Source organism: Cannabis sativa, chromosome 5 (genome assembly GCF_029168945.1).
Source record: "Cannabis sativa cultivar Pink pepper isolate KNU-18-1 chromosome 5, ASM2916894v1, whole genome shotgun sequence".
NCBI lineage: Eukaryota > Viridiplantae > Streptophyta > Magnoliopsida > Rosales > Cannabaceae > Cannabis > Cannabis sativa.
Window position 1 is genome coordinate 73,169,069 of NC_083605.1, and position 72,089 is coordinate 73,241,157.

Consider the following 72,089-nt stretch of genomic DNA (forward strand, 5'->3'; position numbering starts at 1 on the left):
TACTCAAGTTGGTCTTGAATTTTGGAGATTTTTCTTGCCATTAGAAGGAAGAAGAATAAAGGGTTTCTTCAATGTGTGGCTCAATGGTTTGGTTTAGTATCTTTCATAGGGTTCAATTTATGCCATTCTCGATTGATAATAAGTGTATAGAATGGTACTCAAGTCATGACAAAATACATGTGACATTTATATCCTTTCATGTAAATTAACCATATATGCATGGGACACAAGAAAAGACACCTGTAAATCGACCTATTCTTCAACATAAATTAAAGAAAATTAAAAATATCTATATATATTTACATATGATGCATCCTCTTAAAATGGATGTACTGATGCATCCTTAATTTATTTCGGTATCCAAAAAAAATTTTAATCTAATTTTTTTTCATATTCACGTACATTATAGCTATTTAAGATAACCTACAAAATTTGAAAAATTCTAAATAATTTATAATATAAAAAACAATGTTCAAACAATCTATTTTACACGCGTATAAAATAAAATAGTCACTCGTGTAACACACTGTTTGAACGTAGTTTTCGGCGTGTTAAACTTTTTCAAATTTTTTAAAATTTTACAGGATGTCTTAAATAACTATGACGTACATGATCATGAAAAAAAAATTTGACTAAAAAATTATTTCGAATGCTAAAACAGATAATAATGCATTAATGTATCCATTTTAAGGAGATACAGTGTAGAATTTTTCTAAATTATATTTTCATATAATGATTTACTGCATACCAAATACCTTTAGCCAAGGTGGTTGGGCTTGTGGTTTCAAGCCCAATTAGGGGTTTGAGTTATCGATCTAGCAAAATTTCTTTATACATTAGTTTCAATTCCCACATATCTAACTCAATTATCTTAACTAATAACCAATTATTGGTTAGTTAGTTTGTTATGTCTAGCAATTGGTGACTAACTACTTTGGCTGGGAGGAATGAAAATATAGGAATAGGAATAGGAATGGGAATAGGAATAGGAATGGAATGGAATAAAATTTAAAATGCATAAAAAAAATTGATAAAAAAGTAATTAATTTTTTTTTCTTGTTACATTGGAATGGTCATTCCTTCCTTTTTAAAATGGAATAGCCATTCCACCAAAATGGTGGAAAGAGCATTCCATTGGAATACCATTCCAATACTTTAAAATGCAACCAAACAAAGGAATTGAATGAAAATTGTTTCCTTTCCTTTCCATTCCATTCCATTTCATTACCTCCAACCAAACGCCACCTAAGTAGTAAGTCACCATATTTAACTAGAGCTTTTAAATTATTTTTGAGTTAAGGTTCAAAAAGGTTTTAGAACGTTTTGAAAGATTGATAGAGAGTTAGGATTGAACCGTTGATTTAGATGTTTCAACTTTGATCAATGTTCTTATTGTTCTTTGGGTTGAACCCTTGATTTAGATGTTTCAACTTAGATCAGTGTTCTTATTGTTTTGTATTATATATTTAATTTTTTGAATTTTTTTATTTTTACACTTTAAAATTGGTTATTTTTTTTTTTTTTGTATTTCTACAAAATTTTACATAAAAATCTTTATAATAACTAACGAAGCAACTTAAATCGTAATTAAAATCCACGTAAAAACTACCGGAAAAATTACTAATTTTTTTTTTTTTTAAAAAATAGAAGTTAAAAAAGAAGTAAGTTGAAAAATACCTCTTTTATTAATCAATTAATCAAATTTACCTCTAATTTTATATTTATTTAAAACATACCTCTTTTTATATGTATTGTACCCAAAATACCCTGACATAAGAGAGTTACATGGAGAGTATCTTGAAGTGACAGAGACAAAATTGGTACAATATTTAAAAAAAAAAAGTAAAAATGATAGATTTTAAAAAAGATGGTAAAAATAAAAGTGGACAATATAAAAAGGATATAGAGTGTAATTTTCTCGTTAAAAAATAGTATACGAGATAATTTCTCTTATTTTTTTTTTATTTTGTTTTTTAAATTTAAATTGTACACTTATATTGAAGAATGTAAATAAAATAAGATGAAAAACAAATTGGCTCTAAAATCGATCCTTTTTTTATTATTATTTATAACAACATTACATATGCATATATATCTCAATAAATAAATAATTTGAAAAATACAAAGGCATAATCAAACACAATTTATGATCCAAAAGCATAAAATGATAATTTCCAAACTTATATTTTTATGTGGTAGTTTTAGAAAGTATATCCATAGAAGAAAATAGTGTGATTATTATGTTGTAATGCACTCTTCACACGAGGTGCCTCGAATCGACACGATTAATTAAAATATTTATTAAATTTACAATAAAATTGAAATAAATCTATTTTTGTTTTACATGGAATTTAATAAAGAATTTTGGAAAAAAACAGAAAAATACAAAAAAGGAAAAAAAAATTACAAAAATACTATGGGCCGGCCCATTAAATATTTATACAGTCCACATACAAATATTTACAAAAATACCACATGTACTAAGCCTTCAGCTGTACAGAGCGAACGTTGAAGATGAAAACACCGCGATCGTTTCAAAACCGCAAAACAACCAAAATGAAACCAAAACGAGAAAAATACAACCATTAATTCTGGCGAAATCAACTGGAAAAGAAGACCTACAATGATCTAAACAGAAAATGACGAAAAAAAATCAGAAAAAGTGTGAAGAAACTGAAATTACACATTTGTTTTCTGTTTTATTCGATCAAAACAACTCCCCCTAATATCGAAATCTAAATTCATGAAATGTAGATCTGTAAAAAACAGATCTGGAGCTCCCATGCACTGAATCCAAAACAATATGCTGTGAATTTTTTTAAAAAAAAATCTCATGAATAATAGATCTACGTTATATACAGTTGTATTTTGATTGATTACTGGTTTCCAATATCAAATATATTTTTTTTAAAACACAATAAGAAGAGCAAATTCGAATTAAGGTACAACCAGTTACGTGTAAGTCTGTTTATTTTTTGTTTTGGTTGCCTTATAGTTGCATTATCGTTTTATGATAGTTTATATATTATTCAGGAATTTAATTTGACGGGGACTCAGAAATAGTAGTTATACATAGTAAGTTTTGTGCAAATAGTCGCATATTAGTTTTGTAATGGAATAACATATGCAAGTAGCAAAACTATAATAAAACTACAAAACAACTGTATACAAACTAAAATACAGGAAAAACTCTGTGAACATCAACATCCATGATAAATCTCATTGTTACCCATTGATAATATAAAAATGGACAGGAAACAACTAGACAAAAAACATAATAAAAAAAAATACATACAGAAGGTGTTTACACTATTAAAAAACTATGAAAAAACTATTACAAAATGAGAAATAATCAAATGAAGAAACTGAAATGAAAAACAATAAAACATCTCGAAAAACAAAAACAGAAAAAAAAAAACAACAAAATAAAACAGAAATTAAGACTAAACAAACAAAAATGAAAAACTCATAAAAAGAACAAATAAATTAAACTAAAAAAGTAGAAGCCCTAAAAAACCAAACAAAACTAAAAGAAATGTTAAAATAAAAAACCTAAAATAGTAAAATCGATAAATACAAAACACACTAATGTCAAATACGAAAAAAATTTCAAAAAGGGGGGAAACGAAAAAGAAATCGAAAACAAACTTGAGATCGAAGACCAGCTCCATCTTAATCATTTTTTGAGCATTATCTTGATGAATTTTTTCTTGGGCAGCAACCTTTGATTTTTTTTAGGAGGAGCTCGCTCACGTTTCGACAGTTGAGAAGCAAAATCGGAGTCATCGTCTTATTTCTATTAGCTACAGATTTCAACCCCATTTTAGAACTTTTCTTTGGCAAAGGGGGGGGGGGGGGAGAAGAGTTCAGCTATGGAGGTTTTGTTTAAAAAAAAAAACTGAAAATAAATTGAAAATAATAAAAAAAAAAAAGGAAGAAGAGAAAAAGATAAGTGAATGATGTAAGGTGTGATTGATATAAGTCATCAATCAATGACGTGGCTGCATGTATGGAATTGATGTGTAAGTGGTATAATTGTAATAAAAGAAAGAGAAAAGGTAAAAATGATGATGTAATCGTGTAGGGTTTTTTTTGTAATAAATTGAGTAAATTGAATTTTTGATGTAAAAATTTCAAGAATTTTTGATTTAATAATATTTTTTAATTTTTTTATATTAATTTTAACTGAATATACTATTATATAACAAAATATTTTTTATTAATTTTTTGTTCGAGAGACATCTATATATACATTCAATTATAAAATTTGGAATTCGATCATAGTACACACACGCTCATGGCCGGCCAGAGGGTGGGGCAGCCGGGGCCTTGGCCCCAGGCCCCACAATTTTGAAGGCCCCGAAAAAATTAAAATTAATATTATATATATAAAAAAATAAAAATATAATATATGTATATATAAATTTTGGTTCAATATTTACATAAAATGGCTTATAGCACAGTTGGTAATAGAGGGGTTTTATGTTAAGGTGTGGGTGCCGAGTTCGATTCCTACCTTCCTCACATTTTATTTGTTTTAAAAATTCAAAGGTATGGTTAAAATTTGTAAAAGATATGTATGTTTATTTATTTATTTGATAAGAATATAATATTTTAAAATATATTCAATGCATTACCTAAATATATATATATAACATAATGTTTAGAAATAAATTTATAGTAAATTGTTGGAGTTTTTTTTCTTAAAAAAATATTATTTAAAAAAAAAATATTATGTTATAAATATTTTTAGTAAGGAGCAAAGATTATGTTTAGTAAACAATTTTTTAAAAATTACTCTTGATGCAATGAAACAGATAAAATAATTTATTGTAATTCTAATAAATAAATCAAATATTTTTAAAAAATAACTAACAAGAATATTATAATTTAACTAAAAAATATATTTATTAATTATTATTTATTTTTTAAAATTTATAAAAACTTATTACATATATTAAAAAAAATTAACATAATTTTTGATATACCATTGATTTTTTTTTTTAAAAAAAAAAAGTCCTAAAATATATAACACTTCAATAAAGATGCTATTAATTATAATTAAATATTACGTTAAGTTACCTTATATGGTGAGAAAAATTATTTGTTATATGAAGATAAAAAGTTAAATTATATTGTGTCAAAATTTCAATAATAATCTCAAAGTAAAAATAAATAAAATTATATAATATTTATTTTATTTTTTTGTAAAAAAAGCCCCGTTTCAAATTTCGCCCTAGGCCTCTCAACACCTTGAGACGGGCCTGCACACGCTCCACCATACTCTCTAGGGTCATTTGAGCTAGCGTTAAATAATTATTTTTATAGTTTTTTAAAATCTAAATTTGTAAAACTATATTTTTTTTTTCAATGAGAATCAAAAAAATTAAAAGATATGGGGGAAATAATTTATGGTAATTGGTTACCTAAAGAAGTAACTTGTTACCTTTAATAATTTTTTTTTATTTAAACGTTTATATATTCATATACATAATTAGCACTCGAACTTAAAATTTTTAACACACGCGTTTTTCTATAGCCACAATTGGTTCAAACCTAAACAATGTTTCCCATATATACTTGAAAATTTCCTGTAAATTATATATATTTATATTTTTGAACAAAGCCATATTATATTAAATGGACTCATGGAGAGGAGACTAATATTTGCCACAAAATACCATATTTCCTTTTTTGAAACCAAAATACCATATTTAGATGAAAAGAAAATCACTAACGATATGTAGCCCACTGATTGACATGGATAACATATAATAAAAACCAAGTGACTTCGATAAAACATAATACATAAAGTAACATATATAAAATATTAATAATGCCTATTTGAAAAGTTAAGAGAGGGAATTGAAAGTAATTAATAATTTGATGATCATGTAATTATATTGTAATTTTATAATTTATATCTACATATAATATAAAAAAAAGTACACAAAAGTCTAAATATCATTTTATATTTTTTTTATTGTATTTTTTTTAATAATAATTAAATTTAATTAAACTAAATCATCCAAAACTAGGGATTCAAAAACAAAAGGTAAGGAGTCCCTACTAAAAGACCGGTCAGCCTCAAAAAGAGAAGATCGCGCCAAGGCATGCACAACCTTATTAGCAGACCGCTTAACAAAATTAAAAGAAACAAAATCAAAATCAGCAACCAAAGTCATACAATCATAAAGAATATGGTCATAAGGAGAAGCCATATGTTTGAATTTTTGCAAATCATTAATGACTCTTAAACAATCCGACTCAACAACAATCTGTGACCATCCATTCGCTTTACTCCAAGAGAGAGCTTCCTTGATACCAATGGCTTCGACAATATGAGGTTGCAAAGAGCCCTCTCTAGATAAACTTCTGGCCCCCAAGACCAACCCCGCAGCAGACCTTGCAATCAAGCCCAATCCATACTGCCCATGGGCAGAAGAAAGTGCACCATCCACATTAACTTTGACCAAAGAAAAATCGGGAGCTGTCCATCGCTCCACTGGTAATGTCGTCGTCCCGGTTAAGCATGCATCTGTGACATTAACTTTTTGAGCACTAAACCACTCAACATAATTTAACATTGCCATTGCCACTACCTCACTTGCATCAGGGTGCTTGAAGTTCCAAACCAACTCGTTCCAACGATTCCAAATCGACCAACAGACCATACCAGCCTCAAGAGCCTCGGCCGAGTTCCACAATACCAACCCCGCTTCTAACCAACTCGAGAACAACATTGCATCCGGCGCCACCCCAGTAATTGGAACCTTGCTCCAACAACTTCTAGCAAAAGAGCACCGCACCAACACATGCAGAATCGTCTCAGGAGCAGCAAGGCAGAATGGACACGTTGCAGCAATTGGAACCATGTTTTGTAATATATATATATTTTATTTTTTGAAAAAAACAACTACATATATAAACTAATGGGTGATTTTACAATGCACCCCCTTAAAAGGGATGTACTGATACACCCTTGATTTGTTTTGGCATCTAGAAGAATTTTTAAGTTTAATTTTTTTTTTATATTCATGTGTGTTATAGCTATTTAAGATAACCTATAAAATTTTGAGAAATTTCGAATAATTTACAATATAGAAAACAATGTTCAAACAGTCTATTTTACATGCGTATAAAATAAAATAGTCACGCGTGCAACACACTGTTTGAACGTAGTTTTCGACGTGTTTTTACAAATTTCTTAAAATTTTGCAAGATGTCTTACATAACTATAACGTACATGACTATGAGAAAAAATTTGATTAAAAAATTATTTCGGGTGCTAAAACAGACAATGGTGCATCAATGTATCCATTTTAAGGGGGTGCATTTTAGAATTTCCCTAAACTAAAAGTCCCGTTTAGAAACCATTAAGGTGTTATCCAAAATCGGCCCTAGGTATAAGTGGGCTAGGCTCGCGTCTAGGGCCTACTCATTTTGGGAGCCCAAATAAAAAAAAATACTTTTAAAAAAATATACATATTTTTTAATAATTTTTAAAAATACTATTTATCTTTATAGTAAGGGTCCAATTTTTTTTTTTTTTTTTTTTTTTTTTTTTGTCTATGGCTCATTCCAACTCAAGGTTGGCCCTAGTATTATCCATATAGATTATAAATAATACTTTTGTTCTGTTACCTTCTTAAGTCTATGAAACATATATATATATATATATATATATATATATATTTTATGGGTGATTGATTTGTGGAATAATTACATGACACACTATTTTTTATAAAAAAAAAAAATTACAGGAAAATAAAACTAACAGGAAAATAAAATCTAAACAACATCAAAATAATAATAAAAAAAATAACATACGTATAACAAAAAATCAACAACAAATTAACAAAAGTACAATATAAAAAGATCGTATTTTCTATAAATAAAATCATAAAAATCGTAAAAATATTTAAAATTCCATATAACTGTATTTTTGTAATTTTTTTTTTGTTAATTTTGTATTTGTGAAATAATCCCTTGATTTATTTCTTACTCAATAAAATCCATAATATTGTATTTGTAAAGCATATTAAAAATTTCCACAAAACTTTTAAATTAAACTTTAAAAATTATCGAACGAAACACACGGTTATTTGCAATTTCTTTTTCACTAGTAAAACAATGCAATCTAGACAAATATAATGGCTTAACAAAAAAAAGAAGAAAATACTAACACAAACAGAAAACCAACTAGGTAAAAAATAAATTAATTAATTAAAAACTTAAGTTTTTTTTCCAAACTAAAAATTCACATTGTCCCCAATAACTATAAGAATAAAGAGACAATACTTACCTGAGATACACGCCAAACCAAATTGTGCATTTTATTATTATTATTATTTATAACAACATTACAATAGAAGAAAACCAAATTGAAAGAGACGTAGCCTAGCTATATAGCTAATTGGATTTCTTACTTCTTAAAGCAAATGCCAAGTCCGAGAGTGCTCTCGTGGAAGAACCATCGTGACTAAGTGCTTTAGCAGCCGCATCTTTAAACTCATTCATACGCTCTCTAACTTTTTTACCCTCTTCACAACTTCGATCCATCACCACCTTCACAACTCTCGCAATTTCATCTCGTCCAACAATCCCATTTTCAGCTTCTATTGGTCGCAACGCTACTTCTAGCCCATCTACAAGCATAACTGCATTCATTTTTTGCTCTGCAAAAAGTGGCCACGCAATTAGTGGTACCCCTTCGACCATGCTCTCAAGGGTTGAGCTCCAACCACAGTGGCTTAAAAACCCTCCAGTCGAGCCATGGCTCAGCACCAGAGTTTGTGGAGCCCAAGATTGCATAACCAAACCTTGCCCTTTGGTTCTCTCCAAAAACCCTTTTGGTAAGACATCAGTAGCCTCAAATTGGCTTTGACCATCTTTGAGATATGCAGCGTTAGCATATTCATTGTTTGGCTTCCTCACTACCCATATAAACTTCTGCCCACTCATTTCCAATCCAAATGCCAACTCTGTCATCTGATCACTAGAAAGTGTCCCACCGCTACCGAAAGAAACGTACAGAACAGAGCGACTTGGTTGCTTATCCAACCAGCTCAAACAATACTCTGCCCCATTTGTATTAGTTGGGCCATTTTGCACGATTGGCCCCACTGGAAAGATAGGAACCATTCCTTCATTTGCTTGCAAAGCTTTTATTGCTTCGGATTCAATACCCGAAAAGCTATTGATGATGATACCATTCGCCAAGTAAAACTCTTTAGACATGTTAAGAAATGACTTGTAAGTCTCAGTTTGGCGATCTTGGATCGGTTCTAACACATCCTTACCATGAAGGGGTGCACAGCCAGGTAATTTGATCAAGTCGGGTAAGTCTCTTAGGAATCGAGAAGAGAATGACTTGTCCAACATGGGCAAGTGGAAGAGCAAAGACAATACAACAACATTTGTAGGGAAGAATACAAAAGTAGGAATGTTTAATCCTCTGGAGACTTCTAAGGCTTTTACACCAAAAGGATCAGCAAAGAAAGCAGTTAATGGGGTAGAATTAGTACTAATTAGTAAAGAGTTTAACTCGGTTTGAAGAGAAGAGAGTGAGTGAGTTATAATGTGTGAAAGTTTCAATTCAGGATTGGAGTCTTTAGGAAGGTCATCAAAGCTAACTGGAGGAAGATAGATGATGTCTATGGCAGCCGGTAGAGAGTTAAGAATTGCCTTTTTGGCTGGAGATGGAGCACTGTAATCATCAGTAGTGGTGAGAATGAAGCATGTAATGTGAAAGTTGTGGAGAAGAAGAAGACGTTTGGTGAACTCAATGAAGGGAATTAGGTGACTAACACCAGGGCTAGGGAAAATGGCTATGTGGGTTTTGTTATTCATGGTTATTTAGCTTTTTGAGGTTGTTATGGTTCTCATTACTTTTTCACATATTTATATATAATCAAAGACTGTTGGTTGACTTGGCTAGCTATAGCTTGATCATTTTTAAGATTGTGAAATCTAATTAATGAAAAGAAAGCAACGTGATTCCTAGTCCATGAAAAGTTTTGGTAGTTTAACTCATTAAATAAAAAAAAAAAATTGGTGGTTTAGCTTTTTCAAATCATTATCTTCATAAATTACAGAATGTTGTGACGTATGTAGTGACTACATTTTGAGAAATGCTAACGTGTCACTGATGTGACTCACTGTTGGTGTATACCTACCTTAATAATTGGTCTCAGGTTAATTTAACAAATAATGTATAAAAAAAAAAATAGGAAATTAATTTATATATTTTTTTTAAATTTACGGTTTGGGTCTCTAAACTAGTTGCAGTAAGGGTTTTTATACGATTTTTTGTTGTAAATTAAGTTGCAGCGTTAATTGTAATAGGAATTTTTATATAGAATTTTGTAAAAATACAAAAAAAAAAAAAAAAAAAAAGCTGCTTTCAAGTATAAAAATAAAAAAGCCCTAAAAAAATATTATTGTTACCTAGTATTTTTTTTTTAAAAGAGTGTTAAGGAAACTCTTTTTTTGTCATCATCTAAGTTAGACTTATTTTTACTTAATAATTAGTGATTATATTATAATTATATTACAACTATGTCATTAACTTATTAATTCCTTATTGAATCCACTCTTAGAACTTGGAATTGAACTCTCAGTCATATAGAACGCTCTATATGTTCCACGATATAGATACGTCATTATTTATCCATTGCTATAATCCTAATGTGATCAATGATCCTCTATATAGATGATTTACACTGTAAAAGGATTAAATTACCGTAACACTCTACAATGTATGTTATCCTTAGAACACTTAACCATGTATAAATGATACTTCAGCTAAGTGAAATGAGTACTCCACCATTTATTTTCGTTTGGTTAAGCTCGAAGGAAATCATCCTTTACTTTCTATTCGCCGGATAGAAGCTATAGATTCCATATTTATGTTAGCGCTCCCACTCAATTGCACTACCGTGTTCCCAAAATGTACGTATCACCCTGACCCAAAAGTAGGCTTAACTAACAAATCAAAGAACACGAATAACACTCTTGAGATTGAACCTAATCATATCAGGATTAAGATCATTTGATATAGGATCAACATGTGATATTGAACTGAATAGATATTACGGTAAATTCTAATATATCTAATCAAAGTTCAATATCGGTCCCTTTCGATGTATACTCCATACATCCGATACTGGTAAACTTTGCCAATATCCTGGAAAGGACATAACACTTTTCCAAGGTGTAAGAATACCTATCGCTGATTACACCATGTCAGTCTAAATCCAGTGTTCTGACAAATCAGGGAATAAACTTTCGAACATATATTTAAGATTATATTCCACTGTGCTGACAACACTATAATCATTAACAAATTCATATGTTTTGGATTTAAATAGAATTCATACATTATATATATATAATCATGAAATAAATCATGTGAACCATGCAACATAAAATGTTATTTCTGATCTTTATTGATAAGTAAATCTAATTATATTGAAATAAGTTTTATTTAGGGCACAAAACCCAACAGTTTGGGGGGAGTGTAAAGGAGAATAAGTTGTTAAAATACTGTAAACTCAGAATATAACCCTAATTAATTCATGAGAATCAAATAATAGAATATAGATTAGCGGAAGCGTACCGGAGTCCATAGAATCGATCTTTGATTGGTATGATCTTCCAATTTTGCATCAAAACCTTTTAAACCTTATTTTCTTGATGATGGGGATTCAAGAACTCTAGAAAAAAATACTGATACGATGCAAAATGGGATGCTCTGATACCACATGTTAAAATACTGTAAACTCAGAATATAACCCTAATTAATTCATGAGAATCAAATAATAGAATATAGATTAGCGGAAGCGTACCGGAGTCCATAGAATCGATCTTTGATTGGTATGATCTTCCAATTTTGCATCAAAACCTTTTAAACCTTATTTTCTTGATGATGGGGATTCAAGAACTCTAGAAAAAATACTGATACGATGCAAAATGGGGACCCATACCTGTTATATTACCAACTGTTATAACAGTTGGTAATATTTATTAATAATTTCTAATTTGGCCCCTCATCAAATCAGAAACTATCTAATTGGTATCCACATATTAAAATCATGACAATCATGCCCTTAAGTCATAAACTTTATTCCAAAATAGACCACATAAATTTGACTTATTTATTTGATGACCCAACACACATTTTATATATACAGTTGTGACCCCAATTATTTCTAACATAAGTTGGTTATGGTTGTTAGAGTTAGTTACAGTTCTTGTTACAGCTGTCCTCTGTTAGTTTGTTTCCTTCCTGTTGACCGAGATTTTCGGCAACTAGTAAAATATGATTATACTATTGAGCTGTAAGAAAGTGAGAGAAGGATTTTTACGTGGTTGGGGCGTTAATGAGCCTTAGTCCACGAGTCTTTGTTATTAATGGATGTATTTAATACAGATTCTACACTTGAGAGAATGTCACCCTTATAAATACAGAGAATGTTCTTCGTGAGTATTTACTCTTCTTGCTCATATGCAGTCCAAGATTCTCGATCCCATTTAATGAGCTTTGAGGGGGTATTTATAGTGTTTTGGTGGGGTAATCCCTAGAATTGTTCTTACAAGTGTATCTGTAAGTATCCATAAAGTTGGGTATTCCCAATGAATATACCATGGGTAATGCATGGTCAAATCCCTAGGTGCTGTAGGGCTTTTATGAAGAATGTCCTTTTTGCCTTGTGATTGATGTGACTCTTCGCAGTGTAGCCGTCGCTAGACTTAAATGATCATTACTGTGGCGCTGCTGATTGGAGGTTGTGCCGTCAGACTTTATTGCGTGTTGCAGTCCCAACACGCTTCCTCCCATGCAGCATTAAATGCGACTTGATTGCTCAGGAGAAGCCTGACACCTCACGGAGAGGCTTTATGCTATGCGAGCGTCCGGGAGCACCTTGCACTCCGGGTGCCTCCTCCGGAACTTATGCTTAGGGTATTTCCTTGTGGCATACAAAGACTTAGCAAATATTCATAAGTTATCTGATCCACGTGTCCCTGTTCGGTTGGTCCACGTATATTGGGTGAAATCAGGGGCAACACTTCCAACTGTTTTCGGTTATATTTGCTTGTATATAAAACTGTGTAACTCTTTTCAATCAATGATAAGCTACTCTTTCAACTCCGCCTTTCTCTCTCTTTCTTCTCTTTCTTCTCTTTCTCTTTCTTTCATTCATGGCAAGATACAACACTAGATCCAGGCCCGGCCCTGAAATGTAGTGGGCTATAGGGTAAAAATTATTTTTTGGGCCCTTATTTAGAAAAAAAATGGTATTTTTCAAAATCAGCAAAAAAATTGTGTAATTTTAAAAGGGCAAAATTTTTTTTTTGGGCCCTTGGACTAGGTGGGCCCTAGGCACAGGCCTAGCCCGCCTATACCCAGGGCCGGCCCTGACTAGATCCAATATCGATTGGTCCTATTGAACATAGGAGTCTCATGTTCATTGTTGGGCATCATGAGGGGGTTTCTCTTACAACTGCTGGCAACAAAGGTATCCCAATTCCCTAATGCATGGTTTAAAAATTTCTTCTTTTTAATTAAAGTTTCATTAGAAGAAAGAACATACTCTCTCTGTAGTGTACCATTATTATTGCTCTGCTTTAGCCTTTTACTTTCTCAATTCTCACAACTTTTTCTGTAACTAATTCTTGAAGATGGGTGCAAAGCCAATTACGATAACTGGTCTATCAGGAACAGGAGACATCATGCTTACTTACTTTGTGAATCTTTGTAGACACATAATTGTAGGAGTTCGTCTTGAATCTGGAGAGAGACTGGATGATATAGTGAGTTAAAAAGTATGATAAAAATTGTAAATTTTAACATAATGAGTAGCTGGCAACTGGAGCTGTGGTTTCACTAGCCCAAAAATATAATGTGAATTCACATTATATTTTGAATTATTGATAATGAATTGATACCAAAAAATCTGTTTTTGAATTCTTCAACCCCTTTGGTGATATACACTTTAATTTTGTTTATTTTGTCTATCTTTTTTTTTTTTTGAATTCTACCTGAATTGTTAGGATATCATATTTCATTGTAGGTTCAAGAAGTATAAACCACTAAAAATAAGATAAATAGGGTGGAAGCATTGAAGTCGTATACCAGTGTGTTACCAAACATTCTTCTTTTTTTTTGGCTCGATTTTGACGTTTCATTCTCTTATATTTTCAACAACTCTGTTCTTCACGAAAACCTTTGTTGTCAACTTAGAATGACTATTTTATCTCAATAACAAAATAATTCATGACATTGAAAAAGTCAGTTCTTTATCATTGCAGAGCCATTTTTGTCATTATCTGATACTTAACATGTCCTTTGATTTTTAGTTCTTATAATACTTTCAACATTGTACTTACTGAAGGTTAGCTGAGATCTTTTTTTGTTTAGATGGTTTAATAAACGGGTTTATTATTCTTCATTTTCATTTATATTGATATATTATGCTTTAAAATCATTTGATTCCACAATATAAAGTCTTATTAGATTTTCTTTTTAACTTTAATTTAGAATAGACCATTGGTTGCACAAAGGTTCTTCTTTTATTGATAATGGATTGCTGAATTCCCAATTTAATCATATCTGATCTCCATAAACATGTTGAAGAGATGGTATAACTTTTTTCTTGAATTTGACTATTGGCTTGTTGACTTCCTATATTAATAACTATCTTCAATACTTATATGTCATAATCAACCAAAAAAAAAAAATGGTGAATGCTTGCTTGTATTTTAGCATTTTTTCTTATCTGTCCTGTTCAATTAATTTCTCCAAATATATATGTCCAGTTCAGCAAATGTTTTCATAGTAAGTTATTCCCTAAATTTGTTGGAAGACCTCTAAAATGTGGCTTATTGCTCACGAAATAATTGTTTCTTTAATAATTTTTCTTTTATAATTATTAATTTGTTAGAACAATGTATAGTGTATTCTTCTTCAATATGAATAGTTTTTTTTTTTTTCTTTCTTTTGACATTTAGTTTAATTTTTTTTTTGTTAGAATAAAAAAGAACTAAATATTCTAAAATTTTGGTCATTTCTGTTTGATTTTTAGTTTCAATTCTGATTGTTTGTTTGTTTTTTATTTTTTAATTAAAAAAATATTAATTTTCTTTTTTCAATATTTGTAGTTGGTTTATTTTTTAAATTTGATTTCAAATTATATTAGAATATTTTATGACAATTTAAGAGTTATTAGTAACAAAATATAGTTATAAAACTATTCTTTATAATGGACTAAATGATAGCATACCACTTATTATTTCACTTATTTTTTTAAACCTCCCTTTAACGCTCTTCTCGTTCTTTATATGAAGCTAATTTTTGATTTCAATAATTTTACAATCTTATTTTATATGAGTAAATAATATATCACCTTAATATATAATACTCATTTTTGTTTTGTATAATTTTACAATCTTATTTCATAAGATAAGAGTATGCAATAAATCACCTTAAATATAATAAATTCAAAAAAAAAAAATAATAATGATATGGAAGATCATGTTTGGAAAATATTTAAACTTCTAGAGGAGTATATGAAAAAAATATCGAATTTTTATAGTTTCATATTAATTTTCATTTGTGGTGAACATAATATTTTGTACTGCATTATAACTAATGAAATACTCTGCATTATATGCCGATAAAAAAAAAAAAATGAAAAGTGTGAAATACAAACATTTTATCATTCTATCTTCTACGCCAATAAAAAAGTTAAAAGATTCTTCATAAATATTTCCTTTCAGATTTTCTTAAGTTATATTCTTAGTTTAATTGAACTTATCATATCCTTTCAATTTATATTTTTATACATCGTACAATCATTTATATTAACTTTCAAAATTTAAAAGAATAAATCTTTTATTTAATAATATTTAAAGTTTAAGCAATTATCAAAACTTTATACATTATGTTACTTTCAATATAATAACTTTATTATTGTTGCTTCTAATATATTTTACCAACATTAGTAAACATAATAATTTAATTTAAATTTATTTTTCAGAAAGTACTCTACATAAAACATCATTTATTTTGATTTTTTTAAAAAACTCATAATAAGAAACCTGAAATAAAACAATAACATGTATCGCATGTAATACTAATATATATACATAATTGGATGATACATTAAGCCAAAAACTCAAATTTAAACTTTTGTTTTTACCTTACAAAAAAAATGTTTTTTTTTTTTTTTTTTATATATATGTTTTCCTACCTAGTAAGATTTTATTTATTTATTTATTTTTGATAAGTATTTATTTATTTATTTGTTTATTTATTTTTAAGTAATGTTATTCCTACCTAGGAAGATGATTGATGAAGATAGCAACAAACCACCGACTTTTAACACCAAACAACAAAATTCAAAATTTAAAAAATAAATACAAATAATAAATACAAAAACCAGAGGAGGGTAATTCTGTAATTTCCGATCATCTTCCTCCCAAAATCCCAACTAATAAAAGCTTTGATTTTCAGAAAATAAAGTATGAGAAAATTAGCAAACTAAGAAAGAAAATCAAAGAAAATAAAAGAGAGAACCAAATATCAATCAAATCTACGGTTTCACTCAGATTTCTCTGTCCATCCATATATATAATAATAATTCTGAGGAGGTGTTCTTCTTAGCACCTCTTCGGATTTTTCTCTTACCTTCCTTAATTCTCTCTACCCAAAGTTTTTTCTCATGGCGTCCGATGCTTTTACTGATAAGAATGCTGTTTTCAAAAAGCTGAAATCAAAGTCTGATAACAAGGTAAGGTTCAATCTTTTTTGTAATTTTTTGGTGTGTTTTTGTGTTGCTTTTGGTTTATAGTCGTGAAGCTCGATTTGGGTTTCTGAGATCTGGTTCAGATCTGGTGATTATGAACGTGGTTATCGTAATTTTTGATTTTGTTTTTCTTGGGTTTTCCAGATTTGTTTCGATTGTAACGCAAAGAACCCAACTTGGGCATCGGTTACTTATGGTATATTCCTCTGCATTGATTGCTCCGCTGCTCATCGGAATCTCGGTGTTCATATCAGCTTCGTTAGGTGAGTTTCATATTTTGGGTGTTTGGAATTTTAATTTGAGTGGCTGATCAGAATCCTTGGGTGGCTTATAACAATAGATCTATTTTTCGTGTTTCTGTATGTAATTATCTATGTATACATTGGGTGTTACCTGTTTATGCATTTTCTTTACCATTTAACATACAAAAAGGTGGAAATGTGTAGCATTTTGAAATATTTTGGTGGAAATGTAATTAGTTTTGCATTCCATTAAGAAAGTTGTTGATTTTAAAGTGGTTGTTATGTAGTTGTTTATCAATGTATAACCTAGTTGAAGGTATGGAATGTGCATAGTTTTGCATTGTTCGAGGATTGTTAAACTGAATCTTTAGATTATTTTTAACCATTAAGGTATATTGACTAAGAAAAGAGATGCCAAAAGACAATGCCAGCAGAAAAGGCTAACCTGTGGTCTGTTTTCTTTTTTTAATTTCTATTATACAATTTTGGTTGAATTAGCTAGGGGTCTGCTAAAATTAGCGGTACGCTGCACGTGAACACAAAATGCAGGGACTATGATCTCATTTTTGGAATTTATTTAAAATTCACGTGGAAGTTTTCAATATTGAGCTGATTTTGTAAGGAAGGAGGTGTTTCTCCATTTTATTATTTATCCGGGAAATGTATTTTAAGATCCCATCTTATTTTTTATTACATGGAACTGATAGATTGATGGTTTTCTTTTTTGTGACTTTAATGAAGTTTATCATCTTTAGACTAAGACATCAGCATAATTAATCGGGTTCTTATTCTCTACATTGTTCTTGTTTGCTCATACCTTCGCAGTTCCCCTAATAATTTAATAGAGTATAAGGCATATGTATTTTATTTTGTGGTTTTGTTAGGAACTGAGTTGATTTTGAAAATATGAGGATTGACCTATTATTTGAATATTCATGTAAGATGTAGATTCACCATTTTCATTTGTTCAATATATGTAGGTCGACAAATTTAGACTCATGGACTCCCGAGCAGTTGAAAATGATGATGTTTGGAGGAAACAATCGGGCACATGTTTTCTTTAAGCAGCATGGGTGGACTGATGGTGGAAAAATTGAGGCAAAGTATACATCAAGAGCTGCTGATTTATACAGACAGCTACTTACAAAAGAAGTTGCTAAAAGTATGGCAGATGAGGCAGGCTTACCTTCATCGCCTGTTGCTTCTCAATCAGCACAAGTATCTAATGGACTTTCCAGCATTAAGACTAGTGAAGCTCCGAAAGTGAACTCCTTACCAAAGCAGGAGCCACCTGAGGTTTCTGTTTCACCAAAAGTTTCTCATACAGTTGTTAGCACTGTGAAGAAGCCTCTTGGTGCCAGAAAAACTGGGAAGACTGGGGGTCTTGGCGCTCGAAAACTTACTACAAAGGTTTAAGTTATTTCATTTTTTTTTCTAAAGATATTTTTTATATGCAGACTATTTTGAGATGATGTTTGGACTTTGGCCTGACAAGGTTTATATTACAATGCAGCCAAGTGAAAATCTTTATGATCAGAAGCCAGAAGAGCCAGTTGTTGCTCCTGTTTCCACTTCAAGTAACAGCACGCCTACCGCAGGTGCAGGATCATCTTTTGCGTCTCGGTTTGAGTATGTAGAAAGTGTTCCATCTGCTGAGACAAATTCTAGTGGTGCCCATGTCATTAGTCATGTTCTTCCACCAAAAGCATCAAGCTTTTTTGCAGATTTTGGTATGGATAGTGGCTTTTCAAAGAAAGCTAGTTCAAACCCTTCGAAAGTGCAAGTAAGTTGTATGTAGCTATACGAGTTCCTAAATTCTTATAGCTGATAGGAATTAGACAACCTGTTTTGTGAACAAGCATGTAGACAGTAGAATTCACTATGATAAATTTGTTATTTTGAAACATAGGATTATCGACTATGAAATCAATGTGTTTGGTTGTGACGTTACAATCTTCATCTTTGTGGATGTTATAGGATGTGGATAAAACTTGATTATCTCTCTGTAGGCCAGCTATGTTATTTGCATTCATTTTATGGACAGTTTTTTGTTAGTGTCTGTTATTTTAGTCAGTTATTGATAACGCTATATTTTAAATTACTTCTGGGCATTCAAATTATTAATGTATTACTAATGTCTGCAAATCTTACCTCTTCCTCATACTTGTCTTAGACAATTCTGCTTTAGAAAAAATCCTTTCTCTTGATTTTTTTAACATTTTGTTTTGATTTATCAACGTCAAAATACTAATTTATCTAGCATTTTGACAAGAACTGAATAGTATAGTGGAAAGGATGTTTATTAGCTCCTGTCCTGCACATATCATTTTCAATTTTTATTTTTTTAAGGAAATTTAATTCTAACATGAATGGTTCAAAGCCCAGCTATATTGAAAATTCTAGCGCAACACAAATCACATTTACTGGCAACCATATTAACACTGCTTGCATCCAGATTGTGCTAGAGTCTCTTCCTTCGATTAAGCTCAAACTTAGTTGAAGTGGGAAGTCTGGGGACTGGCATTTGCTGCTGGTTATTGATCTTTGACAGAAGCAACTGGAACTTTCAAAAAGTGTTTTTTAGTGTTCTGTTTTTGTTTGTGCTTATTCTTTGTGATACTGAATTGGATATGTGTGTGTAGAATTGGAGAATAATTTGGATTTAATGTGTGTCTTTATTTTATTGGATGGCTGAGCTGACACACTAATTTGGAAACATTGAAATTCAACAATGCTTAATGCCTTTTACTCATTTGTCATTTGAGATAACACAATCTAAATCATTCCCTCCATAACTCAGCTTCTTAGTTAATAGTATGGTTTAATCCCTCGTTTTAAATGTCTAGTGTAATTTAATCATACAACGGAAGAAATTCTAGCAATTAGTGTAGTGTGTGTGCATACTCAATATGCGACAACAGGTCCTTTCATACATCTCTTGTGCCAGCGAGACCTTACTATTCTAGTTCTTTATTGATATTGAAATCCTTAAATCTACTTGGCAAGCCTACGAGACCATGACTGTTTGGGTTACATTTGATAATGAACTAGTTTCTAGTGGGAATGGACTATAAATTATTGTTTATGGAGAACCTGAATTACCGGCCTTCTTACTTAAATCTGTATAAACAAGCATGTTGCTTTCTGCAGTTTCCTGTTTAATTGTTACATGTGGCAACACATTATTTCTAGTAGGGGTAGACTACTATAGTTGTTGATGGAGAATCTGAATGGTATGACCATCTTTCTCCAAGCTGTTTTTAGTACTTGGATCAGACATGATGTAGTTGATTGAGATAACTACAGAAGCAATTTATTTTCAAGACGTGTTTTTTAATAGATTTGTTGTTAGGATATGTTAGTGGCTGTTGAATAGATCAAATCACAATAAACTTGGTCATTTGCTAATTATGAACGTGGTATTTCTCTCTACATATTATTGTGCTTTATTGGATAGTCTTTGATGTTCATGTCATTCTCTCTTCTCGTGTGCATCAGGTTCAGGAAACTGATGAAGCAAGAAAGAAGTTTTCAAATGCAAAATCAATTTCATCTGCCCAATTTTTCGGAGATCAGGCCAAAGCTGACGCCGAAAGTCAAGTCTCCTTGCAGAAGTTTTCAGTATGTATCTTTGCCATAATCTTTTAATTTTGAAAATATAGCTTAATAGCATGATGATATTCTAGTGATCTTTGTTTGACAGAATCCTTTTGTTTTTGAAAAATGGGAAACGTCATTGATTTTTAAATTATTATTATGAAAATGCTTCTTACAATATATATATATATATATATATATTTATATATATAAATGAAAAACCATGTTATTAGATATCTCATTTGAAGTTGAACTAAACCTGGAACACATATATAAAGTTAAGAGTACAGTTTACTCTATGCTGGGATGCACAAAGATTAGTTTAAAATCTTTTGTAAAACTGATTTGTCATTTGAAAAACTCAAATGTTTTATCAAATTTAAATAATAATTCAGTTTTCCATTGCTTATCAATTTACTCAATTTAGTGTACATGAGGGTCAAATTTTGTTTTCAAGTTACAAGGGTTTTATTTATTGCTATTTTTTTCAAAAAAAAAAAAAAGTAAATTCCAACAGGCTCTTACCAGTTTCCCATTTCAACATGTGGAGTTTCACTCAAAACACACACAGACATGAAATATGTGTTGTATTTGCAAGTAGTATTTAAAGATTACAGTATTCAACATACGAATGAGACACACATTCAATACTCATATTTTGAATACCTAACACTCAACGCACACTGTCAAGGAATTTTTGCATGTTTGCATAAGTGAGAAGATATTAATTATCATCTCATAGTATGGCTATGTTTGGAAGTTAGATTTTAGTGGAAAAAGAAAAAGATTTAGAAAATGTAGGGGAAAAAATGGAAAAGAAAGTAAAATAAATTTTCATGTTTGGTATGGAAAGAAAAATTCTATGGAATAACATTTGATTCAACAAAATTTTTCATACCAAACATGAAAAATCAATTTTTTTTATAATTCTCTACACTTTTTTTTCCCTACTACCTTTTACTTTCTTCGCCAAAATCCAACTTCCAAACATAGCCTAATAGTTTAGGCCAGAAACCTAATTTAGCGCAAGTGCATTATTTCAATGTTCTATCAGATATTGTTTAGATAAAAACAATTAGTGAACTATTTTTCTCTAAGTTTCACTATTTCTAAGGATAGTTTCTAAAGAGCATAGAACCTATAATATAAATTATTTTGAGCTTTGATGTTACCAATACTATTTCTCTTTTTACATTATACATATAAAACACCTTTCCTATGGATTTCTGTAACTGTTGTTATGATTTGGGGACTCAAAAATTGCATATATTGTTTTTTTTTTTGAATCAGAAAATTGCATTACTTCAACTTCATTTGCATCCTACAGCCTGATAATTGTAATGTTTACAAAAATTGCACATATTGTTTACACACAATTATGTGTAATTAATTTTAAAGATGATACCGTAGTGTGTCTAGCATTATCGCTTATATATTAATTTATCTCTACTTCCAGGGATCGTCTTCCATATCTAGTGCTGATCTTTTCGGTAATGGCTCCGATAACTCTGCACTTGATATAACTACAGGTGATCTCATCAATCGTCTATCTTTCCAGGTAAAGCCCAATTGGAAGTTCATGCTTAATTTGTTATTATGTATACATATATGTATATACCATTGAATTGCATCGTTGCTTGTTACTCATCGAATTTGAATTTCGGTATTTATAACTTTACAGGCACAACAGGATATATCATCCCTTAAAAACATGGCTGGTGAGACCGGGAAGAAGCTTAGCTCGTTTGCCACCACTTTTATTACAGATTTCCAGGACAGAATCCTGTGATTTTAGTGTGGTTTTTTTTGTGCATTTGTTACAGTACCTACCTACCAACCAACCACTCTTATATTAGGGAATGTAAAGAAGATTTGTCATTACAAAAAAACAGGAAGAAAGAAAAAAGATTCTTTTGAAAAGACACCAAAATAATATACTTTTGTTTTGGTATTATCTCACCATGCTTTGAGAATGTTTTGTAGAAGAGATATTGTTTGTGTATGTGTTAAAGATTGATGTGTCTTTTTTAGTTTGTAAGCCAACCTAAGTAAAGTTTTACTGCTCTGTTTCCAGAAAAACTTTTTATGCTATATTTGACTTCTAATCATGGGGCAAACATGACAATGAAGTTTCATACTTTGCTGCTTGTTTTGGACTGGAAAATATTCTTTTATAAATTACATTTAAAATAAAAATCCTTTGTTTTCTCTTTGTATCATTGGATTATTTGGGTTCATAATGAGAAATCAAGTTCTTATAATACAATTTGGTCTATTGTAAATTTTTCTAATTAATTTTAGTTCTCCATCTAAAATTTTGAGAAAGGTCATTTGTGAGTGAGGATGTTTGCCTATCACTTTTAATATAATGGAATAAAAAAAAGACATTTTATATGTTTTTTTTCTTCTTCTTATTTTTTTCAATTTTTGGAGAGGTTTAAATTTATGTGTTTGGAACTAAAACAGTCTCCTTTCATGTCTTCTTTCTCTTCCACTTGCGAAATAGAAAAAGAAAGTGCCATAAAAAAACATAATAATAAAAAAAAAGTGGGTGAAGTAACATAATTGTGAAATAGGTTTTCCCACCAAAACTTGTGGTTGGATTTAGAGTTCCTGAATGAGGAAATATCTGTTTGGATCCACATTTCCAGAACAAAAAGTTTAATTTCTTTCCATATATATATATTATATTTGAAATAGAATTCTTTAATGAAAGAAACTAATACAAAGGAAATAACATGTCTTGCTCAGTAGCTTGACAAGCACAAGAGAAAGAAAACCCCAATATCTGCATACCACTAGTTAGTGTATAATTGTAATGTTTTAGTGTATCCTATGAATCTAATCTAATTTGTATAATAACTAAAAAAAATCACAGATACATAATCAGATTTTTGTCTTGGTGAAATTAATAATTTACATACTTATGACATTAATTAATAATTGTTTTGTTAAAAGAAAAGTGCCAAAATCGATAATAGTGGATTCCATCTCAATTAAGAACCGCATACAAATAAAGGAACAATAATAACATATTTAATGACTAATAATAATTGAGGAACAATACAGAGAAAGAAATATAAACAAATTATTACAAATCTCAATTATTTCTTTAAGGCAAAAATTAAACTCAGGAGGTTGTTTTGGTCATTTTCATTTTTTTTAAAACTTGCGAGCAAGACAAAATAGAATAAAAAAGAATATAGATTTTTTTTTGGTTATTTACATTTTTTTATTATAATTTTTTTTAACTAATCTCTAACTCTAATTTTATATATTATAATACTTTTTTCGTAGATGTATCTATCTGTATTTATTACAGCTACAATATTACTTATGTAAATTTTTAAAAAATTCTATATAATTTACAATAACAAAAATAAAATTGCTAAATAATATTTTAACGTGTATTGAAAAAACTTCATATTTATATTGGGATTGGACCTTGGCATGGTAAATTATTCGAAAATTTTCAAGATAATATTGTAACTATAACTAATGGTGCGTTGAAATTCTTTCTAATATATGATTTAATGATTAATATATATATTATGATATTAAAATTTTAATTAGATTTTTTTTTTGTATTATTAAAACTTTAATTGATTGATTTTTAAAATTTCATTATAATATTTGATAATAATGATAGTGTAAATCGCTCAAACCACATCGCACTATACCGTATTTTTACAGTTTTAAAATCTCATAGTGCGATTGTAATTTGAGGAATTACAAAAACCGTATATGCGATTTGATTTGAAGAAAAGCTATAACTTACACTAACCACACTGCGAGTCTACGAACACTCCCAATTCTAATATGATCAGCATTGCTATTAGGCACCAGTAGTGCTTAATATTTCTAGACATGTCGCGTTGCGATTAGTTAGCGATATACTCCCTAAAAATTATTATATTTAACTATATGAGACCCGATACTTAGTTAGATTCTAATATATATTTTGGGACACAAAAATTAATATTTTTTCTTTTGAGGTAAAATTTAGATTTGAGAAGTGAGAGAGGGAGAGTGGCCGAATTTTGGTTGAAAAAGAAGAAGAGCGCGAGTTTTCCCTCCCTTTTCAAAACCCCTTTCGTTTCTTCCCTCTCTTATTTTTCCATTCATTCATTCATTCAATCACAAAATTCTCAGTTTCAAAATCCTAACCTTATTCATGGATCTTCAACCTCCTAACCCTAACCCTAACCCTATCCCTTTCTTTTCCTACCGATCCCAGCCCTCTTCTCCTCAATCGGACCAAGCCATGCCTCATCAAGATTTACAACAACCTAGGTCTTCTTTCGATTCTCAATTGGCAGCAATTGACGATCTTTCTTTGGCTTCCGATTCCCCTCTCCAAACCCTACTTTCTTCTCCTCCACCTCATCAGCCCCAACCGATTTCTGTTGTGGATAGCAAGGGTTCGTGTTTGAATGGCGGCGATAACTTATCTTATGCTAGGTTTGAAGATAAAGAAGATCACGGAGATGGAAATTCCCCGGCTTCACCTTCTTATTGTGTTGATCCGAACCGGCATTGGTCCTCATTTGACGACAATTCATTTTATCTTCATAAGCCGAAACCCTCCATGGTGGTAAGAGCTTTTCTTTTTTCTCTTTATTAGTTTTTTCATTTTGTACTGAAATAAAATTCTTATTCAATTGTGTTCATCTTCTTGTTTTGTGCAGGGTGCAGGACTGGTCAATTTGGGTAACACGTGCTTTGTTAATGCAGTTCTGCAATGCTTTACGCATACTGTGCCACTGATAAAGGGGCTTCGTTCTTGTAAACATGAATTGCTCTGTAGAAGTAAGATTTGAATTCAATGAATTTTATATTTCTTCGATTTCTTTTATCAATTTACATATCTTATTTGGATACTGGATTTTATCAGGTGGGTATAGAGAGTTCTGTGTTGCTTGTTCTATGTACGATCACATTCAACTTTCTATAGATTCTTCGGGAGGCTGTATTTCTCCGTGGAAGTTTGTTGATAATTTGAACTGTATCCTTTGTATTAAGTATAAGAACTAATGACACACTGTTTTTTGCCATTTTTTTTCTCATAAATATTGTCTTTGCATTCGAAAAGCAAAGTATATCTGCTTTCTTGGATTTGAAAAGAAAAGTATATTTGCTTTCTTGGATTTGAAAAGAAAAGTATATTTGCTTTCTTGGATATGCATGATGAAAGAAATTGGAGTTCATATCTTGGTGACCTTGACTTATAATCAATTAGACTTCTCTGCTTCTTTCATGAGATATAACCAGGAAGATGCCCATGAGTTTTTGCAGTGCTTCTTAGATAAACTTGAGATGTGCTTTTTGACTCCCAAAACAGGGGAAATAAGTTTGAATCCTCCCGTTGATAACCTTGTGCAGAAGGTTTTTGGTGGCCGTCTTATAAGTAGAGTATGTTGCCTCCTTCATTTTTTTTTTTTGATTAAGAATATATTGTGAATTTATTCTTTTAATATATAAATGTCAATTTACTCACTGTTTTTCTTATGATGACTGGTTTTCAGCTTCAGTGCTGCAACTGTGGTCACTGTTCAAACAATTTTGAACCTCTGATTGATTTGAGTCTGGAGATTGAAAATGTGGATAGCCTTCCTAGTGCTTTGGAGTCTTTCACTAGTGAAGAAAAGATTGGAGATTCTGATAGTAAGTTCACTTGTGAACATTGCAAGGAAGAGGTTGCAGTGGTGAAACAGCTTATGTTAGATCAGGTCCCATCAGTTGCTGTGTTCCATTTGAAAAGATTTAAGAATGATGGGTCTTATGTTGAGAAGATTGATAAACATGTGAATTTCCCTTTGGAGTTGGACTTGCAGTCCTACACCACTGGTGCAAGTAGTGATGATGTGAGTATTCTTACTTTGTATTGGATTATTTGTGATGCTAGTTATGATTTGCTAGTGATTTAACATAATTGGTACATCACAGCATCAATTATACTTTACAACCACATTTTTTTTTATCAAATAATCTTATCATTTAATTGTTCATAGATAATGTACATCACTAATTTGCTTTGACACCGATGCTATTCATATGAGACAGTATTGATGTTTTTCTTATCACTTTTTTGCAATAGGATGAGTTGATGTATGATCTTTATGGAATCGTTGTCCATGTTGGGTTATCATCTATGTTTGGCCATTACTTCAGCTTTGTTCGGTCTGCTCCTGACACTTGGCACAGGTTGGATGACTCAAAGGTAATATTTGCAGGCTATACAATCATTTTGTTTACATTAACTTTATTATCATCATGGAGTAGTTTAGCATTTTTGCAGCAAAACAAATACCGGGATGATTTGTAAACCATTTATTTACCTGCTCAATATATACATATTTTGAATTACATGAGCTTTCAATTAACTGATTTTGACATCTATGCTATGTTGTCTGATATTTTGATCATTTACAATGGCATTGGTTATTCTACCTGTTTTGCTTTCTTAGTTTAACTGGTTAAAATGTGATTAGAACTTTTGATATATTTCTTACGATAATATAATGTACATGCATGTAGGTTACTAGGGTCGAAGAAGAATTTGTTCTATCTCAGGATGCATACATTCTTTTCTATGCAAGGCGTGGTACCCCCTGGTTTTCAAGTTTAATAGATGCAGAAATGAATTGCTTGGACCCGGCCATTTTATCTACATCACCTCAGTCGGTTCTAGATGCTGCTGAGAATACTTGTCCACTTCCAAATTCAGCGTATATCTATGATGCTTCGGTTGCACTTGATGCTGTTAGTCTCCTCCCAAATCTATCTTTTGTTGATGAAACTTGCGTTGGTAAGCCTATTGGAAAAAATGATTCTCAGGGTGTTGAATCCAGTGAAGTAAAAGTTAATGAACCTATTAGAGAAAATGATTGTGAGGGAGCTGGGATCAGTGAAGTTAAAGCTAGTGATGTGAATTGTAATGCTACAACTATTAGAGAAAATGGTTGCCAAGGAGTTGAATCTGGTGAGGTAAAAACTAGTGGACATGAAATTTTCCATCCTCTTACACCGCCAAGATCACCAAGTCCAGAATTGTTTGCTCTTAAGACTCCAGGTAACAAAATACATAAATTGTGATTTTATTCGCTTGTGATGTGAATTGTTTTTGAAGGAAACTAACTTAATGAGGTTTGTGGTGCGTTTAGTATCTTTAGGATCAGGTTTTCAAATTCCCCGTGGCCATCTGAAATCTGAGGAGCGAACTACTTTACGTAAAAGATTGTCAAACAAGGTGCCTGATGATTCAAAGACTAAGGAGGCAATAAGATTCATTTCGAAGAGCATGCCTAGCTCGAGGGCCGGCAAACTTATGGAAGCCATGTATAGGCCTCAAAGTGCTGCAGGTGCTTCAAGGAAGAAGAAACGATTGGATTCACCGTGTAAAAGGGCTGGCTCTTCTAATGTTAGACATAAATCAAGCCATGGATCGGTAGTCCATCCGGTGGCTGCAGTTCTACGTTGACTGTTTCTGAGGATTTTCTTAGAGATGGGTTATATTTTTGGCCTTAAATGTTGTTTACCGAAGTGTGTTTTGTTCATATAGTAAGGCTTCGAATCTTTAAAATAGAAACTAAGAGACGGTTTGTGTTGTCTTTTATTCAATTGCAACGACGTACGTGGTTGGTGGTGTAACCTAGTTTGTAGAATCCGACAACCATTTTATAGACCAATAATATTTCACAAGTGTAAAGTACTTTGATTGTGGTGTAGTACTGTACTATCTTGGCTTTAAAATCACTTTTTCTTGGATACACCAACTAAAATTGGACGCTTCAATGCTGGAAACTTACAGAAGAAAGTTGTGGTGTTTATATATATTTTTAAAATTTAGGAAAAATCTTTAGCACATCTCCTAAAAGAGTGTTTCACCCAATTTTCTATTTATTTTGAAGGGTTTTTTGGTTTATTTTTTTTTTTGCATAAATGTTATAAGACACGTGTGCAATATAATAGTGTGACTTTATTTTTGGACTATTCAAGTTTTTTTTGAAATTTTAGTAACAAAAAATAAATATTAAAAGACTTTTTTGGATGATGAAACAGAAAAATGGACATTTGTAGGTAGGCGATATATGTTTGTATATGCAATTAAAAATCATACGGAAAGATATGAACAATGTATGCTGTAATGATGCTTTTTATATCCTATTGTTGGTGGTACAATGCTTGATTTTTAATACAGTATTCTAGCTTAGGATTTTGCAATACAATTTTGATCTTTGCCAGGCAATTTTGAAAACAGAATTATGTACTAATATCCAACAATACTTTATTGAGATACTATGTAAAATTGATTCTCAATTGCAAAAATCAAAAGGTCAGGTGATCCCTTAGCAATTCTCTCTAATTAAATAAGATCTAGAGATAAGTGTTGAATCTTTTGAAAGATATTTGAATCATAGATATTCATATGTGGGAATCCTCATAATTGTCGAAAAACAATGCTTCGTTTGTGTAAATGTACTTATTAGTACAAGAAAGTAGCCTTGAATTGATCGTTTGAAATTCTTAAATTTGCTTTTATCTATTTAGACAAGGCTACTACGAATGTATAAGAGGCAAGTTAAGTCCATCTAGCAAATTCCCTTTTGGCAAAATATTTGATTTTTGTACAAATAGTAGGTTGGTTAATTAAAATGATGGTTTTTTCTAGATTGGGAGGCAATAAGCAGCAGAGGCAGAGTAACAAACATTTGAGAAAACCTTTTATAATAAGGAACATAAGTACTTCTGATCTTAGGTTTCATGATATGGTTGATCCAAATGGATCAAACCCAAGTAAAAATATTGTGATTGTGATGGATGGCTTGGCTGAATTTACAACTGAGGTTCTTCAATGGGTTCTTCACAACATAGTGATCAATTGTTCTGGATGTGTTATCACTCTTCTTGGAGTTATGCCTTGGCTTAATATTCCATGTAATTAGCATATTATATTAATTATTTATTATTTATTATGATAACCCCATTTATAACCTCACAAATGTTTTCATGTTTGTTTAATTTGTTAGTGTCTACAAAGACATGGTTGGATATTTGGTCTGTGGATTTAGAAGAACTTGCCAAAGAGAGAAGTGAAAATATCAAGAACGATTTCAAGTATCTAAAGTTGAAGGCTGTTCTCGATCTTTGCCGTAGTTATGGGGTTAGTATCCGATATTAAATTATACTAATAGTGACACCTAGTGCTTTAGCATTTCTCGTAATAATATATATGCAGGTGGTGCTGCAAAAGAAAGTCGTGATGGGATATCCATCGCGACATCTGGTCATCGAGCAAATCATAAGCCTTGATGCCACATGGGTCGTATTTGATAGGTACAGAAGCTATAATAGTTGTGTGAGATTCGATACTTAATTATATTATATAACGAAATAATGTTATAATTTATTTGGTTACACATATAATTATGATACAGGCATCAAAAGAAGACAGAGTTTTATGGGGAAAAAGTTGGATGCAAGATGATTGTGATGAACGAAAGGGGTGAGGCAGACATGATTATTGATAACAAATTAGTAGAAAGTACTACCAATTTTACAAGGGCTGCTGGAGAATTGTCTACTAATACTGAGCTCCACATTTCAGACCAACAATGTGATGATGACAATGAAATAATTTTACATGTTTAATATATCAGGACTTTTTCCAATAATCTATATATTATTGTCTTATTTCATCTATTACTCATGATCTATTTCTCCTTTTCTTAATAAGTTAATATTGTCTGTTTTCGGCCTCATAATTTTATTTTTGGGCACTTTTTTAAAATGCCTCGTACTAATAGAGATATTGTCTATCCTTATATATATTTTACATTTTTAGTCAACATGAAAATTTAGTTGCACACTCAACAACTATTGTAATTTGTAATAGCATCATCATAATGATATATCAAATATTACGTTTTTTTTCTAATAATATTTGCTGCCAGCTGTTAGGTAATGGTTGTTTTTTTAACTATGTGAAAATGTGGTTGTATTTTTTAGTCATGTAAAAATTACAATGATAATTTTTGACTGAGGCATATGCACATATTCAAATGCAAGATTAATTTTTTGTATCTTGTTCATACATCTAAGAAGATTTATAAATAGAGCTCTATCTATTTCATTTGCTTATCCTATCACAACCATCACAAGCTATTCCAAGAGTGAAGATGAGGCTCTTGAGAGAAAGACAGAGAAAAAATCTCTTAGTGAGAAAATCTACGAGAGAAAAAAAAGTTCCTACAAAATTGTGAGAAATATTTTGTAGAGAGATAGTGAGATTATCATATTAGTGAGTGTGAGTGTTTTGAGTGTATTTGTCAAAACTTGAAAGTGTAATATTGTGTACTCATTATTATCGAGTTTGGAATGATCAAAAATCCCATAGCCACGACTTCCTCTAAAAAAACGGCAGATTGTTTTCTTAGTACAGTGGCAAAAGGCAGAAAATGGTCATAGCTCGAGTTTTAAAAATCTTTTTAACCCCAAATCTTTTCTAACACCTTAAAAATGACAAAACAAAAATGCTCAAACAGAAAAATAAAAAAATATTGAAAATTGACAATTTACAGTAAGCTTTTCGAAAAGGGTAATTTACGGGCAAACTCCCTATACTTTTAAGTTTGTTGCGGTTTAACCCTCATACTGAAAAAATTAGGGCTAAACTCTCCAAACTTCACAATCGTTTAGATCAGCACTCCTTCCGTTAATTTTTGGTTGTTAAGTGCTAAATAGACCTACCACTGTTTACACAAGTATACACGTAGCGAAATTTTATTAGGCCACCTAATATTAATAATTTAAAATATTTAAAAATTTTAAAAAATATATTTTATTTTTCTTTTTTATTTCTTTCCTTTTTTCTTTTTTCTTTCTTTCATTTTCTCTCAATCCAGCCGTGAAAACAACAACCTCGAATTTATCATCGTTTGCCCTAAGGTATTCGAGCAGCTCATCAACTCCAAGTCGTTTCAATACGCAAAAATTCAGAGTTTCTCCTTCGATTCTCGACCGTACGAAGAAATCGAAGCGTTTTGGAGGCGGATCTGGCTTGGAATGAACCATAGTCTCGTCTAGATCTAGGAATATCGTTTGCTTCTTCTCTAGGGAGATCAAAGGAGGGAGGAGGAGGCCACCGAATGAGGTTAGTAATCGTCGAGGATTGGGAATTAGGGTTTCAGGGGTCTTTTTGAGGATCTTATATCCTTTATTGTTGCGGCGACGATTTGATGGGGTTCTGATTTGGGTGAGTTTTGAGAAGAGTTTGATGAGGCGACGGTGGCAGTTGAAGAAGGATTTGTTAATGGTGGAAATGACTGTTGAGGCCGAAGCTGTTGATGATGATGGGTTTTTGACCGGGGAAGATTTGCGGCGGTGGCATACTCGATTGTCTTTGATGGACTTGGTCGGAGTTTTTCTTAGAAAATTAGGGAAAATATGAGGGTTTGTCGTTTTTTTTTCCTAGGGCATCGAAGAAGAAGTAGAAAAACAAAAAGAATTAGGAAAAAAAGAAAAAAAGAGAAAAGGAAAGAATGAAAAAAGAAAAAAGGAAAAAAAAAATAATTTTTTCTGATTTCTTAAATTAATTTTTTTTTTCTTCTGATTTTTTAAATTTTTTAATTTATTTTTTAATTATTAATATTAGGTGGCCCAATAAAATTTCACCACGTGTATACTTGTGTACACAGTGATAGGTCTATTTGACACTTAAAGCTAAGAATTAACAGAAGGAGCGCTGGCCAAAACGATTATAGAGTTTGGGGAGTTTAGCCTTAATATTTTCAGTATGAGGGTTAAACCGTAACAAACTTAAAAATATAGGGAGTTTGGCTGCAAATTACCCTTTCAAAAATTGCCAAGAAAACTTAAACCTTACCAAAAATGAGTTTTATGCAATGAAATTAAAAATTATTTTTCCAGTAGTTCAAGGAAGCAAAATGTGAGGTTTACAAACTAACAAAATTGAAAATATTAAAAAAATGAGAAAATTTGGTGAAAAATACTCTTTTAGGCTTAAAAACCTATAAAATCAACAAGTAGCGTACAAAAAATTTATTCATGCATATATTAGTTAAAGCAAACCTATAGGCACACTAAATACACTTATTTTGACATGTTCAAACATATAAATACACAAGCTAATCGAATATATAAAAATTCACATGTTCACTTATTTGAAAACAAGTCTAAAGTTCACCAAAAATTCATACAATGACCTATAATTTTGATTTTTCAGCAAGTATAGTTCATGTAGGTCAAGTATCATGAAATTTTTTCATCTACACATATAAGTCATATAAATATCATATTTGGAACGAATATGCATAAATAAGTGAGTAAAGAGAAATGAAATTTCCATAGTGAGCAAACTTTACATTTCATTTAAGTTGGTCATGCCTAGCTCACTTCTAATGAAACTAAATCTCTCATCACTAAGAGCCTTGGTCAATATGTCCGCTAGTTGGAATTCGGTGCTCACAAAGCCTAATATAATATCACCTCTTTGGATATAGTCTCTAAAGAAATTGTGCCTTATGTCAATATGCTTAGCTCTAGAATATAATATTAGATTCTTAGAGAGGTTAATGACACTAGTATTGTCACACTTTATGGGTGTACACTCAAAATCAACATCAAAATCCTTAAGAGTTTGTTTCATCCAAAGAATTTGTGCACAACAACTACCCGTTGCTGTATATTAGGCTTCAGTTGTTGATAGGGCTACCGAATTTTGTTTCTTGCTAAAGCATGACACTAAGAAATTTTTTAGAAAGTGACATGTTCCACTAGTACTCTTCCTATCCATCTTACAACTGGCAAAGTCGACATCTGAGTAGCTTACTATTTCAATGTTTGAGTTCTTGGGATACGAAGAACCTAGAATCCTTGTAAGTATCTAAAGATTCTCTTAACGACACTCAAGTGGGATTCTTTGGGACATGATTGCTACCTAGCATGAAGACCAACACTAAACAAAATACTGGATCTACTAGGGGTTAAATATAATAAAGAACCAATCATATCTCGACACTTGGTGATCTCCACGCACAAGGCCCACACCTATTTCCTTAAATTTTGACTACTCTCTATTCTTTTTGGTCTCTGTTAGCTCCGTCAAGCACTCAATCCCTCAACTCCTCTTCTAGATCTGCATGCCATTAACACCCAAATATGTTAAAGATGATTGCTATCTCCCTTGTCTTCCTCAGAGGCTTTACGAGATGCTTTTGTCTTAAAAATAATTGAGAAAGAAGAGAGCTCGTTTGAATCTATGGCCTTCGACGATGAAGAAAGTGGTGGTGGTGGTGGTGATGATGGTGAAGAACGTGAGTTTCTTTTTCTTCTTTTTATTTATTTAATTATTACTTATTAAACATTTCTTTCTTAAAAGATAATAAACTTGATTTAAAATTTTGTAAAATGATTATTGTTTGAATATTTATTATTATTAAAATCAATATTAATTGATTTGGACCAATAATATATTAACACATGTTAGTACTAATTAGTCCAATCAGACTTAACAGATTGATAGTGTAACAGGTATAACAAAAATATTTAATTTGTCGAAAAAACATGTATCATATAACTGTATGAATTTAAAAACATAAAATATTTATGTCACAAATAACTTCAAAACACTATTAATTGTTTAGACAAAAGAACAAAATAAGAAGAATTTTATTGCATATTTAATTAATAATAATAAAAGAGAATACATATATTTTTTTTTCTTTCATACAACTGCATTTGCAGTATGCTAATAAATATTATAGACACCCTCTTATTACTAAAATTTAATCTTATTTGGTTTTCTTACTATTATAGGCACAAGTACACATAAAACCATGCAAAAGGAAAAGATACTTATTTTCAAGGGGCATAGCCACCACCACCACCATGGCCACCGCCTTCGCCACCTCCATATCCACTGCCATGTGCACCTCCACCACCTGCATAACCACCGCCACCTCCAGAGCCACTGCCAGATCCTCCTCCTCCACCACCACCATGAGCTCCACCACCACCATAACCTCCTCCACTACCCCCACCTTGGCCCCCTCCACCACCATACCCTGCATTACCACCACCGTATCCTCCCCCTGCTCCACCTCCTTCACCACCGCCATAACCACCACCATGCTCTCCTCCATATCCAGCTCCACCACCGCCACCACTACCCCCACCGTGTCCTCCTCCACCAGCACCACCATACCCTGCACCACCTCCTTCACCTGCACCGCCTCCATAACCACCACCTCCAGCACCACCATAAGCACCACCACCACCACTTCCACCACCTCCACCACCGCCATGTCCAACACCATACTCTCCACCAGCACCACCATATCCAGCTCCACCTCCTTTTCCTCCTCCACCACCATAAGCACCACCAGCTCCGACACCACCATAAGCAGCTCCACCACCGCTACCACCTCCACCACCACCACCTCCTTGAGCCCCACCTGCACCATACCCAGCACCACCTCCTTCTCCTCCACCACCTCCACCTCCATAAGCACCAACACCACCATATCCAACTGCACCACCACCACCACCACTACCACTGCCTCCACCACCACCATGTCCACCTGCACCGCCATAGCCAGCACCGCCACCTTCTCCTCCACCACCTCCATAGCCAGCAGCAGCACCACCACCATGGTCTCCTACTGCAACATACCCTCCACCGCTGCCTGCACCTCCACCACCACCACCACCATAACTACCAGCACCGGCATAGCCTTCTCCACCGCCATGTCCTCCACCAGAACCATAGCCACCAACATTGGGCTCATAAGTGAGCAAGAGTCTAGTAGCGGAGCAAATACCTAAAGCTAGAAAGAGAAAGAGAAAGCGAATGTTGGTATGGTTATTATTATTAGCCATGGTGTAACAAATAAATGAATGAGTTTGAAGAATGTTAGAAATAGTTTAAGGGTTTATATAGACATATACACGAGAAGATACAAAAATAGATATAAAAGTGTTGTGTCCACTGAGTGAATAGTAGTAGTAGGAAAAAGAAAAGTGGGCGGAAGAGCACATGCAAAAGAAGAATATTTACATACTTTGATGAGGTTATGATTATAGAAGATAGGGTGGTCCATTCAATAACTACTATGCACACTCACTCACACTACTCACACTACTAGTACTGTTTATAGTGTATAGTGTGGTTTTGCTGTCGCCCACATATATACCCACCGTAGAGGCGTAGTGTAATGTATCACCTAGTTAGCCACACCATGTGCCACATTCTCCCATGGACCTTTCATCTTACCTAATAATTCCTCTTCTTGCTTTATCTTGTTCATTACTCAATCATTTATACACTTATTATATTATTATTATTAATTAATTAGTCTATTATTAAAGTATTGATGATCAATATATTTGTAGTGATCTCTATAAATATTAATGATTACAATTAAGTTCAAAGGTTATGGAAATTAAAGATATTTTAATTGATGTAAGTGCTTTGATCTACATGCAAAATTCATAAGTACGTGATGCATGCGTATGCCTATCACTTGAATTAATAATGTGTCGTGTCCACCTCCCTCTTTATAATGAAATTGTCTATAATTTCTTTTAATTTATGTACGGTTGTATGTTCATTGGCATAATATGAGATATATATAATCACCAAACAAGTTGAGGGGAGGTAAGTATTGTTGGCCAGTTGATCCAACTTTGGGCTTCAAAGTTTACCTTTAACTTTCACATTAGTATACTATTATCTGTTTTGGGTTTACACTGCACGGATTTATTTTTGGACACTTTCTAAAAAGGCATTGTACTAATAGAGTAGCCGAATATTTGAGGCATTCTTTTCTGTTATTTTTGATGTGGGATTTGAGTTGATAATCCATTAATATTGTTAGAAAGACTTTTGACACGATGCACTAAATACATTGTAATCGTCAACGGGACATGCACTCGAACCACTACAATATTAAGTAAACTTTTGATACAAGATACTATACAGATTTTCAATCGAGAGGTCATATTGAGAGCTTCTCCCACGCAATGCTAAAACAGCCCACGTTCCCTTTGGCTCTAGTACCACTTATTGGGCCTCATTCATCCAACTTGTTAGGTTGCAAGCTCACCTGAACTCTTATATTAGTATACCATAATTACCCACTTTGAGCTAGTCCGCACGGATTTGTCAGGTACTAATTTGTAATTAATTAAGTACCCTTATTAGAAAAGAGAATCGAAACACCATTGAGATTCCATCCACAAGATCTTGCGTGAATGCTACCGAACTCCCTGCATTTAAATCTAAAATCCCTTTAGATTAATCAGAACAATATATATATCCCTCTTGCTCTTCAACATAAAGTAGCTCCAACTCCAAGAATGGAGTTTGTAAAAAATAAATTTAGAGAAGAGAGCGAGAGAGTGAAACAAAAAAAGAAAATGTGAAAGCAAAAACTTATATATAAGCTTAAACCAATAAATTAACTGACTTAACAAACTGATAATGTTAACAGAGAGATTAACACCAATTAATCTACTTAGCTGACGTGGCAATTTAAGATTCATATAGAAAGTGCATTTTCAACTAAGACGAACCATGTTGGCCCTAGAATCTAATTTCCCATATGCACAACAATGATTGTTACTGACTGACTTCTTACACAATTTATTTTTAAAGCTAATTATTCCTTACTTCATTTTTTTTTCTGGTATATTAATCAAAAAAAATTTCGAGTAGGAAGCTCTTATTTGAAGGATCTTGGAATTGAAGAAATAAATTTTTTGGGGACCTTTACAGTTATTTGAGCAAAATTTGTAGATGCATGTGATGATAACGCTTTGGAGCAGTTTGGCTTGATCGCCATTGTTATTTTGAAGCCTCAGCAGATTGTATAGTATGGAGTCATAAGCATTTGTGGTATTTTTAGACATAAGTCTAATATTCAGAACATGTGGCACTCTCGGATTGGACAGTTTCAAATGTTAGTTTTGTTAGTTGGTTTAGGAGGGAAAGTTCTCTTCATGTACTACACCTATATAAACTCTAAACCAAGACAATTCTAAGATGACACCAATTGAGACACAAAATCAGAGAGTGAGAGAGAATTGAGACTGAGTGATTGAGAGGATTAGGAGCTAGACTCCTTCTGTAATTGATCCTTTCTGTTGTGATCAAATCACTTGTAATCATTCCTGATTAATCAATAAAGAAGTATGCTGATTGTTTCCCGAGGATGTAGGCATAGATTACATTGATCTATGTTCGAACCTCGTAAAAGAAAGGTGCCATTTTATCTGTTCAAAGTTCTTTAATTGTTGATTGCTTAAAGTTCTTACTGGTTCAAATTTATTGCTGGTTTTTGGACTGCATTTTCGATTTCTGGTTTATGTTAATTTGTTCTTTGTTGTGTGTTCTTGAATGAGGTGAATTGTGGATTCACCACAAATGGTATCAGAGCAAGGTTAAGGAAAGTGTTGACATTCAAGAACCGGTTCAAGACTCAAAGAACACATCCTGAAAATGTCATCAGCAAGATTCGAAGTTGACAAGTTCACAGGGACAAACGACTTCAGCTTATGGAGAATCAAGATGAAAGCTTTGCTTGTTCATCAGGGAATTTCAGAAGCTATCGAACCTACTCAACTTGAAGAACTAACAGATGTAAAGATCAAAAGAGACACAGAATCAAAAGCTCACAGTGTCATTTTACTAAGTCTTGGAGATGAAGTCCTGAGAGAAGTATCAGATGAAACTACTGCCTCTGGTCTGTGGATTAAACTTGCTTCCATCTACTTGAAGAAATCCCTAGCCAACAAATTGTACCTAAAGAAAAAGCTCTATGCAATGAGAATGGATGAAAGCAAAGAATTAAGATGTCACCTTGATGAATTCAATAGAATAGTTCTTGATTTGAACAACATAGGTGTTAAGATCGAGGAAGAGGATCAAGCAATTATTTTGCTGAGTTCTCTACCTAAAACCTATGAGCATTTTGTAGACACCATTCTTTATGGAAAAGATACATTGACAATGTCAGAAGTAAAGGCTGCACTCAACTCAAAGGAAATTCAAAAGAAAACTGATGACAGGGGAGATTCGAATGGTGATAGTCTGTACATTGGAAGAGGAAGACCTGACAAGAGAGAATTCAAGAATAAGTTTAGAAGCAGCAGTCAATCCAAGAACAAATCCAAATTCAAGACTGGGAAATTCTGTTACTACTGCAAGAAAGAAGGACACTTTCGAAATGAGTGTAGAGCATTAAAAGCAAAGAATTCCAGAGGTAAAAGTAAAGAAAGAGGTGAAACAAATGTTGCAGAAGATGGATACGAATCAGCAGATGTATTGGTAGTGTCTAGCAAGGAATCAGGCAGAGAATGGATATTAGATTCTGGGTGCTCATTTCACATGACACCTCACAGAAATCTGTTCTGTGAATTCAAGGAGATACAAGGTGGAAATGTACTTCTAGGAAACAACAAAGCCTGTCAGATCAAAGGGATTGGATCTGTGTTGTTTACCATGCATGATGGCATCAAGAGGACAGTCAAAAATGTCAGGTATATCCCTGAACTTAAGAGAAACTTACTATCTATTGGAGAATTAGTTGCTAGTGGATGTTCTATTAAGATTAATGAGTCTTTAAGAGTAATAAAAGGCTCACTTGTGGTCATGAAAGGTGATATCAGAAATGGTATATATGTTCTTAATGGAAAGGCAGTGTTGGGAACAGCAAATGCTGCTGTAAATGACAGTACTGGGGACAAAACTAGAATGTGGCATTTGAGATTAGGGCATGTGAGTGAAAGAGGTCTAATTGAACTAGACAAACAAGGTCTGTTAAGGGATAAGTTGAATGGGAAATTGGAGTTCTGTGAAGAGTGTGTATTAGGAAAGAGTTGCAGGGTAAAGTTCCCTACTGGCATACACATCACCAAGGAACCACTCAACTATGTACATTCAGATCTGTGGGGGCCATCAAGAACACAATCCCTTGGAGGTGCCAATTACTTCATGAGCATCATTGATGATTTCAGTAGGAAGGTTTGGGTTTTCATGTTGAGAAACAAGAATCAAGCTTTGGAAACTTTCAGCAATTGGAGAAAGCTCATGGAAAACCAAACAGGTAGAAAACTAAAGGTTTTGAGGACAGACAATGGACTGGAATACTGCTCAGATGAATTCAAGGATTATTGTGCCAAGACTGGAATCAAGAGACACAAATCAGTGATTAAAACACCTCAACAGAATGGCTTGGCTGAGAGAATGAACAGAACCATTCTAGAGAGGGTTAGGTGTATGCTGAAGGGTGCAGGATTGCAGAAACATTTTTGGGGTGAGGCAGTGAAGACTGCATGCTATTTAATCAACAGGTGTCCCTCTGTTGCATTAAATTTCAAAACACCTCAAGAGATATGGACTGGAAACAAACCAAATTATGATCACTTAAAGGTTTTTGGTTGTCTTGCCTATGCTCATGTTAGACAAGACAAACTTGAACCTAGGGCCTTGAAATGCTTATTCCTAGGCTATCCAGATGGTGTGAAAGGATACAAGCTCTGGTGTTTGGAAGATGGTTATAAGAAGTGCATTATCAGTAGAGATGTAGTGTTCAAGGAGAATGAAATGGCTATGAGACCTGGACAGAATTCAATTTTGAATAGAAGGGTACAAGTTCAGGTGGATCAAGATGAACCAAGTCAAAACTGTGATACACCAGAAGCACCACTGACAGAAACTGGGGAAGCTCGAGTTGAATCTGAGGATGACAATGTAAATCAAGAAAATCTAAGTGACTACCAACTTGCAAGGGACAGAGAAAGAAGGGAAGCTAAAGCCCCAGATAGATTTGGTTATGCAGATTACTCTGCTTCAGAATGTACTGCTTTTGCCTTTGCTGCTGCAGAAGAGATTGAAAACTCTGAACCTCTCAGTTACACTGAAGCAATTCAGGGTAAGGCTAGAGAAAAATGGTTAATGGCTGTAAATGAAGAGATGAACTCTTTGATCAAGAACAAGACATGGATAGTGGTGAAAAGACCTAAAGGACAGAGAATCATAGGCTGCAAGTGGATTTTCAGGGAAAAAGAAAGTGACAATGGAACTGGCAAGGTCAGATACAAGGCAAGACTTGTAGCAAAGGGATTTAGTCAAAAAGAAGGTATAGATTACAATGATATCTTCTCCCCTGTTGTCAAACAAACATCAATAAGAATCATGATGGCTCTGGCTGCTAAATTCGATTATGAGGTGGATCAGATGGATGTCAAGACTGCATTTTTGCATGGTATGCTAGATGAAGAAATTTACATGGCCATTCCAGAAGGATTAGAAGTTGAAAACTCAGAAGACAAAGTGTGTTTACTCAAGAAATCCCTATACGGCCTCAAGCAAGCTCCAAGACAATGGAACTTAAGATTTGATGAGTTCATGATTCGAATTGGTTTTAATAAAAGCAAATACGATCCCTGTGTTTACTACAATGATCAGGTTTATCTACTTCTCTATGTAGATGATATCTTGATCATAGGTAAACTAAGGAGTGAAGTTGACAAAATCAAGATGAAACTGAGTAGTGAATTCGATATGAAAGATCTAGGGAGGGCAAACAAGATACTGGGAATTGACATTATCAGAAAGAGACCAGAATATATCATGCTATCTCAGAAGAGTTATCTTCAAAAGGTTCTAGACAAGTTCAGCATGGACAAGGCTAAACAGGTAACATCTCCCATTGCTCCTCATTTCAAACTTACACAAGCTCAATCACCTAAAACTGAAGTAGACAAAAGGTTCATGGATAACATACCATATGCATCATGTGTTGGGAGTCTTATGTACTCTATGGTATGCACAAGACCAGATTTGGCCTATGCAATGAGTGTTGTAAGTAGGTTCATTGCCAATCCTGGCACTGAACACTGGGCAGCAGTCAAATGGACTCTCAGATATGTCAAGGGAACCTTGGACATTGGTTTAAAATTTCACAAAGACAACATTTCTCCCTGTGATGTCACTGGCTATGTCGATTCAGACTATGCAGGAAGCATAGACACCAGAAGAAGCCTTACTGGTTATTGTTTTACAGTTCTAGGTGGATGTGTTTGTTGGAAATCTAATCTACAAAAGGTGGTTGCACTATCTACAACTGAAGCTGAGTGTATGGCAGCCACAGAAGCAATAAAAGAAGCAGTTTGGTTGAAAGGATTTGCACAAGAAATGAAGATTAATGCCACTGATATCACTGTCTACTGTGATAATCAGAGTGCTCTTCATTTGATGAAGAATCCAATGTTCCATGAAAGAAGTAAACACATTGACATTAGACTCCACTACATCAGAGAAATTATTGCAAGTGGTGAAGTGCAAGTGAAGAAGGTTAAGACAGATGACAACCCTGCAGATGTGATGACCAAATGTGTGACTTTAGCAAAGTTTAGACATTGTCTAAACTTGCTCAACATCACAACACTGCAGTGACTGACCTCCTCGGAGGTACCAGGAAACATTGAGCATGCATACTTTCAGACTTATGACTAAAAAGGTGGATAATTGTGGTATTTTTAGACATAAGTCTAATATTCAGAACATGTGGCACTCTCGGATTGGACAGTTTCAAATGTTAGTTTTGTTAGTTGGTTTAGGAGGGAAAGTTCTCTTCATGTACTACACCTATATAAACTCTAAACCAAGACAATTCTAAGATGACACCAATTGAGACACAAAATCAGAGAGTGAGAGAGAATTGAGACTGAGTGATTGAGAGGATTAGGAGCTAGACTCCTTCTGTAATTGATCCTTTCTGTTGTGATCAAATCACTTGTAATCATTCCTGATTAATCAATAAAGAAGTATGCTGATTGTTTCCCGAGGATGTAGGCATAGATTACATTGATCTATGTTCGAACCTCGTAAAAGAAAGGTGCCATTTTATCTGTTCAAAGTTCTTTAATTGTTGATTGCTTAAAGTTCTTACTGGTTCAAATTTATTGCTGGTTTTTGGACTGCATTTTCGATTTCTGGTTTATGTTAATTTGTTCTTTGTTGTGTGTTCTTGAATGAGGTGAATTGTGGATTCACCACAGCATTAAAATTATTTATTTCACATACTTCAAATTATCAAAATTATTGTTGCTGTACAATTTTAATTATCTTATATTTATTAATATTTTAATTGTCCCCACTATTTTTCTTTTTTTTTTTCTCCAGTTTTTGCACTTCGGTAATGGAAATCCACTACTCTCTTGAGAAGGTTATACAGCACATGTAGGGAATAAATATCCACTTTAAGAGTGTATATGATTATTATTGATGTCAACTATAGTGACGTTGACAATTGTAAAAAATGAGTCTCCCATCTTATATAAAAATAAACGCATACACAATCTCCTTTTTTTTTAGAATATAGTAACTATATATATATATTTTGTTTTCTATATAGTATTCAAGATTCTGTATAGCATATATATAATATTTACATTGTACTGCAACAACCACAGAACACATAGTTCAAATTATTAACTCAAGTCGTATCATGATTTTTATATTTAATTTATAAAGCTCTCAACTTAATTTTCTTATTCAGAAAATGTGTATTATTTTAAAAAAGAAATTTATCAACTTAATTTTTTTTGATTATGGTAACCAGATAAAACACGTACAATTAATTATTCATTAATTAAGATCGAGAAACACAACCTAAGTACGTACACACAACTTACGTTGGGGAGCTAGCATGCATGCAAATTCATGCACCACGTATTTTCCTTCCTTCTTTCTTCTTATTAATTATTAATTAATTACTTGCCAATTAATCAATATCATATTTTGGAATAATATAATTAGTGATATCGATGGTCAAACAAGTAATTGCACTCTTTCAAAAAAAAAAAAAGTAGGTATAAGTATTTGCTAATTGGTGTGTTGATGAAGAATTTCTCTTCAAGGAGCATAGCCACTAGATCCACCGCCGCCGCCTCCACCAGATCCACCGCCACCGCCTCCACCGTGGCCACCAGCACCACCACCGTAACCTGACCCCGCTCCTTCACCACTACCATAACCACCTCCATGTGCTCCACCACCACCCGAACCTCCTCCACCTCCGCCACCACTTCCACCACCACCACCTCCTCCGTGTCCCCCTGCAGCTCCTCCTCCTGCTCCATACCCGCTACCAGAGCCTCCTCCATAACCACCACCAGCACCTTCCCCTCCACCTTGCCCACCACCACCACCGCCGCCTTTACCACCACCACCACCGCCACCACCACCGACTCCTCCACCAGAACCATAACCTGCACCACCTCCTTCTCCGGCTCCACTTCCATACCCGCCACCTGCACCACCAGTTCCACCACCACCACCTCCACCGCTACCGCCACCTCCTCCATGTCCACCAGCAGATCCATAGCCTTCACCGCCGCCTTCTCCACTACCACTTCCGCTTCCATATCCGGCGGCTCCACCATTAACACCAACATTTAGGCCTACACCAAGATGATCAGTAGTAGTGACAGTGGCATAGCCAACTGTGAAAGTACCAAAGTCTTGAATTTTTTCATTATTAGTTATTAAAAGAGCTCTAGACGCATATGTAGTAATTACCAAACCAAATAAAACAGAAAAAACAACTGAAATTGTACGGATGGACATTGGGAATTTTTATGTATATTTTAATTGTTATAATTATATGGTTAGAATGGAAGAAATGAGTGCTATAAATAAGAGAGGGAAGGAAGGAGTAATAAAGTGCATACTAAAGATAGTGTGGGCGCACACACATGATGATTATTATTATAGTCAGTGCTCCAATACGCAGACATATGCGACTTTCTTAGTACTATAATTAATTATGCTAATCTTGTTCACCATTATTATATTATTTATAGTGAGTTTATGCTGTCTTCCTCATCTGGCCTCTATAACCAATATTATTTTAATTTAGTCTTGTCTTTGTATAAATATTGTTGTGGGGTTTTTAGGTGAGGGAAATTTTCTAGCTTTGTATATGTTATAATTTTTTTTTTTAAAACATTTAGAATAATTTATATGGTATAATTAAGTGTAACTGAATATTTAAATTTTTGAAAATTGTAATTTTTAAAATTTTATGATATACCGGAGTGTAAAAATATTTAAATTATAATTTTTAAAATGTCCAAAATAGAAAATACGCTTTCAATTTTTGTTTGAATTGTAAATTTTATTCAACTAGATTAATTCGGCTTCAACAATATCAATAACATCAAAAGAGAGATTAGACTGAAAAAATTTGATGAGCATGTAAACGAGATGCTCTAACCATAAGGTGAGCAACCGATTAGCAGATCGTTTACAATCCTCAACGACATCGCCAAAAGTGGATGACAAAACATTCAATTTTATAATAGCTTGTACCAATACCAGGCAATCAGATTCGATAATACTAACACCTAAAAAATCACACTTCAACCACGAAAGCACTTCCTAAGAGCCACGACTTTAGTAATCTCTAGAAGAACTAGCCCAATTTGCAATCCCGAAATCCCAGTCACAACCCAATCCTGGTGATCCTGAACAACCCCACCAAAACCATGTCTTCCTCCTTGACAAACAACCCTATCAATATTCACTTTGAGTTTTTCATAACCTAGTTTAGACCATAGCTCAACCCCATCCAAAAGATACCAAGTATCAAACGAATGAAACAAATTTATTTATTGAGCTTTTCTCCACTGATTGAGAGTGATATGAGCCAAATTAATAACAGACTCCACCTGACTTTTCTTACCCTTTCACAAGAGTTGATTCCATGCAAATCAAATTTCTCAAACCAACATCACTGCCTGAACACTTTGTTCCTCACCTAGTCGTGAGAACAAGTGAAGAAACTAGTCCACAAATGACCCTGCATCAACTGGAATCATAGCCAAACCTGCTACCCTCCAATAATTGCGCAAAATCACAGTCCACTAAACAAACACAAAATTGATTCAGCTTCCCCATGATGAAGACTGCGATGCGTGGAGTCGTTGTAATGGATTGATGATTTCATGGATCTTGCATTCTATCTGTCCTACCATTGCCGATAACATTATGTACATGGAAGATGCAGTGTGTATCTGGTCTAAATTACAGGAGCGATTTCATCAAAAGAATGCACCAAGGATCTTTGAAGTTAAGAGATCGATGCAGACAATGACTCAAGGTATGAATGATGTTACTTCATACTAGACAAGGCTTAAAAGTCTTTGGGATTTATTACAGGAGTATAGACCACAACCTGTTTGTACTTGTGGTGCTATGAAACTATATAAGAATGTGGTGCTATGACAACTATACAAGAATATGTTGATAAGGACAAAGTGTTTGAGTTTCTAATTGATTTGAATGAATCACATATTAATGTTCGTTCTCAAATCTTATTACAACATCCTCTCCCAAATGTTAACAAAGCTTATGCAGCTGTGACCCAACAAGAGAAACAAAGAGGAATTATAATACCTTAGTCTAAAACTCCTAATAACTCTAGTGAGAATGCAGGTCAATTTGCAGAACAATTTTCAAGGAATGGCCCTAGAAATAGGAGCAACAATGATAATAGACTTATTTATACTCACTATGGAGTTCATGGCCACACTGTTGCTAAGTGTTACATCGTTCATGGTTATCCACCAAGTCATCGATTGCATGGGAGATTTCCTAAGGAAATTCCTAACAAACCTGAAAATCATCAGAATCGATCTTTGGCAAATTTTTCAACTGCTAATAATTGGCGTGAAGGTTTTCCTGAAGATCAGGATCTGATTTCTCAATGCCAAAAACTTATGACAATGATGGCACAAAGAATCCAATTCCAATCTCAAACATCTCCATCTCAACCATTTGGATCCCCAACTCAAAATGATCAATGCCAAAATGATCACAATCAGCAGCCTACTGTTTCCAACATTTCTAATAATGTTCCTTCTATTCCAAAAACTTGTTGGATCATATACACTGGTGCCACACACCATGTCTGCTCTAATCCTTCTTTATTTACTTTTATCCAGAAAAACTCTAGAATCAATTCTGTTGGCATGCCTAATGGTGTTAATGCCAAAGTTGTTTTTGTTGGAACAATTTATTTGCATGACATTGTGGTGCATAATGTCTTTTATGTTCCCAACTTTCAATTCAATCTTCTCTCTGTGTGTGCCTTATCTGATGCATCTAATTATTCTTTTCTCTTTTTACCAACCAAATGGATTGTCCTATACATTACTAAGAATCAAGTGATTGGGATGGGTGAAAAGATTGTCAACCTTCATTACCTTCATGATCAAACTGTTTCCTCTGTATCTTCTATTGTTATAATTCTGAAATTATATTAGTGATGAAACCTTGTGGCATTATAGGCTTGGTCACGCCTCTTGTGTAAAAAATCATCATTGAATACATGTTTACAATTTTAATATTCCTCTTGTCCAAATTTTCATTGCTCCATATGTCATTTTGCCAAACAAAAGAAGCTATTTTTTGTTTCTAATCATAACATTTCTAAACAATATTTTGATTTGATTCACATAGACATTTGGGGACCTTACAACACACAAACCACTGACCGTTTCAAGTACTTTATCACCATAGTTGATGATTGTTCTAGGTACACTTGGATTCACCTAATTAAGAACAAATCAGATGCACAAATTGCCATACCAGCCTTCATACAACTTGTTAAAACATAGTTTGGTGTTCAAATTAAAGGGATCAAATCTGACGCCAAAGAGCTCCAATTTCCTGAGTTATTTTCCAATCTAGGAATCATACACTACCATTCTTGTGTCCAAAGACCACAACAAAATTCTGTTGTGGAAAGAAAATATCATCACTTGTTGAATGTTTGCTAGAGCTCTCTTATTCCAATCTCACATACCCTGATATATTGTGGAGAAGGTGTGAGTACTGCTGCTTACCTAATAAAGAGAACTCCCACACTCAATTTGAAACACAAAACTCCTTTTGAAATCCTTCATTCCAAAGTGCCAAATTATATAGGCACCTTAAAGCCTTTGGATGTCTTGCTTATGTTTCTACTTTAGAGGCTGTAAGGTCAAAATTCTCTCCATGAGTTGATGCCTGTGTTTTCTTAGGCTATCCTATTGGAATGAAGGCATATAAGCTTCTTAACCTTAACACTAATTGTGTTTTTTGTTCTAGAGATGCTGTGTTTCATGAACACATTTTTCCCTTTGTGTCCACACACATATCAGATTTTTTCCCACCACTACTACTACATATGTCAATGCTGATCACAATATCAACGCCTCCCTCAACACCTGATGTTGTGCATACTGCTGATATCCAGCAACATCTTGACATCCCTTCTGTTGGTAGACCTGTTAGATAAACTAAAAAAATCATCTTATCTACAAGATTATCATTGTTTTTTGTCTACTAACAATGTCCAAAGTTAGACATCTAAATCTGTCATAGACCATGTCATATTTGAAATCATTGACTACACTAGATTGTCTCCACTATTTCGAGCCCTTGTTCTTGCCATTTCTAGTCATTATGAACTTGAGTTTTTCCATCAGGCTCATGGCATACCAGTTTGGGATAGGGCTATGTCATCTGGAATTAAAACCTTAGAGGATAACCATACTTGGATCATTGTTACTTTACCCCCCTCACCAACATGCTATTGGTTGCAAATGGGCATATAAAATCAAGTATAATGCAGATGGAAGCATTGAAAGACACAAAGCCAGACTTATGGCTAAAGGGTACAACTAAAAAGAGGGAGTTGATTACTCAAAAATCTTTGCTGTAGTCACTAAACTTGTTTCTGTTAAACTTATCCTTGCTTTAGCAGCTATCAAAGGTTGGTTCCTTCACTAACTTGATGTCAACAATGCCTTTTTACATGGGGACTTACATGAGGAAGTGTATATGACTATACCTCAAGGGTATAGTCCTAAGGGGGAGCTTCCTCCTAATGTTGTGTGCAAGATTCAAAAGTCCTTATATGGACTCAAATAAACTTCAAGACACTGGTTTGAGAAGTTTTCCACAACAATCATTGAAGAAGGTTTCCAACATTCTGCCTCAGATTACTCCCTATTCATTAGACAGTGAAAAACAAGTATTGTAATTTTACTTATGTGGATGGTGTCATATACTTGCTCGGAATGATTTGAAAGCCATGAATGAATTAAAAGTTAGCCTCAACATCAAGTTTAAACTAAAAGACCTTGGTGAGCTGAAATATTTCCTTAGAATTGAGATTGCTAGAACTGAACAAGCAATTTTTCTCTCACAAAGGCCTTATGCTCTACAATTTCTTGAGGATTTTGGCTACTTGGGAAGTAAGCCTGCTAATACTCCCATGGAAACTAACCTGAAACTAAGCCAAGAAGGTGAAGAACAATTGGATGACCCAAAATTGTATACGAGGATTATTGGAAAGCTCTAATATTTGACAATAACAAGACCTGATTTGGCATATTCAATCAATAAACTCAGCCGATTCTTGACTTCACCAAGAGTTAATCATCTCCATGCTGCACAAATAGTCTTGCAAAATGTGCAGAACATTCCAAGACAAGACTTGTTTTATTCTGCAGAATCTGAAATTAGACTTGAAGCTTACACAGATGCTAATTGGGCAGCTTGTGTTGATACTAGAAGATTAACAACTAGTTTTTGTGTGTTTCTAGACAAGTCTCTAGTGTCATGGAAGAGCAAGAAACAACACACTATTTCTATAGATCCTCAACTGAGGCTGTAATATCCGCTTTCTTGGGTGGTTAATTTTTTTTATACATTTAGTTTATTTTATTTGTGAATGGAGATAATTTATTATTTTGAAAATTTATGAGTTTAGTGGAGTATGCATTTTTTTTAGTGATAATAAAATTTATTATTATTATTTTATTTTGAGGGTATATATAATGCTAGATAAATAATTAAATTATTGGAGATAATTTAATATTTAATTATTTGTGTATATTATTATAAGTATATTAGTAATAATATAGGTAAATATATTATAGCATATTGTTTAGTTCATTATTATCATTATTATTATTATTAATATCAGTATTATTATTATTTATTATTATTATTATTAGTTTATTATTGTTATTATTATTTTTGATATTATTATTATTATTATTAGAATTAGTATTATCGTGCAGTATGTATATATACATATATATTATATATTTTAAAATTTTAAGTTGTTGATTTAGGGTTATGTTAGGGTTAGGACTATATATAAGATGTTTATATGATTGTTTAGGGTTGAGAGGGTTTAGAAACGGTGGTGAGACAACGATAGAGAGAGGCCGTTGGACAAACGAAATCGAGCCGTGAAAAAAGTGAGATTTTGGGTTGTTGAGTTTGAAAGTTTTTGGGCTGTCCTAGATTATTTCATTGAGTTTTATTTCATCCAAGAGGAGTTTTAAATGCGATTAGAAGGTCTGTAATCGCACCTTTCGACAGACACCATTGTTTACGTTCGAAAATACGGTTCTTGAAACGGACTCGGATTTGAACGTGTTTAAGTTGTTTTAGAGATCAAAGGAGGTTGTGTTTAAGTTTATCGGATCCCGAATATCAGTTTTAACGTGAAGAATTGAAGCTTTAAAGTCTGAAACGAAATTTTCCATTTTTGACTCCATTAACAACGATACACCGGAGTTGGAGAAGACGACTCCGATCCGACGCATGGGGGTTGTTATCTTGGGTAGTTCTTGATTGTTTTGAGGTCCTAAGCACTCTGTGAAGCTTTCCCAATCGAAAGGACGCGTCAAGAGCAATCGGGGACAAAGTCACATCTTGCCGGCGACGAAACTTACGTGAACGCCGGCGGTCGCGTTCTGGGCATATATGAGGATCTTGTTCTCAACAAGGAAATTCATTGAGGTGCTTGGAGTAGCAGGAAGGTGTTCTTAACAACCGAGGTAAGAAGAGTGGACATCTGTACACAGGGTGTATGTTAAAATACTCAAATGTATTATGGAATTGTATTTACATGTTTTATTCTATGGTGGATTGTGTTATGCTAATGTTATTAGTGTGTGATAATGATAAGGTTTTTGACTGTTTGTGTGATAATAACACTTATAGGATATGTTTTATGCTGCTGGTGTGAGCATAGCACTGCAGGATATATTTTTGGCTGCTTGTATGGGTTTACTGGCAGGTTATCCTATCATGGGTGAGTACAACTTGTGATAAGGGATTGCCCTATTGGATGCCGAGTGTGAGAACAACACAAGGCATGGCAAGTTACACTTCATGTCTGATCAACATGAGTGGGAGTAGGTTATCGTATGTGAGGACAATGTGCGATAAGATACTATGTGTTATGTGTGTGAGTATAGCATGCATTAAGATTACACTATGATATGATGTTATATTGTATGTGAGAATTATATGTGATATGACATGTTGTTATATGTATGCAAGCGTGGTATGAACTGATTTGATTTTGTGATATTGTTATACTTATGACTATGTTATCTAGTTGGGGGTTATGTCCTACATAGCTCTTCTTACTGGGCGTTAGTGTTGGAATTATTTTACGAGGATCTTAGATCTACTCACAAGTATGTTGATTTAACAACCTAAATATGAACTTCTAAAACGATGGAAAATTAAACACATAAAAGTAAGAGAAATCTTACATTGGGTGCAGCGAAATATATGTCTCCTCCCACTCAGATCTCTAACCCTTGATTCCTTTATGTCGCAGAGTATAATCAAGATCTGAGCCCCAAAGTCCTTCTTTGTTGAATCTGAATTCTACACAACCTTCCTCACTATGATTCAGGTATTACTTGATGTGTGTGGGCACTACTCTATCACTTAGAGAATTTCGAAAACAGAGAAGGTAGAGAGAGAGAGAGAGTGGCGACTTGAGCAGAGTTTTTGTGTGAGAGAAAATTCTGTCAAAGTGTTTCAAAAACTGAAGCCTTTACCTTCTATTTATAGAAGACCACATAGGGTTATGGTTGAATTACTTGGCATTAAAAAATTGAAAAATCAATGGGAAAAGGGAAGTAAAGTGGCAGACCTAGGCATTGTGGAAACAAGGCTTTCCACTTTTTCAACTTTCCTTTCCCTATATTGCTAGTTTCCTATTTTGTCAAAAACTGCCAATTCCTTTATTCAACCGCATAAATGTCAAATCTAATTATTTAATAGTTAAAATTAATTATCAAATAATATACTGTCATTTATTTATTAATAATAAAACTAATTAAAGTTTTCCAATTAATAAATATGCCCTTCAAATTCTCTATTTACTGTTTTGCCCTTAATAAGTGATAAATTCTCAAATAGACACAGTCCAACTTGAGAATTATAATTGATTAATTAAAATCAATTAAATGAGTCTTACAAGTAATATTGTCTCAACTAGTGAGGGGACCATGGGTCTATATATCCGAGCTTCCAATAAGCAGATCAAGAATTTACTTATTAAATTCACTGACTTATTAATTCTTCGTTGAATCCACGCATAGAACTTAGAATTGCACTCTCAGTTATATAGAATGCTCTATATGTTCCACCATATAGACACATCATTAGTTATCCATTGTTATAATCCTAATTTGATCACTGATCCTCTATATGGATGATTTACATTGTAAAGGGACTTAATTACTGTAACACCCTACAATGTATTTTATCCTTAAAACACTTAACCCTGTATAAATGATATTTCAGCTAAGTGAAATGAGTACTCCACCATTTATCTTCGTTTGGTTAAGCTCGAAGGAAATCATCCTTTGCTTACTATTCGCGAGATAGAAGCTATAGATTCCATGTTTATGTTAGCGCTCCCACTCAATTGCACTACCGTGTTCCCAAAATGTACATATCACCCTGACCCAAAAGTAGGCTTAACTAACAAATCAAAGAACACGAATAATACTCTTGAGATTAAACCTAACCATATCAGGATTTAGATCATTTGATCTAGGATCAACTTAGTGATATTGAATTGAATAGATATTACGGTAAGTTTTATAAATCTATTTCAAAGTTCAATATCGGTCCATTCCAATGCATACTCCATGCATCCAACCCGAGCTTTACTTTAACCAATGTTCCGGAAAGAACATAACATTTCTCCAAATGCAAGTAAACTCTGTTGTAGATTGTCATATCAGTAAAACCCAGTGCTCTGATAAATCTAGGAATCCTTTATTCACATAGTCATGTTTACTTTCCACTGTGTTGACAACACAATAAACATGATCAAGTACGTGAAAAGGGGTTGAATGAATTTATAAATCAAATACAAAAACATTTGATAAGGTGAAGCAAAACATACACAAATTAATGAAAAATACTTCTGTTATTTTATTGATATTGAATAATCTGGATTACATTTGAAATAGAGTTTTATTTAGGGCATAAAACCCAACAGTTAGCTCATGGGTACTCTCTGTGCAGGTAAAGACAGTAACTAAATAGTGAGGATGGCGAGCTTGAGGCGTGGATTACATGTTAGGGGATTGTCACGATGTTTGGTTTAAAAATATTTCTTTAAAGATTATGGCTCGGTTACTTTTGTAAAAATTAATGTTTAAAAATTTATAAATGAATCAAGTGTTTTTGTTTTAAAATAATTAGATCTCATGCTTTGGTTATTTTCAATAAATTAGTTTATTGTCTTTATTATAAATGATTTTAAACGGACTAGCGAGTGTGACGTCTCGGGAATTCAGGGTGTTACAATATGGTATCAGAGCAATAAGGTCCTAAAGAGTGTGGTTAGCCCTAACATGTAAAGTTTATTGCCACGAGACGAGCTCGACTCACTGTACTGTAAGTGGTTATTACTTACGATTAAGTTGTCTTTAAATTGTGCATGTAGTGTTGTGATATTCTTCTCATCTAAAGGTGATGGTCAAAATGTTCCTTCTTGATATTTTTAGGTCTATGTGGTTTAGGAGTTTGAATATGCTTCCTAGAAGGTCAGTCAGATTGGGTCGAGGTCGGGGTCGAGGCCAAGGCCAAGGCCGAGATAGAGGCCAAGAGAATGGAGGGATTAATGAACCACCACAAGCACCAGAGGGATGGGAAGAGCGCTTTGCTACAATGGAAGAAACTACTCGTAGGCAGAATGAAGAACTTCGTCAGCTGAGACATCAATCGGAGCCGCCAGAGCCAGAAAATAGAGACCCACCAGCTGCGGTGGTATATCCTGCTCCAGAGGCTAGACATGAGATGTTAGTAGAGAGGTTTCGAAAACAACACCCACCCGAGTTTGATGGAGGCATAGACTCAGTGGTGGCTGAAGAGTGGATGAGTCGCATAAAAAATATTTTGCAGATGCTAAGGGTTGATGGGAATGACTGAGTGAAGTGTGCATCATACATATTGAGGAAAGATGTGTTGGGTTTTGTGCCCTAAATAAAATTCATTTCAATATAATCAGATTTACTTATTAATAAAGATCAGAAATAACATTTTATGTTGCATGGTTCACATGATTTATTTCATGATTATATATAATGTATGAATTCCATTTAAGTCTAGAACATATGAATTTGTTAATGATTATAGTGTTGTCAGCACAGTGCAATATAATCTTAATTATATGTTCGAAAGTTTATTCCCTGATTTGTCAGAACACTGGATTTAGACTGACATGGTATAATCAGCGATAGGTATTCTTACACCTTGGAAAAGTGTTATGTCCTTTCCAGAACATTGGCAAAGTTTACCAGTATCGGATGTATGGAGTATACAACGGAAGGGACCGATATTGAACTTTGATTAGATATATTAGAATTTACCGTAAGATCTATTCAATTCAATATCACCTGTTGATCCTAGATCAAATGATCTTAATCCTGATATGATTAGGTTCAATCTTAAGAGTGTTATTCGTGTTCTTTGATTTGTTAGTTAAGCCTACTTTTGGGTCAGGGTGATACGTACATTTTGGGAACACGGTAGTACAATTGACTGGGAGCGCTAACATAAATATGGAATCTATATCTTCTATCTGGCGAATAGAAAGTAAAGGATGATTTCCTTCAAGCTTAACCAAACGAAAAATAAATAGTGGAGTACTCATTTCACTTAGCTGTAATATCATTTATATAGGGTTAAGTGTTTTAAGGATAAAATACATTGTAGGGTGTTACGGTAATTTAATCCCTTTACAGTGTAAATCATCTATATAGAGGATCATTGATCAAATTAGGATTATAACAATGGATAACTAATGACGTGTCTATATCGTGGAACATATAGAGCGTTCTATATGACTGAGAGTGCAATGCCAAGTTCTAAGAGTGGATTCAATAAGGAATTAATAAGTTAGGGAATTTACTTGGTAAATTCAGTTCGACTTATTGGAAGCTCGGTTATATAGACCCATGGTTCCCATACTAGTTGAGACCATACTGCTTGTAAGACTCAGTTAATTGATTTTGATTAATCAATTATAATTCTAAAGTTAGACTATGTCTACTTTATGAATTTTCACTAAGCAAGGGCGAAATTGTAAAGAAAAGAGATTCTAGGTTTATTTATTAATTAAGATATTTTATATGTCTAAATTAATAAATATATTAAATGACAATATTATTTAATAATTATTCTTAAGTTATTAAATAATTAGAATTGGCATTTGAATGGTTAAATTGGAAAATTGGCATTTTTGAGAAAATGAGAATGGAAAATAACAAAATGGGAAAGTTGCAAAGTGAGGCCCAATTTCCTATTCTGGCCGCCCACTATGCATAGGCCTTTACCATTTTATTTTTTCATTATTTTAATGCCACACAATTCTAACCTAAACCTAGAGGGCATTTTATAAATAGAAAGTGTTGGCTTCAGGAAACTCATAACTTTGCACATTGGATCCTTCAGACAAAAAGCTATGCGCCACTTTCTCTCTCTCTTTTCTTCTCTAAAATTTCGAATTCCCTTGAGTGAATGAGTAGTGCCCACACACATCAAGTGGTACCTCAATCATAGTATGTAAGACTGTGGAAAATCAACCATCAAGAAGGAGAATCAGCATCAAAGAAGGAGAGAAAGAGATCCAGATTCAGATCTTGATTATGCTGCTACAGAAAGGAATCAAGGGCTAGAGATCTGAATGGAAGGAGTCATAATATTCCGCTGCACCCAATGTAAGGTTTTCTTAAACTCTTATGTGTTTATTTCATTGTTTTAGAATTCATATTAGGATGTTAATGAAACATACTTGGTAGTAAATTTAGATCCTGATAAAATATTTCCAACAAGATGCTCGTATCTGGTGGGAGGTAGTGGAACAAACAAAGGATGTAAGTACCATGAACTGGGATGATTTCAAAAGGGTCTTTAATGAGAAATATTATAACTCACCAGTGTTGGCAGCAAATGTTAATGAATTTACTGGATAGGGAGCCTTACTGTTACAGAGTATGCACAAAAATTTGATAGACTGGCAAAATTTGCTCCACATTTGGTACCTACTGATAGAGTGCGAGCACATCGATTTGTGGAAGGCTTGAAACCAATGATTGCTCGGGATGTAGAGATTGTGTCAAGGGGTCAATTCAGTTATGCTTAAGTTGTCGAAATGGCTCTTACGACTGAGCGAAGTGAGAACAAAATTTGGAAGGAAAATACTGCTAGGAGGGAATCTAAGAAAGGTGCAGCCAATTCTAATGACCACAAGAAAAGGGGACAAGATCAGCCCGGACAGTCAAGTCAAGACAAGAGGTACAAAACTGATAACGACCACCGATCTAATGGAAACAATGGACGCAATGTTCCAGAATGTCCTAAATGTACCAAACGTCATCTCGGAGAGTGTAGGGCAAATGCATGTTACAAATGCGGAAAGGAAGGTCACATTAAACGTAATTGTCCATTGAGAGGACAAACTGAGAACAAAGAAGATTCAAAGGAAGACGATCAATATGTTCCAACGAGGGTCTTCGCTATAAAAGAAGCAGGACATATGACAAGTGCTGAGGTATAAGACATTGAGTCTTCACTTTCCAAAAAAAAAGTCAAGTATAATTTAGGGACGAAATTTCTTTTTAGGAGGGGATAATTGTAATATCCGCTTTCTTGAGTAATTAATTTTTTTTTTTATATCCTTTTAGTTTATTTTATTTGTCAATATGGATAATTTATTATTTTGAATATTTATGAGATTAGTGGAGTATGCAATTTTTTTTTTTTTTTAGTGACAATAAAATTTATTATTATTTTATTAGTATTTTATTTTGAGGGTATGTATAATGCTAGATAAATAATTAAATTATTGGAGATAATTTAATATTTAATTATTTGTGTATTTTATTATAGGTATATTAATAATAATATAGGTAAATATATTATAGCATATTGTTTAGTTTATTATTATTATTATTATTAATATCAGTATTATTATTATTACTCCTATTATTATTATTACTATTATTAATTTATTATTATTATTAATTTATTATTGTTATTATTATTATTATTATTATTATTATTATTATTATTCGTAGAATTAGTATTATCGTACAATATGTATATATACATATATATATATTATATTTTAAAATTTTAAGTTGTTGATTTAGGGTTATGTTAGGGTTAGGATTATATATAAGATGTTTATATGATTGTTTAGGGTTGAGAGGGTTTAGAATCGGTGGTGAGACAACGAAAGAGAGAGGCCGTGGGATGAATGAAACCGAGCCGTGAAAAGAGTGAGATTTTGGGTTGTTGAGTTTGAAAGTTTTTGGGCTGCCCTAGATTATTTCATTGAGTTTTATTTCATCCAAGAGGAGTTTTAAATGCGATTAGAAGGTCTGTAATCGCACCTTTCGACATACACCATTGTTTACGTTCGAAAATACGGTTTTTGAAACGGACACGGATTTGAACGTGTTTAAATTGTTTCGGAGATCAAAGGAGCTTATGTTTAAGTTTATAGGACCCCAAAGATCAGTTTTAACGTGAAGAATCGAAGCTTTAAAGTCTGAAACGAAAATTTCTATTTTTGACTCCATTAACAACGGTACACCGGAGTTGGAGAAGACGACTCCGATCTGATGCATGGGGGTTGTTATCTTGGGTAGTTCTTGATCGTTTTGAGGTCCTAAGCACTCTGGGAAGCTTTCCCAATCGAAAGGATGCGTCAAGAGCAATCGGGGACAAAGTCACATCGTGCCAGCGACGGAACCGACGTGAACGCCGGTGGTCGCGTTCTGGGCATATCTGAGGATCTTGTTCTCAACAAGGAAATTCATTGAGGTGCTTGGAGTAGCAAGAAGGTGTTCTTAACAACTTAGGTAAGAAGAGTGGACATCTGTGCACAGGGTGTATGTTAAAACATACAACTGTATTATGGGATTGTATTTACATGTTTTATTCTATGGTGGATTGTGTTATGCTAATGTTATTAGTGTGTGATAGTGATAAATTTTTTGACTGTTTGTCTGAGAATAGCACTTAACGGATATGTTTTATGCTGGTGGTGTGAGCATAGCACTGCAAAATATATTTTTGGCTGCTTGTATGGGTTTACTTGCAGGTTATCCTATCATGGGTGAGTACAACTTGTGATAAGGGATTGCCCTATTGGATGCCGAGTTTGAGAACAACACAAGGTAGAGCAAGTTACACTTCATGTCTAATCAACATGAGTGGGAGTAGATTATCGTATGTGAGGACAATGTGCGATAAGATACTATGTGTTATGTGTGGGAGTATAGCATGCATTAAGATTACACTGTGATATGATGTTATATTGTATGTGAGAATAATATGTGATATGACATGTTGTTATATGTATGCAAGCGTGGTTTGAATTGATTTGATGTCGTGATATTGTTATACTTATGACTATGTTATCTAGTTGGGGGGTTATGTCCTACATAACTCTTCTTACTGGGCGTTAGCTCACGGGTACTCTGTGTGCAGGTAAAGACAGTAACTAAACAGTGAGGATGGCGAGCTCGAGGCGTGGATTACATGTTAGGGGATTGTCATGATGTTTGATTTAAAAATATTTCTTTAAAGATTATGGCTCGGTTACTTTTGTAAAAATTAATGTTTAAAAATTTATAAATGAATCAAGTATTTTTGTTTTAAAATAATGAGATCTCATGCTTTGGTTATTTCCAATAAATTAGTTTATTGTTTTTATTATAAATAATTTTAAACGGACTAGCGAGTGTGACGTCTCGGGAAATCGGGGCATTACAGAGGCAGAGTACAGAGCAATGTCAAACACTACATGTGAAGTAATCTGGTAACTGTCATTACTGAAAGAATTGAACATCGAGCACCATGGACCAGCTATACTTCAATGTGACAACAAGGTTGCACAACAAATTGCAGCCAATCCAGTATTTCACGAGAGAACAAAAAATATTAAAATAGACTGTTATCTTATTAGACAGAAGGTTCAAGAAGGAATCATCAAAACAAAGCTCACAAATCAAGCGAAGATCAAATTGCAGACATGTGCACTAAAGCCCTGCTTCCAGCTCAGTTCAATGTCTTGAATTTTTTTTTTTTTGTAACATATACACTCCATCTTAAGGGAGAGTATTAAGATTGTTAAGGTGTAGTATTTTGTTAGTTAGAGTTAGTGTGCGTCACTTTGAGTTACAAAAGTCGTTATTCAACAACCTTTTTTTAAGGTTTTCCCATGTATATAAACATTCCTTTATTCTTCAATGAAGGTTACTGAAATTTCATTCATTTTATGTCTAAACTATTCCATTTCTGTAATATGTATATAACAAATAGGGTAAATACTATTTTGGACCTTGTGTTTTGCAAAAGTTATAGATTGGACCCTGTGTTTTGTTAAATGACAAAATGGACCCTGTATTTTCTAAAATAGTAAAAATAGGACCCTAAGCTTAATTTTTGATAACTTTTTTTTTAATACAACCAACTTGAAGACAATGCTTAATACGAACAGATACAATAAATGTAAACAGTTTTATCATAGTACTGTTACATATATTAATTTAATTAACTAACGGGTAAATTAAGATAGTTGCGCATGCAAATTATTATATTGATCTAATAATTGAATAAATATAGGTAACCTATTTAAGATACCATTAATTGTAAGAAGACCATTGTTACGACACACAAAATAGCTAGGAAAATTATAGCACAATTATATATATAAATATATATTACAACTTACGTGGTACAAAAACATGCATGTATATACTCATGCATTATTCTTTGTTATAATTTAAAATTTACTTCCAAACACATGATATAACATCACCAGCGATCTTAATATATTCTTACCAAATAATTATTATATTTTGTAATAATTATTCAAATGTAAGAGTGATCCTGGTGGTCACTGGTTAAACTACAAGTTTGATCTTCATGAACACAATGCCCTTATATTATTCAAGGGGCATATCCACCACCATGACCAACACCTTCTCCATAGCCACTCCCTTGTCCACCACCACCACCAGCAGCACCATACCCACCGCCACCGCCACCACCAGATCCACCCCCACCACCTCCACCTCCACCATGCCCACCTGCACCACCACCATATCCCGAGCCTCCACCTGCACCTTCACCCCCACCGTAGCCACCTCCATGTGCTCCTCCAGCACCAGAACCTGCTCCACCTCCACCTCCTCCACCGCTTCCACCACCACCTCCTCCTCCGTGTCCTGCAGCTCCTCCGGCACCATACCCAGCACCAGAGCCTCCACCTGCACCACCTCCATAACCGGCACCCTGCTCTCCCCCATGTCCTGCACTACCACCACCGCCACCACCACCACCACCATTACCTCCACCTCCACCACCACCGCCACCACTAGCTCCACCACCACCATAACCTCCACCTCCTCCTTCTCCAGCCCCACTACCATGTCCGCCACCACCAGCTGATCCACTGCCACCATAACCCTGCTCTCCACCACCATGTCCAGCACCACTACCACCTCCTCCACCACTACCTCCACCACCGCCACCACCATTAACTCCACCAGAACCATATCCTTTACCACCTCCTTCGCCAGCTCCACTTCCGCTTCCCCCAGCAGCATCACCACCACCACCACCGCCTCCACCATTTCCAAAGCCGCCGCCTCCTCCATGTCCAATAGCAGCTCCATAGCCTGCTCCTCCACCTTCTCCACCGCCACTTCCGCCTCCATATCCAGCAGCACCACCAGTTATACCGCCAGAGATACCAACATCAACACCAACACCAAGGCCTAGGGCATGTTTATCAGTAAGAGCTTCTTCAGTATCAAATAGAGCTCTAGAGGCACAAGTACCAATTACTAAACCCAATAAAGCAAAGAAAACAACACTAGTAACTCTATGGATACCCATTTTGTGAGAATTGTATAATTGGTTTGGTTTTTGATTTTACATGCAAGAAATATCAGCTATAAATAGGGATGGAAAAGTGTATAATAAAGAGATTGTGGGTGCCACACATGATTATCAGTGCTCCAATAAGCAAACATAAGCACAACTGGTTCTAATACTTTGTATATATTTGGTATTATCTTGTTCAGCATTATAATTCGTTATAGTGTGTTTATGCTGTCCTCCTCATCTGCCTCTATTATATGTATACATGTATATATATTTCAAGTTTTTAGTGTTATATATATTAAAATACAAAAGTTATACGGCGGGTGTCGACTCACATTCCTTTCACACTAGCATATATGTCATGTCACACTACCTAAGACCAACTAGATAGTTTGTTTAAAAAAAAAAAAAAAGACCAACTAGATAAAAACATTCTATTTATAATGTAATATTGTACAAGTCTTTGAAAATTAATCAATGGTTACTTCATTCATAAATCACAAATAATATATATGGTATAGATTTTCTTTTATGTTGTATGAAACAAATGCAACTAGTTTTGCCACCCATATGTTGATTGATAGCTAGTCCTTTTTGTTATTATTACTTTTATTTTGCTATATGTATGTATCTTATATAAATATATATAACTAGCTACATAAGTATATATGTATATATATCATTTTTCTAATGTTCTTTTAAGATGTATTGCTATTAATAATTAACTTAAGCATCCTTCATGTATAGATAATTTTCATGTACACAATGAAAAATATGTGCTTTTTTTTTTTTTTTCAAGGAAACGTACTATAGATTAAAATAAAATTAGACCAAAAGACACATTAATTACACAATAAATAATCTGGTAGGGAAGATTTCTTCCCATATAGCGAGAATATTAATTTTGACCTAGTGCCCATTTAGCCACATGAGCCACAATGTTAAAATCTCTTCTTTAACAAAATTACATCCCAAAGAGCACATAGACAAATTTTTACAAGCTCCAAACATAATTATGGAGCTCCCATGAGAATCCCATATTCAACATGCCAACTTGCATGCCCTAGCTTCCCCATGTATTGGGTTATGGATGGGAATCCTTTGGTTCAGATCCAAAGGATTTCTTTTTAAGTGATTTTTCTCCACTATTGCCACTATCATGCTCTCCCAACCCACTGCCATATCGCTGTTAGTCTTGACTCACACTACAAAAATAACTACTTTTAGTGATAAATTTTTAGTCATCATAATATAAATTTTTTATGACTAAATGTAATTTTTAGTCATAACAAAAAGTTATTTGTGACTAAAACACGCACTACTACAAAAAAATCATTTAATGTCTCTTTTTTATGTCCAACAAAATTATTGTTGGACATGAAAAAGTTTGGGAAATTTTCTAGTCCAGCATTGTTGGACTAGAAAAAAATTCCTTCATGTCCAACAATGTTGGACTAAAAAACGGATAGTGGACGTGATATACATATTTTTTAATTTTTTAAAATTGGTCTATTTTTACATCCAACTTTACTGAACTAGAAAAATATTTTGAAAAGTTTTCTAGTAAAGATGTGGTCCAATTTTTTTAAAATAAAAAATAAAAAAGCTATCTTTATTTATTTAATTTTTCGAGCTTATTTATTATTACTCTTTAAAGAATGTATTAAAAAACATATTGAAGCCCTAGCTAACACATCCTCTCTCTCTCTCTCTCTCTCTCTCTCTCTCTCTCTCTCTCTCTCTCTCTCTCTCTTGTGCAATCGCTGGAGAACTATCTTCCTCTTCTCCCTTCTTCCTCCATGTGCGGAGCTGCCTAAACCAGTTTGACCCCCTTTAATTGTTGAACGGTAAACCAACACCATCGTTGGCTTCCCCACACCCCAAATAGAAGGATCACATGAACTTGGTTAAGTGAGTTTCTTACTATCTCTGAATATTACAAATAATTTGGCAGCATTTAATATTTGAATGAGTCAATCCCACGAAATCCTCTCATATATCCCCTGATTCTCGAAATGCTTCAATTATAGGAGTATTGAGTGACCTATTTGCAAGAAAAAATATTGTTGAAATGAATTTAGATATTTTCTCTTATGAACTCGCTGGTCGGATGCTTTTTGTGAGATGGATCTTCGGTTGCTCAGACTTTTGGTTGACATACCTTGTCTAGCATATGTCTGATGCTCAACAATTCCATTTGGTCTATACAGCTGACTAACGTTTTTTGGAGAGTCTCATCAAAGGTCCCTCATTGCTCAACCTCTTTCATATTTACCACATGTCACATTGTTTTCATTAGAGCAATTTTTGGATATTAATGCTTCGTATTTCAAGGTCCTTTTAATTCATTTTCATTTCAGGAATCTTTAACCAAAAATTTTAAATTATAAAATATTTTAAGAATGTGTAGTCAACAATCTCTCTAATAGTAAAGGTGTATATGATTCCTTTTTTTATTTTTCCAAAAATATTAAGAAACACCTTAAAGTTCTAAGCACTACAGGTAGTATCATACTACTAATGGTGTAATATAATATCAACTTTCACACATTTTAATTTTATAAATTATATAATTACTAATTAACCATTCACAACACACCACATCAATATAGTGTTGAACATCTTAAAATACTTAATGACAATACTTTTTTAGTACTATTATGGTAGGATCACATACTTAAACTTACAATGTTGCTAGAAAGTAGAATTAATCACAATTGACATATATACCACAAATTTTTTTTTTACCATACAATCGACATTCATGATACTTATATATAAATATATTAGGGTTCTTTTGGTATGTCGTATTACATCGTATTGTATATTATATAGTATATTAAATTATATTTTATAAACTTTTATGTAAAACTATATGTGGTATTAACTTTTATGAGCACTTAAATATATAATATTTAGTATAAATTAAAATTTAACATAGTATTATATAAAAATATGACATATAACCCAATTTAATATAATAGATTCTTATTTCACGAATAAGCTACTGCCCAGCACCACCTCTATATCCACTTTCAAGTTCATCTTTAGCAGCATAGCTACTATCACCATTTTCTTCTCCATCACCGCCATTATTTTGTCCATGATCATCTTCATCACCATTACTGTTTTCTCCTCCAGCATCATCTCCGCCATTACTACTATTTTGTCCATCATCATCTCCGTCACCATCACCACCATTACTGTTTTCTCCTCCACCATACTTTGCGCCATTACTATTATTTTGTCCGCTATCATTTTCGTTACCATCACCATTTTCTTCTCTACTTTCATCTCCGCCACCACCATTATTATTTCCTCCATTATCATCATCCCCGCCACGATTTTCTCCTCCAAAATCATCTCCATTAATAGTACCACCACCATTCTCATCTCGAATAGCACCACCGCCTTTTTCGACTACAATTTTGCATCCATCAATATTTTTTGTTACACTTCCATAGCTGTTGCGGTCCGAACAACCACTACCAATACTATCAAAGAGAGCTCTAGAGGCATAAGTACCAATAACCAAACCCAATAAAACAAACAAAACAACACTTATTATTGTAACCCTATGAGTACTATGCATAGCCATTTCGGAAATGAATTGTTACATGCAAGAGATTAATGGCATTTATAAATAGGGAAGGAAAAGTATAATGAATTAATTAGACTAAAATTAATCAAGTGATCACGATGGTTTACTTCATGACAAAATATATTGAATAAAGAAGACATGAAGAACAAAATATAAGACACAGTTTTATAATTAAAATATTTTACTCAACTTGCCATTTACAACAAGTTGATGCTCCTTTTTTTATTATTATATTATCATTTCTCTATATATAAAATGGATTAATTATTGAGATGTTAACATATCTTGAAATTATGTGATTCTAAGATATTTAATAACACATTGTGAAACCATCTTCTAAAGATTTAAATTTTTACAGCACAATAATTTTGGATTTTGTGTTAGGAAAAAGTTATGGTTAAATATCATTTTGGATCATGTGTTTTGAAAAAGTTATCAATTAGACTCCTTGTTTTGTTAAATGATAAAATTGACCCTATATTTTTCAAAATAGTAAAAATAAGCCCTGAGCTCATTTTTGAACAATTTTATTTTTTAATATAACTAACTTTAAGACAAAATCTAACACGAACAGATACAAAAAGTGTAACCAATTTTGTCATAACATCTTTAGATCAAATTATATATTATTAAGTTTTATTTTGACAAAAAATCAGTTCAGAATCCTATTTGTACAATTTTGAAAAATACGGTTGGACCGTGTGGAAGCCAAGTTTGCAATAACAAAGGCAAGACTGACACTTGGAGAGACAGAAGTGGGCTAAAGCTAAATCAGATAATGTTCAAAAGAATACATGCCATTTTTGTCAACACCAGTCAAGAGTATATTGTGTATCATTTACTCTTTAACATGGAAAAAGTCAGCATATGAAATTCAAAGAAGACATCTTTGTCTTTGGCTAATTTAGAGATACAGGGAAATATTTTAGTAATGTTAGGCACATGAAGGAGGTTATTTAAGATGAGAAGTTGAGTAGAATTGGATAAAATACAAGATTGACCAATGTGTTTAATGGACAAACTTGTACCACCTCCAACATAAAAAATTGTACTAGACATTGTTTTTTACTCGAGTCACCAGGTTTTGAACATTTGGGGTGCAATGGTTTGTAGCTTCAGAATTAGGGTACTAGCTTGTGTCCTGACTCGTAGAACCTTGAATCAAGTTGGCCTACGGTTGTGCTTGTAGTGAGGATCCTTGGCCAAAACCTATAAAGCTCTTATCAAATTGATAGAAACAGTCTATTATAGTGTGTCCATGTAATGACAAAGTTGGCATTGAGCACTTAAGGGTGGAGATGGAAATCGACCTCCTCTTCTAGAAAAGGATCTTCCATGAGTAGGAGTGTAAATGAGTTGGGTCGGCTCTGATCCAACTATGATCTGACCTGATCCAGATCATGTAAGGATCTGCCCCGCCTCGCCTCGCCTCGCTAGATTAGATACTCGGATCGGATCAGATCCGACCCGACTCTTTTTTTTTTTTTTAAAAGAATTTTAATATTAACTTATAATTTTATATATCCATTTTAATTTTGTATTAGTATTATTAAATACAATAATATGTTTGGTATTGACATGTATTAATATATTGTGTGAAGATAATTTATTTTTAATAAACTCTACCCAACCAACAACGGGTTGGGTCAGGGTCTAAATTTGGATCCGGGTCTGAGTTTGGGCCCGATTCAGGGTCTTGGGTCCGGGTCCGGGTCTCGGTCTGGGTTTGGGTTCGGGTCCAAGTTTGGGTCCAGATTCGAGTCTGGTTCCGGGTTTGGGTATTGGTCCGGGTACGGGTTTAGGTCCCAAGTCCTGGTCCCGGTCCGGGTTCGTGTTCGGGTCTTGGGTCCGAGTCTGGGTCAGGGTCCGGGTCTCGATCCCAGTCCCGGTCCCGATCCCGGGTCCAGTCTCGATCTCGGGCCTTGGGTCTCGATCCCAGTATCGGGTCCCGGGTCTTGGGCCTCAGGCCTAAAGTCTTGGGTCCCAGTCTCGGTCTCGGGTCCTGGTCGTGGTCTCGAGTCCCGAGTTTGGTCTCGAGTCCCGGTCCAGTTCGTTTGGGTCTGGATCTGGGTTCGGGTCTCGGTCTAGGTCCCGATCTGGGTCCCAGTCTCGGTCCTGATCTGGGTTTGGGTCTGGGTCTGGGTCCAGACTAGGTCTGGGTCCCGGTCCTAGGTCCTAGTCTCGAGTCTGAGTTCGTGTACGGGCCCCAGGTCTGGGTCCAAGTCCCGAGTCAGGGTCCGGGTCCTAGGTCCCGGTCTTGGGTCCCGGGTCCCGAGTCCTGGTCCCAGGTCCTGATCTTGAGTCCCGATCCTGGGTCCCGGGTCCTGGTCCGGATCTGGGGTCGACGGGGTTCGGGCCAGGTCCGAGTTCTGTGTCCCAGTCCGGGTTCGAGTTCTGTGTCCCAATCCGAGTTGGGTTCGAGTGCGGGTCGGGTCATGGGTCCGGGTCTGGGTCCTGGGTCAGGGTCCGAGTTTGGGTCCCAGGTCAAGGTCCGGGTCTGGGTCCCAAGTGAGGGTCAGGGTCCCGGGTTTGGGTCCCAAGTCTCGGTCCGAGTCTGGGTTCGGGTCCAGGTCCCAATGGATCCGAGTTTGGGGTCCGAGTCTTGAATTAAATTTTTCTTAAATAAATTGAAATTGGTTCGGATCAGAGCCAATCCAGAAACAATTATGCGACGCGGAGCGGATCTGATCCAAGATCCAATAAGTATCCGAATGTTTCGGATTATAGGCGATTCGTCGGATCAGAGCTCCAACTCCCACCAACTAAATGGATCTTTTTAACATGCCTATCCATCCATGAGTGTTAGAGCCATGTTGATAGGACTGATAGCCACATCCTCCCCTGAGAAAATTAGAGTATGACTGAGAAGAGTTTCCATGAGAAAAACTATGATTTGATAGAGGATGCCTCATATTGCGATTAAATTGAGCAAGATGAGTTTCAAAGATGATCAGACTTGACTTTTGCAAGATTCACAATGAGATCAATTTCTTGATCTATTTTCTCAATTCTTGATTTAGAAGCTAGCAATAATGCTTCAAATATTTCAGCAACGGTGTAGCCTTTAGCTCTTGTATTGGAGGAGATTATAAACATACTCTCTAGGAATTCTTTTGAAGATGGTAGAGATGTGATCACGAACACTGAGTATTTCTCCAACATTTGCAAGCAAGAAGATCAATGGGCTTCTTGACTTTGAGCAAGTATTCATTTAAAGACATGGAACCTTTTCAGCTTGGTGCAAAATTCTAATTTTTTTTTTGAAGAAACGAGTAGTATAAAGTATTTTTTTCAAGACATTCTAAATATATTTAGTTGTGTGACATCCCACTATTATTGTTAATATGCATTTTATTATTGATGAGAGAAGCCATGAAACCATTAGCTGGTCTTGAACAATCCCATTCAACAAACATAGGGTTCAAGACATTGTTAGCCTATTTGCATCGCTCAAGAACCACAAAGGAGGAACAACATCTTGAATGAACTTCACCAATAGATTTAGTCCTCGTATGACAGCTAGAAATATGTTTCTTCCCAAGAAGAAAATTGGGATTTATTGAGTACTACTGTAGGATTTTTACCCTTTTACCCTACACCAACAAGACAATTTAATATCAGTATCAAGGTCAAAATCGACCTTTCTTAGTCTAATTAAACTTTAGACTAAAACGACAACGTTTAACCAACACGACACCAATTTCTGTGTCGTTTGGATCCCAGGGTTAAAGACTCTCAAGAAGAGTCTAGAAACCCTAAACTCAAACAGATCACACACTCAACCTATCAAACTCGAAACCCTAGCAGAGTAAGTTCTTCACACAAGAACTTGCTTGATCCCAGTAGAAAACCCTAGGATCTTAATCCACACACACAAATTTAGGTTTTGAAAAATGAAAAACAAAGTAAGGGAGAGAAAACACCAAGAAATATTTCAGAGTTCACCCAAAAATCTGGGCTACATCTTTGTCAAGCTCATCTCAGAGATCGAAGCTTGATATCCACTATCAACAATGTCGATTTACAAGTTTTGGAGCTTCTTGTCACATAAGATCGATCGGGTAAACTTAGTTTTCTCTTTTGTACACTTTTGCTTTTGTTTTCTTTCTAATTTGTTCTCGATCTAACTCAGTTTCTGTTTGTTGTGCATGTACTTCCTTCCCTCTGATTTCTCACCACGAGAACTCCATTCTCGTCTCTGGATCTTGGAGCTGAGGTCTTCAAACACTAGGGTTTACTCCTTCTCTCTCTCTCTCTCTCTCTCTCTCTCTCTCTCTCTCTCTCTCTATATATATATATATATATATCTTTCTGATCTGAGTGTTGTACTAATGTCTGTTTGCTTTGATTCGTGTTTAAATACTTGTACATGAGTCGGTTGATCATAGATCTAGGAGTTAGCTACAATAACAGTTGTAACTAACTCCTATTTCTTGATCCAGTAGAAGCGAAGCCACCTAGGATTGAGTCCTTGTTCATTTTCTGTTGTAAAATGCTGATGTGGATATTTTGTGTGTAAAGGGACTAGTTATAAGTGGAATTTGCTTAACAAGTACTTTGATTGAGATGGAGTGATTGAAGTAAATTGGTGATCAGTTCTCATTTTGATCTCTGTTCTGATTGCAATTTGCAGGATTCCGCCATTCACCATCGTTCTAGGACCAGAGCTATCCACATTTGCCACTAATGGTGGAAATGGCTTAGATACCATATTGTCAGGAGAGTTGATCAATATCCGTAACATTGTTGCTAAGTAAATTCACTATGTGAATCAATTACAAAATATATACATGATCAAAACACCTTAACCAACTAACATAGTAGTCCGGTTCTAATAGTTAAAGAGATATGCTAATTACAACCTTCTATTACAATTTTTTAGTCAATTCTTACTCTTACGTCTGAAATCACATGCCGAAATATTTTTTTTATAGCGGTATTCGTTATAGTTACAGTATCATCTTTGTAAATTTTGAAAAATTCTGAATAGTTTATAGTACCGAAAACAGAGTTCATGATATTCCAGTTTACCACGCGCGTTAAAAAAACTTCAAACGTATTTTCGGCACTGTAAACTATTCGAAATTTTTTAAAAATTTACAGGGGTGATGTTGTAAGCATAACGAACACCCCTGTGAAAAAAAAAAATATTCCGACATGTGTTTTCGGGTGTGGAGATTGACGAAAAGGTTGTAACAAGAGATTGACGGTATCACTCCTCATAACTAAAAGCTAAATTACTAACTGAAAATAACTAACTCCAAACTACTTTAAGTGATTCCCTTAACATTTAGTCTCATATCAAAAATGTCAAAATAACCTTAATCGATTTAAAAATGACTTTTTTTTCTCCTTTCTCCGCGATAATGTATCTAGTTATCTCTACTAAACAATTATTAATAGGGTGCACAATATACTATTTTTCCGAAGTGGTGGACCATGAAATTTATTTATTTTATGTATTGTTCAAATTCATTACTTTACACTATAATTAATGAATATAAATTTAAAGTTTAACCCAGATCAACTTCTAAACCACATACTTAATTATGAACGTATAATATGTAATTAAAAGAAAATACAACTTTATCATAAAATTAGCATTCGTGATCTTACATAAATATATAATAGGTACGTCCCTTATAACTCGTACTAAATACACAAATTTTTATTACATGAAGCATAGCCACTACTATATGACTATTGAATAGTGCCATCACCTCTTTCATTAGTTGCATATTCATCTTTAGCAGCATACTCACCACCGCGGCCGAGGCCACCGCGGTCTTCTCCTTCAACACCAAGTCCTTCTTCTGTAGTACCGCCTCGGCTATCGCCAATACCACCACCAACTCTTCCAGCAATACCTCGTTCGCCCACTACACTTTCGCTTGTTCTACCAGCATAGCCGGGTGCGCCATTAGTATCAAAGAAAGCACTAGAGGCGTAAGAACAAATTACCAAACCAAATAAAACGAGTAAAACCACACTTATTGTAAATTTATTTGTATGGATACCCATTTTGGGAATGAATTGATATTATTACTTAAAATTGTTATATATGTTTTAACATTTCAAGAAATGGGAGCTATAAATAGGGAAAGAAAAGTTTAATAAACAGATTTGTGGTGTGGATGCCCACACATAATCATACTAGCTTGTAAATTAATGAAAAAATCAATGAAAGAAGACATGAAAAACAAAGCATAAGACACATAGGGTTTGTCATGATTATATATATTTTCACCAACTTGCCATTCACAATAAGTTGATGTTAGCTCCTATTTATTATTGTTATTTTTGCTCTATAAAAAATGGATTAGTGTTAATGGAGTTTATCTTGAAATGACTTGATTCTAAGATATTTAATAACACTGAGAAACCAAAATCTTTTCGAGAGCTGTAGATTTTTACACATAGGATTATTCATTTTCCTAAATGTCACTATTAATATGGCTATCTTATATTGTATAATTAATTAGTCGATAATGACCATTAACCTTCATATCATGTATAGATAATTTCAAGTATTATATGGCCAGCCAAGCCAAGAATTAATTGCGATAATTAATGACATATTATAAATTTTACCTTAGTACTATTTGTTATTACTCTCTTGTCTTAAAATATTATAAATATGGAAGAGGTTTCAATGTTATATTTTTTTAAGTCATTGGATTACTATTAAATGTTTGTAATTAATTTAGAAATTAAATAAAAATAAATAATAAATAAATTGTAACCTAGCTAAAAGTAACTTAATAATTTATTTCCTTATAAAATTTTAATTAAGATTAATTATATTTTAAAATTAAATTAATTATAATTATTAATTAAGTTTTTGTAATTTATTACTATATAAAGATTTATTTTTAGCAATTTATATTTTTGCACTTAAATTACTTAAAATTTTATAGCAAAACTTTTTATAATTTAAAATTATACACATATAATTTCATAATTTAAATTTAATTATACTTATAATCTTAATTTTAAATTATTACACTTAATTATTTAATTTTTTTTATTTAAATATTTTAAAAATAAAAAGTGAAATAAGTTGAAGAATTTTTTAGAAAAAAAAATTGCTACACTTGTTATCGATTGACTAGCTTGACACCTCATATTTAGTTAATCTAATTGTAAAAAAATAATTAAATATCATTTAAAAATAATTAATTATTTAAAAATTTATTATAAGAAGAGAATTTTAATTTGTGTAAAAAAAGTAATTTTTGTAAAAAAATAAATTTTATTGTAAATATTATAATTAAATGGCTTAATTGTTAAAATAATTAGAGTAAGGATTTAAATATAAATAAAAAAATTATTTATAAATATTAATTGCTAGAAGAGGTCTTGTTAAATATTTAATTAATTATTTTAAGAAAATAGTTAATTATAATTAATTAATTTTAAAAAAAGGAATGTTTACCTATTAGTAACTTGTTATTACATGTCAAAGAAAAATGTAATCATAATGGTCACAATACAAAAATATAACCATTAAATAGTCACCCATATATATA

General features: G+C 33.5%; 10 protein-coding genes across 10 annotated transcripts in view; 3 read left to right on the forward strand and 7 right to left on the reverse strand.

Annotated features, from left to right (window-relative positions):
- Positions 1-5,576: 5,576 nt before the first annotated feature.
- LOC115718079 (uncharacterized) lies at positions 5,577-7,669 on the reverse strand. The gene has a single exon (XM_030647043.2). It carries the CDS (start codon positions 6,873-6,875, stop codon positions 6,015-6,017), a length of 861 nt encoding a protein of 286 aa, XP_030502903.2. The 5' UTR covers positions 6,876-7,669; the 3' UTR covers positions 5,577-6,014.
- A 537-nt stretch (positions 7,670-8,206) lies between these two features.
- On the reverse strand, positions 8,207-9,938 carry LOC115718147 (hydroquinone glucosyltransferase-like). Its single transcript, XM_030647108.2, has one exon. It carries the CDS (start codon positions 9,850-9,852, stop codon positions 8,413-8,415), a length of 1,440 nt encoding a protein of 479 aa, XP_030502968.2. The 5' UTR covers positions 9,853-9,938; the 3' UTR covers positions 8,207-8,412.
- Positions 9,939-16,358: 6,420 nt separating this feature from the next.
- LOC115716193 (probable ADP-ribosylation factor GTPase-activating protein AGD8) lies at positions 16,359-22,738 on the forward strand. The gene is made up of 7 exons (XM_030644934.2): positions 16,359-16,793; positions 16,953-17,071; positions 18,031-18,460; positions 18,564-18,833; positions 20,549-20,671; positions 22,104-22,205; positions 22,329-22,738. Exons 1-7 carry the CDS (start codon positions 16,725-16,727, stop codon positions 22,434-22,436), a joined length of 1,221 nt encoding a protein of 406 aa, XP_030500794.2. The 5' UTR covers positions 16,359-16,724; the 3' UTR covers positions 22,437-22,738.
- Positions 22,739-24,614: 1,876 nt separating this feature from the next.
- LOC115716700 (ubiquitin carboxyl-terminal hydrolase 20) lies at positions 24,615-28,399 on the forward strand. The gene is made up of 8 exons (XM_030645565.2): positions 24,615-25,241; positions 25,336-25,456; positions 25,542-25,652; positions 25,887-26,059; positions 26,173-26,511; positions 26,745-26,867; positions 27,185-27,719; positions 27,811-28,399. Exons 1-8 carry the CDS (start codon positions 24,822-24,824, stop codon positions 28,125-28,127), a joined length of 2,139 nt encoding a protein of 712 aa, XP_030501425.2. The 5' UTR covers positions 24,615-24,821; the 3' UTR covers positions 28,128-28,399.
- A 101-nt stretch (positions 28,400-28,500) lies between these two features.
- LOC115718080 (uncharacterized) lies at positions 28,501-30,784 on the forward strand. The gene is made up of 4 exons (XM_030647044.2): positions 28,501-29,584; positions 29,677-29,810; positions 29,886-29,983; positions 30,085-30,784. Exons 1-4 carry the CDS (start codon positions 29,302-29,304, stop codon positions 30,296-30,298), a joined length of 729 nt encoding a protein of 242 aa, XP_030502904.2. The 5' UTR covers positions 28,501-29,301; the 3' UTR covers positions 30,299-30,784.
- A 3,522-nt stretch (positions 30,785-34,306) lies between these two features.
- On the reverse strand, positions 34,307-35,609 carry LOC115718081 (glycine-rich cell wall structural protein 1.8-like). The gene has a single exon (XM_061115960.1). It carries the CDS (start codon positions 35,543-35,545, stop codon positions 34,529-34,531), a length of 1,017 nt encoding a protein of 338 aa, XP_060971943.1. The 5' UTR covers positions 35,546-35,609; the 3' UTR covers positions 34,307-34,528.
- A 7,634-nt stretch (positions 35,610-43,243) lies between these two features.
- On the reverse strand, positions 43,244-44,345 carry LOC133038020 (glycine-rich protein DOT1-like). The gene has a single exon (XM_061115961.1). It carries the CDS (start codon positions 44,298-44,300, stop codon positions 43,587-43,589), a length of 714 nt encoding a protein of 237 aa, XP_060971944.1. The 5' UTR covers positions 44,301-44,345; the 3' UTR covers positions 43,244-43,586.
- A 15,404-nt stretch (positions 44,346-59,749) lies between these two features.
- On the reverse strand, positions 59,750-61,025 carry LOC115718084 (glycine-rich cell wall structural protein 1.8-like). Its single transcript, XM_030647047.2, has one exon. It carries the CDS (start codon positions 60,969-60,971, stop codon positions 60,021-60,023), a length of 951 nt encoding a protein of 316 aa, XP_030502907.2. The 5' UTR covers positions 60,972-61,025; the 3' UTR covers positions 59,750-60,020.
- A 2,938-nt stretch (positions 61,026-63,963) lies between these two features.
- LOC115718085 (uncharacterized) lies at positions 63,964-64,557 on the reverse strand. Its single transcript, XM_030647048.2, has one exon. The coding sequence runs from the start codon at positions 64,555-64,557 to the stop codon at positions 63,964-63,966; it is 594 nt and encodes a 197-aa protein (XP_030502908.2).
- A 5,703-nt stretch (positions 64,558-70,260) lies between these two features.
- Positions 70,261-72,089, reverse strand: part of LOC115718086 (glycine-rich protein 5-like) — a 5,842-nt gene continuing 4,013 nt past the window's right edge. Inside the window, exon 2 of the mRNA XM_030647049.2 lies at positions 70,261-70,498. Within this exon, the coding sequence (XP_030502909.2) occupies positions 70,261-70,498 (238 nt within the window). The remainder of the gene's footprint in view (positions 70,499-72,089) is intronic.

Bases quoted from the DNA above. Each gene is read 5' to 3' on its own strand.
- LOC115718085 (XM_030647048.2), bottom strand. From the start codon at position 64,557: ATGGCTATGCATAGTACTCATAGGGTTACAATAATAAGTGTTGTTTTG.
- LOC115718080 (XM_030647044.2), top strand. From the start codon at position 29,302: ATGATGGTTTTTTCTAGATTGGGAGGCAATAAGCAGCAGAGGCAGAGT. The intron at 29,811-29,885 runs GTTAGTATCCGA...ATATATATGCAG, and splicing joins ATCTTTGCCGTAGTTATGGG to GTGGTGCTGCAAAAGAAAGT. The intron at 29,984-30,084 runs GTACAGAAGCTA...ATTATGATACAG, and splicing joins ACATGGGTCGTATTTGATAG to GCATCAAAAGAAGACAGAGT.
- LOC133038020 (XM_061115961.1), bottom strand. From the start codon at position 44,300: ATGTCCATCCGTACAATTTCAGTTGTTTTTTCTGTTTTATTTGGTTTG.
- LOC115718079 (XM_030647043.2), bottom strand. From the start codon at position 6,875: ATGGTTCCAATTGCTGCAACGTGTCCATTCTGCCTTGCTGCTCCTGAG.
- LOC115718084 (XM_030647047.2), bottom strand. From the start codon at position 60,971: ATGGGTATCCATAGAGTTACTAGTGTTGTTTTCTTTGCTTTATTGGGT.
- LOC115716700 (XM_030645565.2), top strand. From the start codon at position 24,822: ATGGATCTTCAACCTCCTAACCCTAACCCTAACCCTATCCCTTTCTTT. The intron at 25,242-25,335 runs GTAAGAGCTTTT...TGTTTTGTGCAG, and splicing joins AGCCGAAACCCTCCATGGTG to GGTGCAGGACTGGTCAATTT. The intron at 26,868-27,184 runs GTAATATTTGCA...ACATGCATGTAG, and splicing joins ACAGGTTGGATGACTCAAAG to GTTACTAGGGTCGAAGAAGA.
- LOC115718081 (XM_061115960.1), bottom strand. From the start codon at position 35,545: ATGGCTAATAATAATAACCATACCAACATTCGCTTTCTCTTTCTCTTT.
- LOC115716193 (XM_030644934.2), top strand. From the start codon at position 16,725: ATGGCGTCCGATGCTTTTACTGATAAGAATGCTGTTTTCAAAAAGCTG. The intron at 16,794-16,952 runs GTAAGGTTCAAT...TGGGTTTTCCAG, and splicing joins AATCAAAGTCTGATAACAAG to ATTTGTTTCGATTGTAACGC. The intron at 20,672-22,103 runs GTATGTATCTTT...CTCTACTTCCAG, and splicing joins TCTCCTTGCAGAAGTTTTCA to GGATCGTCTTCCATATCTAG.
- LOC115718147 (XM_030647108.2), bottom strand. From the start codon at position 9,852: ATGAATAACAAAACCCACATAGCCATTTTCCCTAGCCCTGGTGTTAGT.